This window comes from Nyctereutes procyonoides, unplaced genomic scaffold, assembly GCF_905146905.1.
Source record: "Nyctereutes procyonoides isolate TBG_1078 unplaced genomic scaffold, NYPRO_anot_genome, whole genome shotgun sequence".
Lineage (NCBI taxonomy): Eukaryota > Metazoa > Chordata > Mammalia > Carnivora > Canidae > Nyctereutes > Nyctereutes procyonoides.
Genome location: NW_026575136.1, coordinates 38,014,971 through 38,087,059, shown reverse-complemented (window position 1 = coordinate 38,087,059; position 72,089 = coordinate 38,014,971).

Genomic DNA, 72,089 nt, shown 5'->3' with positions numbered 1-72,089 from the left:
ACATTAGAAATGTTGTGATTCCAAAGACGTGTTCCTCATTAACTTTGCATTGGCTCTTAAGTACAGTACAGGCTGCAAATGTAACTGTATCCTTATTACAAGAGGTAATGAGGCCGAAAATTGGGGAAAATTTAAAGACTGTAGTATTTTGTTGGTATAACTTTCCAAAATAATGGCTCACGAAGCTGTTGAATGGATAATGCATCAGAACAATAGAACACAGAAACCACGGGATTGAGAGTAACCCTTAGCCCTAAAAGTCGTCCCCGTGGTTTTCTGGCTGTTTGGTGAGGTCAGCCCTCCAGGCCCCCTGGGGGCGGCCCTGGGACCAGGGTTCCCCACCCTGTCTTCACGTGCCACTAGGGCGCATCTCCCACCTTCTGTGCCAGCGGCTCCTGGAAGCCCGGCTGCATCTTGCCTCTGCAGCTCGGGGAGTCAGCGTCTTGCCTGGCATGCAGCAGGGACTCAATAAATGTCTGTCCAAGTAAATTTATTTCAACATTTCTTATGATAAAAAGCCAAACTCTATACTGTAAATCAAAAATCAACGCTGGAGGGTGTGAGGTTTATCGTGAAGGGAGAGCAGCCTTGTCTGGCAGAGATCCTGGGGGTGGGAGTGGGGTAGCTGCAGAGCTGCAGGTGCCCTACAGAAGGGAGCGTCCTGGGGCCACAGGGCTCAGGATAGGACTGCAGGGGCCTGGGGCGGGGACATCCCTCAGCAGGAGCCAGGCATGGCCCAGGTGAGGCCCTCGGGGACGGGGGACCATACATCACAGGCATGAGGACAAGCAATCCCTAACACTGCCCGGAACCCCTCCAGGTCCTTCCATGGAATTCCGTTAGTGAATAGAGTTCAGGAGATTCCCGAGGAAAGAAGAGACAACTCTGGCGAGGTAAGAAGAAAAGGAGGAGGGCAGCTTTGCCAGACCCAGGTAGACAGCGTGGGAGGGAGGTGGTATCTGTGCGATGAATAGCACCGGGCAGGGGATTTGTAAGTGCAGCGAAGTGGATGCCTATAGCAGGCTTGCCAGCTCACAGCCATGATGATGAGCAACAGTCCTTACAAACCAATATCCATATAAATGATGTAAGACAAGGCTTTTCACCAGGTGCTCATGTGAGAAGGGAAAGTTTAGGGCTTCGGGGCAGCATTTACAGGTGAGGGGATTTAAGGCCATGAATAGGGAGGCCCAGGAGCCCCAGGGCTGGGGCAGGGGGCTGTAGACGGGAGCTGCCAGCTGGGGGTGGGCACAGCCACAGATCTACCAGCCGACAAATCCATTCCTTGGAGCTTGTCCTCATCCTCGGGGCTCGAAGATGGCCTGGGACATGTGATAACCTCGTGCCCTGGGTCCTCGCTCTCAGGGACAGACGCACGGGTGCAGTCTGGGCCCAAGGGCACAGATGCATGGGCTCTTGCACCGCCCCAGGCTCCGCAGGCATCCGCAGTGTGGATCCAGGCACACCCTCCTCCTGCAGGCCCTCTTGGACCCTGTCTCCACTCTCTACTCCTTTATTCTTCCTTCCCAGAGATTTACACCCCACAGCCTTGAAATACCTAGAGTCCCTTCCTCAAGGTGGGGGGGGGCAGTGGTGGGGGTGAAGTACGTCCTTAGTATTATAACAACAAAAATCAGCGGATTATAATTTCTGGCTAGTTCTTCCAAGTTTTGCATTTTTAGAGGGCTGAGGCTGAATCAATCTGTTCATGTTGTTCCAATATTCCTTAATGATTTGCTTTACAAAGATTTGTTTTTAAAGAGTAAAACCCTCTTCAAACAAACACTGCTAAGTATGATTTCCCGGAGAGGCCGCCTGTACGATCCCAGCAACCGCCCTGGGCTAATGGCACACGATCCACCCAACCAGGGATGTGTGAGAGACAGCAGCAAAATATGGCTGGGTTTTGTCTTTATGTGGTTATGTAAACTGGTGCTAATTTTTTTTTTAAGAAAAAAGGAATCCTATAGCAGAGTGACAGAGAGAGGCCTCAGCAGCAAACAAAATGAATACTTGCTTTAAAAAAATGTCAAAATGTGGATGTGCCTCCAATCATTTAAAAAATAGGAGGTGATAAGTTGGAAATGTCAGGTAATTGGCAGACAGATAGAAAGTTAAACTGTGTCCTCAGTGAAGAAAATTAACCAGCAGCTGCCAGCAGGGACCCCAAGGTCATGTGAATGCCAGAATCAAGCAAAGCCCAATCATTCAGAAGGGGCTCTCGGCGGATGTCCCCCTCCCTGGTCATTTCCAGATCTCTCAGGAACTGCCCTGAACTACTGCCAACATGTGTTCATTTCTAAAAATTACATAGATTGTGATTTATTACCCATCACACTACAAAAATCCACTGTGAATTAAATCAGCCCTTTGTTTAAATTGCTCCTCAGCAATACGTATCATATCGTCATAAATGACATTGAAGTTATAATCTGCAGTTGCCGGCCTCAGCCACTGATAAGGCTCCACCGTGGGACGATCAATACTTACTATTCATTTTTGAAATTATCTTCACATTGATCCCTGAACAAGCGCCAGCAACACAGAGACACAGCGCCTTTAATACAATAATTATATAAAGGTTTACAGGCTCATCCTCCCAGCCAATAAAAGCTGTCAACTGGTAGGGACAGTTACAATCCCATAATCCATCAAAACCTTGTTCTCTGACCTGTGGGCTTCTGGGCTTTCGGGAGAGCACGATAAACACGCACATGGAGGGGAGGACCGTGCAGGGGCAGGCCAGACAAAGGCGACGAGGGATATTACTGATTAACGCAAAATCCTCTGAGTGGCCAGAGTCCTTTTATATATATATATATATATATGATAAGAACAATGCAGGGTCATCTATTCTTCTATTTGCTGATTGTAATTCAACCAGGAGGAACCCAGCCAGCCACTCCTCTGCTTTTATTTTTGGGTCTTTAATTTGTCAGGTTTGGTCGTGCACCAGATGATTTACAGTAATGAAGTAAGCCCATGGAAATCAGAGTGGAGACAGGTGCCTCAGGACAGGGGCAAGCCAGGGTCTGAGACCAGGGAAGGGGAGACAGATCAATGGGTATGGGACTCAGGCTCAGGGCTCCGTCTCTCTCTCTCTCTCTCTCACACACACACACACACGCAGTTGGACACATGCACATGTGCACTCACACGCAAACACACACAGGCACACAGACACACACGCACGCAGAGACACATACATACAGGTACACAGACACACACAGACACATGCAGGCACAGACATGCAGGCACACGCATGCACACATAGACACATGCATACGCAGATACACACACATAGAGACATATACACATAGGCCGAGACACACAAACACATACAGATTAACAAGAACACACATACATGCAGATGCACATATGCACACATGCACACACATGAAGACACACAGGGGCACATACAGGCACACAGGCACATGCAGATGCATACATGCACACACATGCAGAGACCTACCATGGGCAGACACACTCACAGACATGCAGACACACACAGATACACAGGGACACACACAAACACACAGACACATGCACACAGAGACACATACACACGGGCACACAGACACACATGCAGACGCATGCAGACACACAGAGACACACAGGGACACACACAGGCACACAGAAACGCTTGCACATACACACAGAGACTCAAGACACACATATAGAGATACACGCAGAGACACACATGCACACACAGATACACATGTGTAGAGACATATGCACACAGATACACACAGGCACAAACACACAAACACATACAAACTCACAAGGACACACACACACACACACACACACACACACACACATAGAAGCATAGTAAAAATCTTCCCAGTTGGACAGCCCGGGTAGCTCAGCGGTTTAGCGCCACCTTCAGCCCAGGGTGTGATCCTGGAGACCCTAGATCGAGTCCTGCGTCGGGCTCCCTGCATGGAGTCTGCTTCTCCCTCTGCCTGTGTCTCTGCCTCTCTCTATATATATATCTGTGTCTCTCATGAATAAATAAATAAAATCTTAAAAAAAAATCTTCCCAGTCAAGTCTGAGTGGACGTCGTGAATTATAAGAAATCCTGCAACTTTCTGTACCTGTGTTTTGCCAGTAATTACAGCAAAGTCATTTACTGAATCTGTTTAATGTGTCCTTGAATGTAACCTTGCTCAGGAAAATAGACCGAGAACAGCTCACAGGGTAGACCTCGAATCGTCTATGATTTTCAGCTGTTTTTGGGGGTGATTCGAGATGTGAATTTGTGCCGCCAGAGGCCTGGGCAGGCTGGCTGGGGCAGGCCGGCTGGAGGAGCAGTGGGTCCAAGGCCGTGTCCAGCTGCAGATGGTGGGCTTCCTCCCCATCAGCCCCTCGAGAGTGAGGGCTGGGCAGGGGGTGTCACGGGAGAGCACACACTGGAAGAGGGACAGCCGAACACGCACCTGGGCTTGGGCCTTGGGGATGCCCGCCGCCCCAGGCTGCCCTCAGCTCTCCCCGCCTGTTCCTTCTGTCTCAAGTCAGCTTCTCTGAGGTGGTATCGATCTTGGTAGTGTCCAGAATGACAAATTACTGGCTTTTAATAGATCTTTTGGAAAATTTGTTATTATTTAAAATTGTCAGCATTACAGTACTCCAGAGAAATGATCACCTGGTATGGAGTGGGCCTACTTTCAGGGTTTTTTTTTTTTGTTGCTGTCTTTTGGGTTGGAATAAGTTCCTATGTTCTGAGCAGGAGAACAAGGCTTCCAGCCAAGAGGACGAGGGCTCTGGCAGGGGGAGTGTCCGTTGGGGGCAGGGCAAGCAAATTGTGGGGTTGCACGCAGTGGGAAGGGTGTTGAGTCTGCCAACTTCATAGGAGTGTGATGGATGTGGAAAATTCTAAAAAGTAAGCATCAGGTCTGGAGAGTTATCAGCATTTGTGTGAGGCCTCGATGTCTTCCAATTCATTTATTTTTATTTATTTTTAATTTTTATTTAAAAACATTTTTTTAAGTAGGCTCCATGCCCAGTGTGGGACTCAGTTTGGGGTTTGAACTTATGACCCTGAGATCAAGACCTGAGCTGAGATCAAGAGTTGGACGCTTAACCCACTGAGCCACTCAGGTGTCCCTGGCTTTATTATTATTATTATTTTTAAGCTGCATTATGTGCCCATTAAGGCCAGTCAGCAGGGACGGAAAAGTCAGTAGAGCAGGAGCCCTGCCTTCCAAATGCTCCACAAGGCACCCTGAAGCTCCCAGGGGGTGCTGGGAGGCCCCGGGGAGAAATGGGGTATGGGCAGCACATCCCAGTACCCAGAGGTGCCCGCACCCTGCAGGGCTGCATCTGCTGCCATAGCTGCCTCGTTTGTACAAGTCCTTGGGCAAAAGACCACTTGGAGAAACAGAAGGGAAAAAACACTTAAGAACATGGAGAGGGAGTCAGAGGAGAAGCCTCCCGTCCACACAGACTTTTGGGGATGACACAGTCACCTTTCCATTTCGAACCAAAGAAAGCGTCCCTGTGACGGTGACCCAGGCCTGCCAGGTACACCAGTGATACCGTCTGCGATGGCCACGGAGGCAGGGGCATCTCGATGTGGCCGATGGGCCTCCCTCCCTCGATCCTAAGCGCCCCATTAGCCACACGGGCCGAGGCAACAGACAGGCCCCCAGGAGAGACCTCAGCATCCCCCAGGGGCACCAAGGAGTGGGTCTCTATCCCGGGTTGGGGGCAGGGGCTCCAGTCCGAGCTTGCAGCGGGAGCTGTTAGGAGCAGATGTGATGGGTACATGTGGAGCAACGGTGAGCAGGGGGTGTACAGACAAGGGGGCCGGGGGGGTGACTTAAGACATGTGGGTTCATGGAGAAGCACAGATCCACGTTGGAAACGTGTGTTTCATATGGGGAATTTGTGTGCCCCACCTGGTGTTGCCGCCCCTTCCAGAAGGAGCTCCCATGATTGACTCAAACCCGAAAGCCAGATGCCGGCTGGCGGCGTGCAGGTGGCAACCCTGGTGGGACACATGGCGGCCCTGCTGTCCCCTCTGCAAGCTGTCCCCTTTCCTCAAGAACATGGTCGGCGTGTCTCAGTCTGTCCAGCTGCCGTAACCAAGTACCACATACTGGGTGCCTTATAACCAACAAGCAAATAATTTCTCACTGTCCCAGAGGCCGCACATCCAAACTCCGCTGCCAGAGCGCTGGGGCCCTGGAGAGCCCTCCTCCCCTGAGTTGCAGACGGCCTACTTCCCATTTTCTCCCCACTCAGTAGAAGGAAGGCAATTGAGAGCCCTGACTCAAATGAACCCCGGGATTTGGGCTCCCCCCTCATGACCTCATGAATTCCCAGAGGCCCCACCTCCTAACACCATCTACTTGGGGGTTGGAATTTCAAAGGGGGAATATTGAGGGACAGACACATTCAGCGCATTGCAAAAACTATAATATTTTCAACTTGCAAATATTTTCAACAGGGCGTACCTGTTAAACGCCACTCTCCATCCTCCCGCCCCCACCCTGGGGCCCTCGTGGCACATTCTGTGTTGGTGAATTTGACTCCTCCGGGGACCCCACGTATGGGCAGGCAATCACTCAGGGTTTGCTTTACTCAGTGGGGTATGCTCACAGCACATCCACGGGGTAGATGCACAGAATTTCCTTACTTTTAAGGCCGAGTAACATGCCTCTGCATGGATTAACAACCCTTTGTTCACCCTTTGATCATCGATGCACACTTGCTGCATCCACCGTTCGAGTACTGTGAACAACCTGCCAGGAACTCCACGAGGCCCTGCTTTTGGATGAATCCCTGGGAGTTAGAGTGGATAAATCCCCAGAAGTGGGATTGCTGTGTCCCATGGTAACCCTATCTCCTTTTTTTTTTTTTTTTTTTTTTTTTAAGGAACCACAGTATGCTTTCCGCAGTGGCCACACCACTTTGCATTCCCTCCGCCAGCACGCAGTGGTTTCCCTTCTCTACGTCCTCACCGGCATTTGCTCTCTCTGCCTATTCGGTCCTGATAATGACTGTTCTATGAGGTGTGAGGGGCTATCTCACGGAAGCTCTGATTTGCATTTTTGATGATTAGTGATGCTGGAATCGTCTAGGACTTGTTGAATTAGAGTTCAGTGAGAAGAGTCTTTAAGCAACAGGACACCCATAAGGCTTTGAACCCCTGTCCCCACTCTGGCCTCTTTCCAGACTTGCCACCATTCTGTTGCTTCACGTCCCTGTTTTCCAGCAAACGATGCCTCCCTGCTTGCGTACGCCATGACTTCCTGCCTGGACACCTCTGCTTGTGGTCTGTTCTGTCTTGTGCCCCCAATCCCGCATTCCCAGACACATCCCCATGTCAAGGATGAGCTCAGATGCTTGCTCACATTGGAAGCCCTCCCAGGCCAGCTGCAAGGGGAACCTTCTTATGTTCTTCCTTAAATTTTAGACTAGATCAGGTTTCTCAGTCTCAGCTCTGTTGACATTTTGAGTCAAATAATTCTTTGTGACAGGAGCTGTCCTGTATATTATAGGGTTTTTAATAGCACCTCTTACTCCCACCTAGTAGATCCCAGCATCACCTTCCCCCCTCCTAAATGTCTCCAAGTCCCCCAGACATCACCTAGTGTCCCAGATGGGGTGGGTCCCCCTAAAAACATTCTTCATAAACAGTGACCCCAACAGTGTCAGGATCCTAACCTTGGATCTAGAACTCATGTTGGTGGCTTCCAGTATTTTGGTCATGTAAGCTGCTCACCCGCTCACTCAGTCAACACTTTGTTTTCTCCTTCATTCCTGGGTGCAACAACCCAGAAGCAACACAGACACATGGGTGGAGATGATCCCAAGAGCCAGGGCCAACAAGACTTCTTTGAGAAGTCAAATCAAGGGCTGGTCATACTGCCCAGAGAGGTCAGGCCAGGATTAGGGAACAGGATCGTAATGTGCTTGCCCGAGGTCATCGCCACATGCCGCACAGCACCCTGGTGTCACATGACATGCCACCCCACTGGCCTCTGCTCTTTGAAGACACAGGCATGCTGGGGTGCACTCTTCATCCACACAGGCACGTACTTCCAGGAATTCCTTGAATTCTTATTTACCAGTCAAAGCCCAGGATGACCTCATGTACACCGTGTTATTTCAAAGTTAATATGCAAAGTAGTCTTCTGCAATCATTTAAGTTTTACAATTATCTGTGGCTGTGAACAGAGGTGAGGAAGCCTCACAGGAGTGAACCAGGCAAGCACCTTGCGCTATTACAACAGAGATATGAGAGGAAGGTCACTGAAACGGGTCATGTCTTCAGGAAGACAGGTGATCCAGCAGGTGGCCTAGCTTTCCAGTGGAGGTTTGCAGAGAAGGAAGGACAAAGGGACAGAGTGGATGCAGGAGCAGCGAGGTCCCCATCCCATGAGTAAGAATGGCCTGGCAGATAGCCCACAGGGAGGACCAGGCCTCAGTGAGAGGAGAAGCTGAAGGGATTTAGGGGAAGGTGTGCAGCAAGCAAAAGGCCATGAGTTCCAAATGGAGTGATGCAGGGGCTGGGAGCCTGGGAGAGACCCAGGCCTGTGGAGGTGGGCATCTGGGAGTACTGGGGCCCTGGAGGGTGGACCTGTTGTGGGCTTCGACGTGTGTGACCTGAGGGGGTGTCCTGCTGTGTGACACATGGTCCCCCCTGTGGAACATCCCCAAACCACCGCATGCCCCATCTCACAGACAGGAGCAGCTCGGCAGCCGATTCTGGAGCAGGAACTATTTCCAGGCTGCAACCATGGGCTGGCAGTTGCGCAGTCACAGGAGGGCTCATGGGCCTGAGAGGTCACCACCCCCCCCCACCCCGCCAGCAGCTGCTGGCCTCTGTCCCCCAGCATGGCCTGCGGGTCCTCCCAGCATAGCAGCCGCCCATGGACCCGTAGCAACAGCACCAGGCGGTAGCCGGGATGCGTGTGCCTTCCTGTCTCAGAAGTGAGCTCGCTAATTTCCACAACAGCCTGTTAGACACTTGGTGGGCTCTACTGGCTGTGGGAGGGAGGGGACCATATGTGACATGGAGGCTGTGGCTAGGGTCGGGTGGGAGCACTCCCAGAGGCTGGTGACCTGAGCCTGTAGTGTGGACTCTGCGTGTAGGTGTGTGGTCACAGGGGCTGGTGTATGTGTGAGCACGTGTGTGCTCCTACCGTGGACATGCATGTGGGGAGGTGGCTGGTGTGATGACCTCTACTGACACCCATGTGGATAGTCTCCAAGCAGTTGTCCTATGATAAGTGTAATCTATTACCACGATTCCTCTTAAATACTAACTGGTAAGCCTCTACCGTTGGAGCAACCATACAAAAGATGGGATAATGTGGTATTTTTTTTTCTAGGACGGGCTTACCAAATATTAATTACATTTATGTGTGTACAGGGACAGGAGGAAATTGAGCAAAGTAGAGGTGGTGCCAACACACGGGGTTCACAGGGTTCCTTGACGAGCAGGTTCACACTTATGGAGAGCCTGTTTCTCGAGGCCACGGTGCGGAGCTCCTTCCCTGGCATCCTTGCCAATGCCCCGCGTCTCCCACCCTTAGGGTCTCGTGCAGGCGTCTGGTTCTCACCTACCACCAGATAACAGCACACATTAGTGCTAAAATACGGCCACATAGGGATACATATGAGATTCTTGGGATACTTGAGATGCCTTAACTTGTATTTTTATTTAATTGCTTTCGACTTACAACAATGGGGAAGTAGTGAGCTGTGTAAGGACAGCGGTCCCTACGCCGTAGACGATGTATCTATTATCTGGCTTGCATGAAGGTCATCGACCTATGACAGTTGGAGTAGCAGAAACATTAGAAATCATGTGCAATTTAATCTTTACACAAATAAAGGAGAAGTATCACAATGCCTGAATAATGAAGACTCTCGCGGAGAAAAAGAGAAGTCTGTCCCCGAGGAGAGGCCTCATTTTCTCTGCTGCACCGTTCCGACGCGCACACTGAGATCCACTCTCGGGCTGACACTCGTATTAATAGAATTTTGGCTGGGAGAGAGTCGATGTTCTCCGTGATTGCCCTGCGCAGCGGTGACTCAGTTCTTCCGCACCCGCTCATCACTGCCCCGTGTCAGCGCTGAGACCATTGTTCGCTGGAAAACTGTCATGGGGCTGAAATTAACTGTTTCCCTCCTGTGACGAGGAACAACAATTCCTGTCCTCCCTTTCCAGGGTACACCTGCTGCACCTTTTAGAGAGTTACCAAGAAAGGGAACACCTAGCCTTCACCCAACGTGAAATAAGATGAAAACACAACCCTGAGACTTATAAATGGGGGTTTTTAAGGCAGAAATGAAATGTCTAGGTGTCATGTCTGTGAGACCCCGGAATGTTTACCGCCTCTGTACGAGCTGCTCCCGCCGATACGCCCGGTTCTGTTGGAGATGACCTGTGCACGCAGCACTGGGCTCTGGCGCCCAAGGCGGGGGTGTCAGGACGGCAGGAACTGGGCAGGGCGTGGACTGTCACCTCTCCTTCGCATGGTTCCTTCACAGGGACCCCTCCCAATTGTTGCCGCGTCAATAGAACCAATAGAACTATCCAGAGAAACACACCGGGGAAGGGAAAAAGAAAGACCCGCCTCTGAGAAGGGAGTTCCTTTTTGGCTTTACCTTCTCACATTCAAGTGAAATTTTCTATTGCAGAACAACGTTCAGTTTGCAGAATTTGCAAAGGACCGCGATGAGTTCCTGGTTATCCCCTCCCGTCTCCCTGGCGTGTTTGTCATGACTGATGAGCCAGCACCAACGCTGTCTCGACTACACTCCATCCTTTATTTGCACTTCCCCGGCTCCTCCCTGCTGTCTGTCCTCCTGCCCCAGGACCGCCATCGGGACTGCCATCACTCGTAGGCACATAGCTGCCTGGGCTCCGTGGAGGGTGTTTCTCCGCTGCCCTCGCACCCAGACCCCGGCAGTCCCAGGTGCACGGGGCAGGTGCCGTGTAGCACGCCTCTCCCGCGGAGCTTGCCTGAGGCCGTTCTCATGATTAGGACGCATGGGCTTGGTGGGGAAGACCACAGCAGTGGAGTGGCATGGTCACACCTGCCTGCACCCTATCCGCAGGACACACCCCTGCTGCTGACTGCCTGTTACCTGGCTGGGTGTCCTTCAGGTGCCCCATTCCCTTTCCTTGCTGCTCTTTTGGGGAACATCTCACTAAACTCAGGCCACCCTTCAGGCTGTTCCGTCTACTCTGGGGGGAGTAGCCACATCAATTATTTGGAATTCTGTTATGGAAACTTGTCTCCTTTGTCCATTTACTTATCCCATTATGTTTTGTTTACCGCTATGAATTTATGGATATTTATGTTATACTTCAGTTTATAATCCAATACCACGTTATTTATCTTGTTGCTCAAACTGTTTCAGCTTTACCCTCTGGGAGCTGTTTCAGCAGCTTCGGTGTCCCCAACACACGCCACCGCTGCGGGCGCTTCTCCTCCCCGGCGCCCCACCCCGGCAGGATGCAGGCTCACCCTGGAGGGGGTGGACGTGCTGGCTGCCCACGGGGCCGCTGTGTTTCCACGTCCGCTCGGCAGACACAGCACAGACCGGCATGCACGTGAACTGCGCTATGCTGCTCTCCATCTCTTCTGCAGCCCTCCCTCAGCAGTGAGAACCCCGGCTCCCACCGCCCACCAGAGAGTCTCTTATCTGTTTAAGTTGGTACACAAGTGCGGCATTCTCATGGGAAAGTACCACTGGCAGATGTTGTGGCGACTAGGTTCAGGGGCCCGCCCTTTCCCCACTAGCTCTCAAACCCAGGCCCACGCGGGATGCTGTGGCGCTGGGGTCGTGCCGGCTCCCGGAGAGCACCTCGGGACTGGCTCCGTCTGCTTGCTGCTTGCCATTTCTGGGGGGACAGCCTCTGTGGACATGGACGGCAGGTGGAGGGAGCCTCTGTCCCAGGGGCAGCCCCTGAGCACAGCTGCGCAGCACCCAGAGACCAAGAGAGCTCCCCTCGTGGATGCCCCCAGCTCCCACTCCCCATGGACTGACATGTTCACTTAAATTTCAAATAAATAACCTTCTAAAACTAAGCATTTTTTTATTTTCTGTTTTTTTTTTTTTTGCTTTTGCTTTGTTTTCATGCTGTGCTGTTTTGAAATTACCTCTTTCTTGAAACCAAATATGAATTTAGGGATTAATTTACCAAATAAAAGTGCTTTTTGTTTGTTACATTTTGCCTCTATGAAGTGGATGCTCCTCGTGTGACTGGGCCACAAGAAATCCGTCTGTGGCATGCCTGTCTGTTACCAACGCACATCCGGTCTGAGGGAGAGGAATTTCATTAGGGACACTTTCCATGGAAGCACCGTGCACACACCTGTCTGTCTCCATCGGCACTTGGAAACACCTAATTATTATATTAAATCTATGTCATTAGCTACTTGCAGCCTCTTGAGCATGGGAGAATGACACTTCAGAAAGTGAAAAGCTTTGTAGAGCAGCTACTAAACCAAATGTGCTATTTTTCGTTTGTTTCCAAATAATCACTAATCAAGCAATGCTTTCCAGAGAGCATATCAGTCCTGCTTTCTTTCCATCTTAAGAACATACATGAAGGATATTTCCACCAATTTCAATCAGTGCAATCTTACCAAATGTAATAAGTGTGCACATGGGCAGTATCAGAAGCTGTTGGCACCACCCTGAATATCAGAATCCATCATGAGCCCGGAGGGACCAGCCCCCAGGCCATGTGCGGCCTGCCCTCCTGGAGTCCTGGACACACATGGCAGGTGTGACTTCCCAGCTGAAGACTTTGACACTGGATTACAGTTTCATTGAATGAGTGGAACATGGTTTGTCTCCAGTGCATTATTCTTGAAAGAAGGAAACTAGAAATTCTGAAGTGTGCCTTCTCTCGATCCTTGGAGACGACGTTTGGGATGCTTGTCTCCATTCTAGCTTTGAGAAAGCTTACCATAACAACCAAGCACTAAAATTAAGTATTTATATTATAGAATTAGATTAATATTTTTGTTTCTAAAACATGGTTGCGTCTGAGCAGTAAATTCTGGCTTCGAAGCATTCTGTGCTTTCAAGCAAAACAAGGGCAAACAAGATGAAATGTAAAAAGACTCAGAGCAGAGACACATCTGCTTATGGACCAGAAACTGGAAAGAAATGGAAATCCCAGCGCAGGCGGAGCCAGGGTCCTGCTGGTCTCCAAGGCACTGGCAATGGCACGTCGGGTTTCAGCTCTGGGTGGACCCACGTGAGCAAAAGCTAGAAACAGAATAAGACTGCAGACTCACTGCTGTTATTAGTAGATGTCAGCCTAAGATGAGAACCCAAAGAGAAGCCACCTCTTGGTCAATGGCCATCTGACTGGACAAAGACCCCTGGGTGTCACCCTTGCAGACACCCTGACCCAGCCTGGCCTGGGCAGGAGGAGGGAAGCAAAGGGCTCAGCTGGTGAGAGAGAAAACAAAGGCAGAGAGAAAGGCAAAGCCAAAACCACTTGCTCAAGCTGAGAATCCTAATTCTTGAAATACGTTAAAAAAAAAATTGCGTGCTGGAGAGAAGGAAGTGCGGCCAAATTTTAGAAGGAGCTAGAAGGGGTAATAAAGGAGAGCCCATATCCTGACCTCACACCGGGTGGTCCCCCCTCAGTCCCTGGGTGGCAGCCCATCCTCTGCCTCCCTCATCTCTGCAGCTGGGGGCTGGTGAGGCCCTGAACCCAACGGCACCCCCTGACCCTGAGTCCCTGTGCCAATCTCAGGAGCATCGTTTCTTCCCAAGTTGACCACACACCATGTTCACGTTGTGGATGTCTCTTCTCCATCCAGTGAAATCTGGCGACTGTCTTCCACTAGTCACACTGTCAGCTTTTAGCGGGTTTTGGTGTCAGGTTATGGCAAATAAGGCTTTGCTCTGAAGGCTTGTTCATCCACTGGGTCATGATGCCACATTTGGTTGATCTTCTATGAGTGCTTCAGTGTATACAAAGGAATAAGCCCTGGTCCCTGAGACGTAGAAGTGAGGATATGCTTCTTTAGGTTTCCAAGGATGGTCCACCACCGAGCCCCCCCCCCCCATTTGGGATTTCTCCTTCACTGGGCTGAACCGTGCTGTCTCTTCTTGTCCTATGTTCTAGAATTTACCACAAACACGTGTCTCCAATTATTTGATATAAAGGCTCAAATTTAATTGTGTCTGTTTTAATACAAAACATCTCTGGGAGAACATAGAGCATGATTCATTAGCCGTGCTTCTCCCTTTGTGTCTCACCCGGACGCGCCAATTAAAGAGGACGTTTCCAAACATAAAGCCTAGCTTCCAGGACAAAATTCCGGATTTCCAGCTCTGCTAGCTGGGATGTAACCCAACTCATCAGGCACCAAACGGGCTTGCTTTTGTTTTTTTTGTTTTTTTTGTTTTTTTTTATTATTGTTGTTGTTGTTTGTTTCCATTATTTGGCAGGATCTCTTTTATCTTTTACCCCCTCACATTAAAGTCACTTTTGTTTTCATAAATGGAATGGCAGTGCAGGATCAGCCAAGGACAGGAAGGGAGGGTGGCGGTCACATTGCAACGTAGTCAACTGCCACCCGATAATGTCCTTGGCATCCCAAACAGAAATTTCCAACGGCAAATAACCAAGCATGCTTTAAATACATAACTATGTGCTTTGCCTCATTGCATTTTCTACACGACATTGTTTCTCCTTGACACATCAAATCAATGCTGATAGACACAGGACCCCTCTGGCTTCCCGGGTAATCTAGTATTTCATGTGAGAGTACATGCTGCCCTAATTACTCTTTCTTTGTGCAAAATATTGTATGTGGTTTGGTTAAGCTTGCCCAGATCTTGCCAAGTTGCTGTCCTTAGGAAAAAAAAAATAAGCAAGCATTCAGTTTTTCAAATCTCTAAGAATGACTTCTCACGTGAAATGTAGATGGACATGGTCTCAGGAAAGTGCAACATGGACCACAGGGATTCACAGATGTTTTCAAAACCAAGTGCTTACAAATCTTACCTCCTGGATGGTGGTGTTTGTACCACAGTAGGATGGAGAAAGGAAGGGCGTGGGCTCCGTGGGTGGATGAGGCCCTCTGAGGCCCCAGGCTCGGCCTATGACTACACCTGCAGTCAGCTCTTCCTGAAGCAGGGCAGAGAGCTGTGCACACACCACTCACCACCTGGTAGGCCGAGGGATCGTGTTGCCTGCTCTTCCCAGGGGGTTCCCGGTGGAAAGTCCTAGGAAGGGTCATTAGTGAGTGTTTGGAAATGGCAGAGTTATGGTGTCTTCATAATGAGATAATGGGATGGCTAACAATGGGACAGATGCTTGCCAGGGCTGCCTGAAAGTCCTGGCAACATGCAAGGGAAGACAAAGCTATGCCACCAGCAAGACCGTCCTGGACACCCTGAATTTTCAGAAGCTGGTTACACAATCCAGTCTCTGAAATACAGTAGAGTGGGGAGCTGTAGCCCTGGCCAGTGTCACCCGGGATCTACAGGTGCCAACAACAGAAAACCAGTCCTGCTATTTAAGTGGAAACGACCTGGTGCGAGCGGTCAGGGCCCAACAACTGGGACTAGAGACCACCCTATGGGAGGATAGGCGTTGCACACCATGGGCAACGCCAGCCTCGGCCTCTGCCCTCGCCGTCATGCAGAGCATAGGCAGTGCGGCCCCTGCAGCCAGCGTGGGACCACGGGCCAGCCACATCCTGCCGAGGGCCCAGGCCACCACTTGCTAGGGAGCTCTGTCTCACTCAAGGCTGGGCGGGGTCCCAGGACAGGATGGGCACCTGGGTCCCCCAGAAGTCCACGTAGGGAGGTGGAGACACTCTCCCCCCTCCAGCTGCTCGGGGAACAGGGCTGCAGCAGGAGAAACCTGATCAGGCTGTGGAGCAGCAGCTGCGGATGCTCCAGGGGCTCTGCACTGGGCCCTGCAGGGCAGCAGTGCGCTTGGCCGTGGATGTGCCATGTGTGTGTGCCTCCGAAGGCCCAAAGCAAAGCTTGTCCCTTGGGCACATGGGCAGGGGGCATTTGTCATCCTCAGGCTGGGCTCCAAGCTCCAGAGGGCGGGCTGCCCCTCCCCGGCTGGGTCACGCTGCCTTCCGGTGGTGACCTCCAAGGGCCTGTCCCCTGAGCACGTGTGTCCTAATCTCTTCTTAGACGGATGCCAGGCCGATTGGATTAAAGCCTACCCTACTGACCTCATTTTAGCTTAATCACCCTTTTAAAGAGCCCATCTCCACGCACAGCCACACTCTGAGGTCCTGGGGGCAAGGGCTTTAACTTGTAGATTCAGCCTGCAGCACCAGCTTTCCTGCTTCTCTGCCACCAGGAGAGCGCCCTCCCTCGGGTGTGATGCAACCCGGGGCTCAGCCACTGTGGGCACCCCCAACCCCGGCCTTGCACGTCCTGCAGCCTTTCATGTCAGAACAAGGCAAAGTCACAATGCTGTCAGAAAAATGTAAAAGCCGCACCACTTGTATGACGCACGTTAGCCCTGTAAAGACAGGTAGGACCATTTCACGTGCGACCGAGTCAGTGTGTTGAGCAAGTAACCAGCAGGCAGGACGTGGATTAGATCCTGTAGACACACAAAGTAGAGAAACACTAACACTGACGCCACGGCATTTGCACAATCTGCTGTACGCTGAGTACCCTGCTCGGTTCACAGGCTTTTATTAGATCACATTCGTGTTTTTTTCTCTCTCTTTTTAAAAAAATCTTATTTTATTTATATTCAATTAGCTAATGTATAGTGTATCATAAGCTTCAGGTGTAGAATTCAGTAAATCCTTAGTTACACTGCATTTATTTTTATTTTTATTTATTTTTAATTTAATTTTTAAAGATTTATTTATTTATTCATGAGAAAGAGAGAGGCAGAGACACAGGCAGAGGGAGAAGTAGGCTCCCTGCCGGGAGCCAGATGCAGGACTCGATCCCAGGACCCCGGGATCACTCCCTGAGCCGAAGGCAGATGCTCCACCACTAAGCCCCCCAGGCATCCCGACCACATTTATCTTTAAAGATATGTCCACAAAGTGTGAGAATCTGAGAAGGACTTCACTGAAGGACAGTTTCTGAACTCACCACAGCTTTATTCATGGCACAACGCACTTTTTGGCAGGTGCAGGCCAGCCTCGTGACACGGGGTTCGCAGCAGATAGGTGGGAGAGAGGAAGGTGTTGGGTGTGTAGACTGGCAGTGAAGGAGGCCTGCAGCTTTCAGCCTTTTTCTCCCCCTTCTCTGGGGCTTCTCCAGGCCTCTGGTTATAGGGACCACAGACCCCTGGATGGGCCACCAAGCCTGGCTCGCATGCATCACCCAGCACCACGGAGATCATGGCAGCCATCAAACCCCGGTGTCACCCCTGGGACGGTGTTCAGACCCCCACGGGGAAGCCCGTCTCCAGCCCAAGCCCCTGCCGTCAAAACAGAGTTGATTTGGATTCAACTGGATATGCTAACGTTTCTACAGCAGGAGAGGGTGGGTCCATCCTCCCTCCTTCCCTCCCTGCCTCTCTTGGTCTCTGCTGGAGCCAGAGGGTTTAAGAAGGATGAGATTATATCTTACTCCCTGATTTTTGGCTCTCAAAATCCCCTGTGAAAAATGGAGAAGGGAGATTCAGCCACTTTATCTTCTTAAAGAGATAATTTTAATAAATCAAGTCACCTTCTGGAAGCGTGTCACCGACATTTTGTTCTCCTGTGTTACAAGTGACCCATGTTTATTTTTGAAACTCAAGGTTTCTGTTTTAAAGAGAATATTTCCATAACACTTCATGGAATAATCCTGGTACATATGCACCTTCCTACCCCTCTCACCAAGTTAGACCATCACAAACGTTGGAAGGGACTTGGCCTTGATGTAACTTCAACTTTTCCTCAATGTTTTTTTCATGTAGAAATAGCAAACATTTCATTTTGTGGGCTTTCATGAGTTTAATTTTGAAAAATAATTAAGTATGATGGGGCACCTGGAGGCCTCAGGGGGTTGAGGGTCTGCCTTCGGCTCAGGACATGATCTTGGGGTCCTGGGATCGAGTCCCACTCGGGCTCCCCACAGGGAGCTTGCTTCTCTTTCTGTCTATGTCTCTGCCTCTCTCTCTGTGTCTCTCACGAATAAATAAATAAAATCCTTAAAAATATATACTTAAGTGTGGAACTAAATTCTATGGTGTGTTTGGTGGTCCTCAGCAGTTTGGGCTCTTACTGTCCAGTGCACACCTGCCCCGCCCCATCCTCACCTGAGCTACAGTGGCAGGGTTCACAGTCCAAGCTGTTTCTAACTTTATCCAAACCGAGCCTTTGACCCCTGCAGTCAATGGCTGAAGTTATAGATTACAGATCCTTTACCTCTGCTAATGGGCTTTCAGATTGCAGGAGCCAGCCTGAAGGGCCAGAGACGGCTCGGGCATCGACAATCTGCTCTTCCTGTTACACGACTCAGGAACCCAGCCTGGGGGCAATTATCCAGGCTCCAAGGAGACACTGCATTTCCCTGGGAGCCCCTGATGGCGCTCGGTGCCCAACGAGGCCTCATGCAGGTTGGCAGGAATGGCCTCATGCTTTCTCCTGGCGGCCCCTCCCTGGGCCAGCACACCATCCACCCCTGCTGCACCCAGATGCCACAAGCCGCAGTGCGGACTTGCCGCCGCCTGGTCTTGCCGTTGCTCAGACCCTCACTGACCACCCTGTCACCTCAGAGTAGACCGAGAAAGAAAATAATAAACACCATTTTGGTATAAACTTCTTATTTCAGCACGAGACAATCTTTTTCTCACACAGCAAGGGTCAAATGGTTTGCTTTTATTTTCCACTTAGCATCATATCGTGAATGCTATGTGTTTAGTGTTCTCAAACAGAAATTGCAGTGTCTTCAGAGCTAACCAGTTCTTGCAAGCACCTCTCCCATTCCCTTCACATTGCTCCATTTTTCAGACAATCCCTGATTATGGGTGGTGCTGAGGTGGAAATCACCATATTGTGTATGGAAACACTGAGTAACCAAGCATGCGTACCTTTATGGTCTTGACGCGTATCTATTACCAACCAGCCCTCTGCAAATCCCGTATTCAGTAGTACAACAGTTCCCGGCACAACTTTGTGTGTTTTCTGTAAAATAACTCCACTGGAAACTTAAACCCATTAAAAAGTCAGCCTTCTGGCTAAACTTGGACTTCTTTTATTAGAGTAGAGGTTAGACATTTTAAAAATACGTGATTTTTCTTCTGTAACGTGCCTGGGGGTAGGCTGTGACCACTTCTTAGGTGGGTGTCATAGTTTAGGGTCCTTAGGAGAATAAATGTTGAAATTAGATCTGCTGAGGTTGCCAGCCCCTTGCTGCATGTGACCACAGGGAAGTTGCCGACTCTCCACGCTCCGGGTCTCTTTCATCTAAGAATGTGAACGTTTCTAACACCTTGTCGTGAGGTTCCACGTGCGGCATCTGTGACATGACTTGCCATCTGACATCAGTTAATTTATTTGATAAAAATGTATTTAGGTTTGGTTTTGCTGCCAAACTAGGAGCTGAGAATGGACTGGGAAGGTGAACAAAGCTACCTGCACTGTGACTGTTTCCTTTATGAGCAAGATTAACCCTGATCTATTATTTTTTAATTTTTTTCCTAACACGATCTTGATTCAATGATCTGTTTATTTCTCAGTTTACCTAATCTTCCTGTGGCACAGAATATATGAAAATGGTCATCTGGGGGGCTTGGGGAAGAAACCCGGCTGGGTGGTCAAGACGCACAGTAATGGGACCCCGATGTGTTACAGCAGAGCGGCCAGTGTGCACATCCCGACAAGGCTGGTGTGAGTCCTCTGAAGACGGAGCCCATCTGTGCACCCCCGCTGTCTAGTATCACAGCAGATGCCCAGCAAATGGGGGAGCTTTGGGACATATGGGGCGTTAGGCTCCTGGGAACTACCTGGCTCCTTGGGCAGGCATTAGCTCTGCAGGTGCACGATGGGTACTTCAGTGAGGGGTAACTCAGCATTTCCACGCCTCGCTCTTTCCAATGATGCCGCCGTTTAAGGAAGACTGTTGTGCCGAGGAACGAGCGCCCCGAGAAGTATATGTGGGTGGTGATGTCTGTGCTGACGCTGAGGCTCAAGACGTCTGGCAGGACATGACAGGTGCAAACCCCCCATCTGTTAGTATTTGAAGTTATTGAGGAATGAAATCAAGTTTTGATTTTTTCTCCTTTTATTATATTTACTATATTTTCAAATGGCTACAAAGTAGTTACGAGGCAAATACTTGTGAGGTTCTTTGGATCTACCTAATGTGCCAAACTGGTGACTGTTTCTTTTGGCCTGGGGCACTTCAGAAAACGTTGCTGACCCACTGAGCACACCATGGATGGAGAAAGTTTGGGAACCTCTTGAAATAGTCTAGTCTGGTCATTCTTAATGTAGGGATTTTGCCCCTTGGGGGACATTTGCCGCTTACTGATGCCAAATATGAATTCCATTATCCAGTAAAACTCTTAGCAATAGAGGACTCAGAGTATGCACATTGATTACTTTTTGACACTTATTATTTGTGTATGACCTGCAGGAGCTCTTTATTAACAAATAAATGAATAAGCGGGACTGTAGGGAACCACGCACCTGTAAGCTATTGCAGAAAATGATACTGAGGCAAACATCTGTATGATAATTTGCCCTCAGCTAATGGGAAGCGCATATTCTAAGAGTGTCAAACCCCGAGGAAGACATTTAAAGTATAAATAATAAAAAGCAATGTTTCTGGCTCCGAATTGGCTTCTCTCTGATGAAAGTGGAGATACAAAGTCAAGGTTTTCCTTAGGGCTTCACGGAGGTGTGATGTCTGTACTTTGTAACAAAGAACGATTTAACCCAACATGCTTTACATGATCCTGTTTGGGGCCTCGGGCTGATAAGAAAAGCATTAATCATAAATATGAGAAACTAATACTTTAAGTCCTCGCTCTGAGGATCCCACTCGACTCCTGTCCCAGAACTAATTACGTACAGTCGAGGAGGCGCATTCATGTAAATAGGTCTTTGGTCGGTAATGCAAAACCTGATCTGGCTCTAGAAACTTCCATTTACGTGCAAAATGTATGTGGAATCAGGTCGAAAGGACCATGCTGAGCATCTCTAAGGAGTTGGCGGAGAGGGGACAGACCCTGCATCCCCACACTCAGCTTCCCCACCATCTTCATTAAATACAGGAAAATTTCCCAAGTATAACACGTTTGTGAGATTTTAAGAATAATTGTTTTGTTTTGTGGGATCCCTGGGTGGCTCAGTGGTTGAACATCTGCCTTCAGCTCAGGTCATGACCCCGGGATCCTGGGATCAAGTCCCACATTGGGCTCCCTGCAGGGAGCCTGCTTCTCCCTCTGCCTGTGTCTCTGCCTCTCTCTCTGTCTCTCTCACAAGTAAATAAATAAAATCTTTTAAAAAAGATAATTGCTTCTTCCAAGTCACAGTTTTCTATGAGAATCATAAGAATACTCCTCTCAATGTAGAATCATAACAATATTATTTATTATTCACTTCTATTAAGAAAAATGGTTTAGACCCATCCCTGGTCTGGCATATTTATTGAGGATACTGGAATGCCTCCTGAGCTGAGATGGAAAATATCTGTGTGTGGGGCAGCCACAGGGAAGGGAGCAGTGTTGGGGAGGGATGGAGGCCATGCCTCAGGCACCCACACCACCTGGTGGCATGGAGACTACATCACCCAGGAACCTACAAAGGCTGACCACACTTGTCCCTCCTGCGAGTGAGGAACCAGTCAGTGAAATGCTGATGGTGGGGTGGTCATGGTCCTGGGGGAAGGAGATGGTGTCAGGCCAATGGCTGTACCAGAAGCCCCTCACTATTTGTCATATGGTGATGAAATCCACGTAAAAGAAAACCATCAAAAAAATAAAAAGTAAATAAAATCGTAGTCTTAACTGCGCTAATGCATCCTAATCAGTGGCCTTATTACATCCCCAATGTCATGCAGCCTTCACTACCATTTGGTTCCAGAATACTCCATCACCACTAAAGGGAACCCCATGCCCATTCACCAGCTCACTTTTGTTTGGACTTGTCTTCATGAAAAATACGATTTATTTACAAAATACTCCACTGAACAGCAAGCTATGCTATAAAAACATTCTGCTTCATTCAATGTACTTGGACATTCTGGATTTGAGAGTCACACAGAGTTAGTTTTAAGATTGTACTGAGGATAAGGTCACTATCAAAAGACATTAGTGGTCTTTGCTTTTTATGGATTTACATGATTGGGATGAGATGATCTATAACTGACAAGAAAGCTTAAATATGTCTGGGAAGCAAACAGCAATATACCAGGCTTACGATGCAATATTACAGACTGCTTAGCAGCTAAAGAGGGTTTACGCTGAAGAATGCTGGATGTAATTTCTTTGAAAAAATTATAAGCAAAAGGATTGAATTTAATCTAATATCACCACTAAAGCTTGCTGCAATCTCAGGCAGCATTTGGGTAGTACCTAGGGCCAAGAAGATGATCCTGAATTAGCATAGCATACAAATCAGCTTTTCGATTTTTATCAGATTATCTGCATTACTGGCTAATGCTGATGTATTCAGTAACATGCAATAAGCACTCTCAAGCATCATATTTCTGTGGTGTAAAATATCCTCAAAGCACATTTTAATTGTTTTAACAAGATAAAGTATGCTATTTTTGCATGAATAATATTATCAGTATTACATCAAATCTCTTCATTTATTATCACTAATGCTACTTAAAAGAGATGTTAATAGAGTAATTCATTCTCATACCATGACCTTGGTCAGGAGTACATGATGGTTCATATTCATTATGCTGAGCTAAGAGAGGGCTTCCGTTATAATATCACTTAATTTATATTCTGAAAAATGCTCCAGGGACAAGTTGCTCTGCTGCATTAGAGTTCCATCTAAATCACAGTATTTGAAGACAAGTGGGGATGCCACATAACTGTTAAACAACTCCTCTGTGTACTCTTGCCTCTTCCGAAGCCGCACACAGAAGAGCTAAATCCAGTGGCCTCATCTAAACACACAATTTACCTGTGCAAATTAGATGCATTTACAGGGCCATACATTGGGATTTACATTAGGTGGAGAGCTTTGGTTAAATGCCGGAACATACACCAACCCTATGACCCATCAGAGTCATGCTGTGCCTCCATCACTAGGCCAAGGAGATATGGCCAACAATGACCTTTTAAAAGTGTGAGCACCTATGGTCTTTGGTTATATCTGCCCTTTGTCAGGACACAAGGTGCATGTGCATGGATTAGTTGTAGGAGATGCATGTGATGAGATGTGCATGTTCAGAAAAAAAAGTTCCAATCTTTTTAGAAAAGTAATTCCAAATAAATCTCTAACTCAGTATATGACAAAAATGGGCATATGTACAACACAATTAATAACTTTGAAGGGCCAATATAATTTACAACAATTAATTGGATTGGCCTTTGTTTTAGTGTAATATAATTCCTTAGAAGTACTTTCAAAATACTTTAAAAGTGCCTAGAGACATTGTAATGAACTGGATAATTTTAATTTATAGCCTTCACAGAGGAGAAGATATTTTTGGGACACATGACAAGTACACATCTTAATTTCAGACCTAAGAGGGACACGTTAAGTGTATTTTGCAGAGAAGTAAAACCAATCCCATGGACTAAGTGGCACAGCAAAGTCACTTAACTAAAAGATAATTAATGAAATTCATAATAAATGCATAATAAATATGTTTGCAACTCATGAGTTTAGTATAAGATGTGTTGAGAGAGGGAGTATGGCAATTAGGGAGAGCATTCATACATGCATAGTTCATAGGGTCACAGCATGAAGTCTAGTGTTAGGTCAAGTATTTCCTTTGTAGCTTAAAATGTTGAGTGGGGGTGCTTTTGCAGCAATGTAGATGGTGTTGTTCGTGCTAACGTGGTGTGTTGGTGGTGGTGATGGTGGTGGTGATTCTGTTGGTATTGCTGATGTGATATTGTTTGTGGTGCTGGTGGCATTGGGTGGTAATGGTGTTGGTGTTGGTGGTTTTCATGCCAGTGGTGTTGCTGATGGTGGTAATGGAATGGGTGATACTGCTGATGGTGGTGGTATTGGGTGTGCGTTGGCAGTGTTGGTGGCTGGTGTTGGTGTTAGTGGTGATGCTGTTGCTGACAATTGTGGAGCTGGTATTAATGGTTGGGTGGTTATAAAAGATTGTGGAAGGTAACAATCTAAGAAACAAAGAAGTAAAAGCTTTGTGGTTTCTGACAATGTCTCTAATGAGCACCTGCCTTTTGTTTGTAGCCAGTGTCCTCTGAGGGAGATGGGCTCAGGCAGGGAAGGAATAGTGATCCACCACCATTTTTTTCTGCTTATCTGCTTTTGAACCCCTTGTTGATGAGAGAATGGATTCACACAGTCCACATCTTCTAAAGAGCTAAACATTCTGAATTAAAAAAAAAAAAACATACAAATGTGCCATAGATAACTGTGAGAAAGGAAATGCGTATTATAAACATGAAAGGATAAATTCTCAAAACACCAATTTAAAATCAACTTCAAGGACTGATGTTTCTGTAACATTAGCAGGCAAGATTTTAAAATCAACATCTCATCAAGTCTCTCTGCTTTTTTCAAGAGTTCAGTATATTATTGAGGGCATGATACTATAAAGAATAGATAAACCCTTCACACTAAGCTTGTGTCCTCCAGGTACCAGCTCGGTTACCCTGACCAGAGGTAAGAGGTAAGAAATAGAATAATTTTGCTCATTGTTGGCCTCTGGAATAAGACATCCTGGGCTCCCAATATCAGAATGGACACAAACTAAAACAAGATTACATTACTGACCGTTCAGAATTTCAATATTCTTATCATAAAAATTTGGGACAACACTATTCCACCTTAAAGATGGAGCAAGAATTCTTGGTAAACAAGAACATGGATTTCATTGTTTATCATCACACCAAAAATGAGGAGTGTATCCATAAATGATAATTTTCTCCCTTTCCTGATGGGGAATCCAAAGAGACAGACAGGCAGCTTCTCCACAGTCATACATCTAAGCCAAAATAATGCAGACCTAGAGACAGCATTTTTTCAGCCTGCTTCGGTTTTGAACATATTTAGCTTGGCTTCAGTTTTTTTAATATAATAAAAATTATCAATTAGTTTTACAAATGGTCTTGCAACAAGAATTTTGTCTGCTTTGAGAAAAAAAATGAATGCAACAAGCCATCTGTATTTGAGTTGGTTCATTATTTTTTTTAATAAATTAATTTTTATTGGTGTTCAATTTACCAACATTTAGAATAACACCCAGTGCTCATCCTGTCAAGTGTCCCCCTCCGTGCCCGTCACCCATTCACCCCCACCCCCCGCCCTCCTCCCCTTCTACCACCCCTAGTTCATTTCCCAGAGTTAGAAGTCTTTATGTTCTGTCTCCCTTTCTGATATCTCCCACACATTTCTTCTCCCTTCCCTTATATTCCCCTTCACTATTATGCATATTCCCCAAATGAATGAGAACATACACTGTTTGTCCTTCTCCGTGGTTCATTATTTTAATTTCTATACATTCACTTTAAATTTTGTTCTTCTTTCTGGTTTTTAAGGACATTGATATTTTCTGCTAGATCATGCTTAGGGGGGAAAAACCCATGTTGACATTATATATTTAAAAGAAACTGTTCCTCTTCCTCCTTTAAATGTACTCAAATCCCATGGACGCTCCAGCTCAGGGACCCTGGAAACATGGTAGGTTCTTGGTCTTAATAAGTCTGTTGCACTGAATCAAATTCAATTGAATATGATAAAGATAATATTTTAAATATTCTAGCACAAATATTCTAACACAAATATTAAATAAATATTTTTATTTATTAATATTACATTAGCACAATATTAAATAAATATTTGTGCTAGAAATGATTTTAATATTCACAAAAGCAGGCAATGTAACTATATTGTTATAGTAAACCATACTTGCTACTGACCCCATAAAAATTTGAAATATGCATTTTGAAAGGTTAGCGCTAATAGAAAATATCCAAGTTATGATTGTCCTAATTTGCTATCAAAGGGGACACATCCCTCTGGTCAAATTATCATGGATACATCATAGTTACACATGATTGACCACCATAAGGAACATCAGATCTGTCCCTGACAACTCATAAGAAAAAAAAAAAAGTTAATGTTCAAAAACAATACTTCCCAGAATGTTGGCCTTGCTTTGGAAATTATAACTCTAATTTGTGTGGCTTGTGAACACAGAGTTGCCGGATGGTGAGGGAATGTATAGTGCACTTATGAAGAGCAGATGTTTTAGGGGGAATGAAGAGCACACTTCTGCTTAAAAGGCATTTCATAAGTTTGGTTTTTAGTGTTTTTAGATCTATTGAGTGGCCCCTTTGGGGACTATCTGAAAATACATGAAAGAAGACAATGTGAGCCTAATGGTCTTCCAGGGAAAGGAGCAAGTGGCTCTTCTGAGGGCTGGGGGCTTGAAGAGTTATGTTAACCCTTTCAAGACCCTTGGGCAAAAGTCCTCGACTGGCGTTAGAAGCTTCCTGACCTCAAACTTTTACAATACATTTCCCAGTGTGATCAAGGACTCTGTTAAATCCAGGGCCTTGAAAGCTGGTTCTGTTTCTAGGTCTGCAAGAAAGCACCTTTCTTTTTCTGCATTTTTCCCAGAGTGTAAAAATATATATACTCCAAACATCCAATACTCAGGAAAAAATATTTTTATTTTGTGCTATTTCTATGCTCAATCCTGTCATTTTAAAATTGTTTCTTTGATGAGAATGTGCTCACCTTCAAAGATGCTTTTATTTATTTATTTTTTTTTCAAAGATGCTTTTAAATGAAGGTATGTAGGTCATGTAATTTAATGCTTTCCTGATCACATACTTTCAGGATATCTGCAACTCTCTGTATATTTTAAGGGGGAAAACATGACTATTAGACTATTAAAATACTACCAACTAGCTAGGCTGATAAAGAATTTACTTAAAAAAAAAAAGACTTTATTTATTTGAAATAGAGAGAGAGAGAGAGAGAGCATGAGTAGGGGGAGGGGCAGAGGAGAGGGAGAAGGAGACTCCTCCGAAAGCAGGGAGCTCGATGTGGGGCTCGATCCCAGGAACCCAGGTCACGACCTGAGACGAAGGCAGATGCTTCACCTACTGAACCACCCAGGTGCCCCTCAATTTTCTGACCCATAGATCTGTTTGCTGACCACGTGTAAATATCCTGAATAATCTGAGCTGAACACTGGAATATGCCTTTCCCTGCTGTTGCTTTATTTATGCTATTCTTCAGAGTATTTATTATAACATCACGATAAGTAGTGGCCAATCAGTGCTCTGTTCTACATACTCGGCTGTGGACATGGACAGCTCTAAGGATCCTCTGCCATTCATCCTTTCCGTCAGTGTCATAATAGACTTATTTGGATAATCTCGGCCTTTGCTAGATTTTGAGTTCAGGAAGTGAGGGTTGTTCCTTAATTCATTTATCTATTTATTTATTAAAGATTTTATTTATTCATGAGAGACACAGACAGAGGCAGAGAAACAGGCAGAGGGAGAAGCAGGCTCCCTGCAGGGAGCCCAGTGTGGGTTTTGATCCTGGGATCCCGGGATCTCTACCTAAGCCAAGGCAGACACTCAACTACTAAGCCACCCAGGTGCCCCATCATTTACTTTTTAAATCTTTAAAATATTTTTAAAATTTAAATTCAATTTGCCAACATATAACCCCCAGTGCTCATCCCATCAAGTGCCCTTCTCAGTGCCCATCACCCAGTCACCCCATCCCCCAGCCCACCTCCCCTTCCACAACCCTATGTTTTTTTCCCAGAGTTAGGAGTCTCTTATCGTTTGTCTCCCTGTCTAATTTTTCCCACTCATTTTCCTTCCTTTCCCTTATAATCCTTTTCACTATTTCTTATATTTCATGTATGAGTGAAACCATGTGATGATTGTCCTTCTGTGATGGACTTACTTCACTCAGCATCATACCCTCCAGTTCCATCCATGTCGAAGCATACGGTGGGTTTTGTCCTTTCTGGTGGCTGAGGAATATCCCATTGTATACATAGACCACATCTTCTTTGTCCATTCATCTTTCGATGGACACCGAGGCTCCTTCTACAGTTTGGCTACTGTGGACATTGCTGCTAGAAACATCGGGGTGCAGGTGTCCCGGCGTTTCACTGCATCTGTATCTCTGGGGTAAATCCCCAGCAGTGCAATTGCTGGGTCATAGGGCAGATCTATTTTTAACTCTTTGAGGAACCTCCACAGTTTTCCAGAGTGGCTGCACCAGTTCACATTCCCACCAACAGTGCAAGAACATTCCCCTTTCCCCACATCCTCTCCAACATTTATTGTTTCCTGTCTTATTATTCACCATTCTCACTGGTGTGAGATGGTATCTCATTGTGGTTTTGATTTGTATTTCCCTGATGGTAAGTGATGCAGAGCATTTTCTCATGTGCAATTGGCCATGTGTAGGTCTTCTTTGGAGAAATTTCTGTTCACCCATCATTTATTTTTTTAATATGCTTTATCGTTCCATCAGCAAGCCTACCACCATTTACAAATGAAAGTCCTTCCATGCAAATGAATGCACAGTACTATTGAAATCTTTTAGAAAAGAACTAACCCATTTCACAAATATTTGTTACGGCATGTTTCTCTACGTTTGGGACACAGCTGGGAACAAGGGACAGAAGTCCTGGTCCTCAAGACTCTTAGGTTCTAGTGGGAAGAAGGCTGGCAGCACGTGAGTCGGGCACATCACACACATGATGGTGAAGAGCACTAGGAGACAAACAGGCAGGAGAAGTTGCTTTAACTCACCTGTACCTGTAACAGGGCTCCGTCTGCTTCTCTGTCTGCTTTTTGTTAGATGCCATAGATTTACTTCCTGGTGATATGATCTTGGTCCAATTCTTTTCCAACAGGAATTTCAGCTAAAGCAACACAACATGGAAATACAAATCAAAACCACAATGAGATACCACCTCACACCAGTGAGAATGGGGAAAATTAACAAAGCAGGAAAGCACAAATGTTGGAGAGGATGTGGAGGAAGGGGAACCCTCTTGCACTGTTGGTGGGAATGTGAACTGGTGCAGCCACTCTGGAAAACTGTGTGGAGGTTCCTCAAAGAGTTAAAAATAGACCTGCCCTACGACCCAGCAATTGCACTGCTGGGGATTTACCCCAAAGATACAGATGCAGTGGAAAACTGAGATACCTGCGCCCTACTGTTTATAGCAGCAATGTCCACAGTAGCCAAACTGTGGAAGGAGCCTCGGTGTCCATCGAAAGATGAATGGATAAAGAAGCTGTGGTCTATGTATCCAATGGAATATTACTCAGCCATTAGAAACGACAAATACCCACCATTTGCTTCGATGTGGATGGAACTGGAGGGTATTATGCTGAGTGAAATGAGTCAATCAGAGAAGGATAAACATTATATGGTCTCATTCATTTGGGGAATATAATAATAGTGAAAGAGAATAAAGGGGAAAGGAGAAAAAATGAGTGGGAAATATCAGAAATGGAGACAGAACATGAGAGACTCCTAACTCTGGGAAATGAACTGGGGTGGGGGTGACTGGGTGACGGGCACTGAGGGGGGCACTTGACGGGATGAGCACGGGGTGTTATTCTATATGTTGGCAAATTGAACACCAATAAAAAAATAAATTTATATAAAAAAATAAATAAAGCAATACAACACGGACACGGCTCACTTTTTGGTCATGTTACCTGAACCGTACTGAAGTCCACTCTACTCTTAAGCAGACCTGTTCACACCGAGGAGCCTTGATATCTTTCCCCTGGGCAATATTTTCCGGCATCATCAAACATCAGACACTGTGGAAGAGCGGGCAAACCACGCTCCTATCACTGTGTCCATGTGGCGTCCCTCCCCGCAGCATCATGGCGAGGTAGAGTGCATGGACTGGCCTTGGACCCCGCCTCTGCACCTGTCACCCCCACCTGTGTCCCCTGCTCTTTGCTCCCTCAGAGGATGTTCTTTCTGGCACCAGCCATCACTGTTTATGCCATGGGACACTGTGTCTTCAGGTATACCTGTGCCCTGTGCTTATGTTAAAAACTTCTTTCAGGGGCACCTGGGTGGCTCAGGGGTTGAATCACTACCACCCACCCCTTCATGCATGTCTTCAACACAACTGGAGAAGCTCTCTTCAGCCCTGGATCTTATACAGGTCACGTTGCCCCTGGGCCTCTAGGAAAGCGCTTGTCACCTATCTTGTGACAGTCGCGTTCCCTCTTGCTCCTGTGGTGGTGAGGTCCTGGGATTGGGGCCCCCGATCTTGTGCCCACTACATGTGCACGGCAAGTGTGGCGTGAGTGCCTGTGAGTGGGAAGGCATCAGACGTGTCAGCGCGAGGGTCCACCACGTGGTACCTGCGGACGAACAGCTGACGTCTCCCTTTAAGGCCTGAGCTGAGGACCCAAATATCTTTATACAATATATGGAAATGTTACCGAACACATTATCTTATCAGATATAAATACATACATTCACACTCAGGTGCTGTAGAACGATGGTAAACACCAAGAGAAAACAGGGTGGTTTGACCAGTCCAGTGTCACATCTCACGTGTCATCTGGGGGTAGCAAGGTGTCTCGAACTGAAGCAGAAGGTGAATTAGGGAAATTTGTTTAGTTGTTATTGACTGGAGGAGGAGACATCTGAGGCAGTGGTTTTAGGATGGTCTTAGGATCCAGCGGTGGGGTGTGGAGGTCGGAGGTGCAGGATGCTGGCTGTGGGCCTGGATGCTGAAGCCTCCCTGGGGCTTGTAACCTCTGGCAGAGTCACCCGGCCACAGGCGAGGCTGACACACAGGGACCCAGAGCACGTGGTCCACCTGCAGAGGGGTGGTCAGCCTGCCAAACACAGGTCATGGTTCCATCTTGCAGGTAGGAACTGATAGCATCCGCTGAGAGGATTGACTACATCTCCCCTCAGCAGAGAGACTCTCAAACTAGAATGCAGGTTTCCAGACTCTGATTTCGTGTTTCTTAATCATGGAGTGCTTCCTGGAAGGGAAGAGTGTCACTTAGAAACTAAGACAAACAAAACAAACCAAAATCGTTCACTTGCATCTTCAGATCATATACAAAGCTGTTAGGGGACATTAATCCAAGCAGGGTCTCCAGGAATCCACGAAAGTCAGTCCACGGTCCCGTGAGGCATAGACGTTTCGTAATGTTTGGTATTAAACCTTATCAAAGACTTTTTCTAAGTCTCAGGGCATTGTGTCCACAGCTCTCCTGGTGTAGCCCATCTACCCACCCCTTCACCTAACACCAGGGACCTGTGCTGTGCTGCACGCAGTAGGGGCACTCAGCACCCAGACAGGCACTTAAGACCAGGCCATAGCAATGGCCAAGTGCTGCTGCAAAGCATGCAGAAGGGAAGGGGAGATGGTTAATGAGGAAAAAGGTAAAATTGGGGCAGAGGTGGGAGAGCCAGGGGCGTGAGCTCCAGAGGATACAGGACAGAGAGGACGGAGGGACAGGGACCCTCTGCTTCAGTCCTGGAGGGGCTCAGGGTGGGGATGCCTCCTAGGCTATGCCCTGTGCAGGGGGTGCCCGTGCCGTCAGAGAGCACAAGTCCCCATGCCCATGGCCAGTGTGGCCTCATGGAGGTGAGTCCTGGACCGCAGCTATCTAGCTCCACAACGAAGCTGGTTAACCATTAGCATATTTACAGTTACTCCTACAAGTGTCTGCACAATTAACCCTTTTGCAAGGAAAACAAAATTATATTATCAGATAATAAAGCTTTCCTGGCTTTCCGAGCATCTGATCAGTTTACCTATTGATCATCTATGTATGTGAGGCCCGACCCATCTCCCCTCCGTCTATGTATCTATCATCCAGCTATCATCTGTCCGTCGACTCTCCCTCTCGGCTGTCTATGATCTATCGTGGCTGTATTTCCGTCTCTGCCTTTGACGATCAAACAGATGAAGAGACCGGAGGCCGGGTCTGCCAGGACTAGGATTACCGTAGCTCCTGCAACAGCACCTGGCACGCAGCAGGTACCCGACACACATTTGCTGAAGGCCCAGGTGGCTGGTGGCCTCTGTCCTTGTGGAGCATAGATTCTTGCTCGGAGCCTGGAAGACATGACCCGTGATGCGTGTCCCTGGCCGCACACTGCTCCTCTAGCTGCACAGGTAAGCAGCAGACAGACGTCTTTCGGGCATTGCCCACATTCCTCAGTGAGGAGAAAACGCAGGCGAGTGTGAGTGATGGGGCTCAGGAGAGCCCAACCCCGGCCTCGCGTGGGAGTCAGCGCTCACACGGTGGTGGCCCGACCCTCCCCACCTCCTTGTTACGGGACATTTCTTCCCCCCACACTTCAAACATCTCACATACCAGGCGGCGCTCTGCATCGCCATCCTGTGATGCCCACCATACCCTCATTAGGTCTCTAGGATCTCTTGTCCTGTCCCCATCTTCACTGTTCCAGGGAGAGCATCCTGCAAGGGAACCACATTAGGAAAATTGGTCCAGCTTTCCTCATTGTCCCGCCTCTCATTGTTGGAAGAAGGGAACTAATCGAGAACATCCGAGAGGGTTTCATCAAGACCAGCCTCGGGGGCGTGGGGGGGCACTGACTCCCTTTGTCACCTCGATAAATTCCTCATGAGGAAATCCCAAAATTATGCTGGAAATTGTAGAGTTTTGTGCATCTGTTTTGCCACATGGCCTGGAAACCCACGTGAATGGTCAGAGAGGGTAGTTTAAGGACATAGGAAGGTGCACAGGAAACAGGTGAGCGAGCATGTGGAACCTGTCAAGGCATCAAGTGTAGGTACCAAGGTGTGAGTCACAAGATAAGAAGCGGCAGGGCGCCCCATACTCACATAGAATGCCAGTGCCTCCGTGTATTTCATATTAAATTAAATATTATTTTTCGTGACAAGTGTTGCTTTTCTTTGACTATTTTTAGTTTTTGCAATCCAGACTTGTAGCCTGGAGACGTGGAGATACACAGGCGGGCGGGTGTCCCTGTGTGTGTAGACCACCGTGCACATGGGGCGCATCCGGGTGCACCCGAGGGCAGTGCAGGCAGCCTTGAAGGACAGGTATCCAAACGACTCTGACCGATTCACTATGATTTATTGCAATGCGGCCGACGCTCCAGAAGACGTGATTTAGTAGTCACTGGTTATTTCAATTTACTCTTTTTGCGTTTTTAATTAGTAAATGAATCCCTCATGGTCAAATGATTAATTGCACAATAATTCACCACAGTACTTCCTTTGCTATTTGTGCAGAGCACAGTGCATGGACAAAGTGCTCGGAATATGGGCTGACATTATAAATCACAGCCGCGCTCACCCTGCTCCGATGCAGGTATGGTCAGCGCTTTCATTATAAACTCCCATTTTCTAGGTGTTTAAAACTAAGCTGGGAAAATTCATTTTCAGATGGCAGCTGGTGTAGGCGATGTCCACCAGGGAGTAATGTTTTAAAACCAGATTCAAAAATTTACTCAGCCATTGTTAAAACTGCCGAACAAATAAAGTTAGCAGTGCGCCTTTCCCAACCAATTCTATGAAATGAGATAAAATTAAGATGAAACAAAAGGGCTGCTTTTAGTGGCGGCGGCTCTAAGGCGAGCCCTAAAGTGACGTGATTTTCCGGGCAGCCCATTGTTGTCCTTCATCTTTGACGGACTTTATATTTCAGAACAGTTTTAGATTTAAAGGGAAATCCAGAAGCTGGTGGAGTTCCCACGTATCTGTACCTACGTGACCCCATCAGAGCATCTCGCTTGAGTGTGACAGGTTTGTTACTATTAGGAACCAATATCGATATACTGTCATTAGCCAAAGTCTCTACTTTTTTTTTCTTCTTCAGATTTCCTTAGTTTTTACCTAAAATCCTTCTTCTGACCCAGGATCCCAAACAGGATCCCACATTACATTCAGCCACCACACTCCCTGAGATTCCTCCGGGCTGTGGGAGTATCTGTGACTTCCCTCGTGTCTGACGACCTTGGGGGTTTTGGGGAGCACTGGTCATGTAAGACACAGGATGACCCTCCATGGGATTAGGATTTACAGGATTGGGGAGGAAGGCCGCGGCAGAGAAGTGCCACTCTCACCATATCCCCCCAAACCTGCCTTATCACTGGGGGTGGGACCCGCATCACCAGACTGAGGTCAGGCTTTTCCCACTGTAAAACTACTGATTTTTTTCCTTACTATTGTACTATTTGGAAAAGAGTCGGCATGCACAGCACATATCCGAGAAGTAGGGATTTAATTCCCACCTCCTTTGGACACAGTGCCGACCCACATTATTCGGAATTCTTTTGCGGGTGATATATGTGTCTCCTCTCCCTCCAGTATTAATGTATTATTATTTTTTTTATCACCATGTACTCTTAGATATTCACTTTACACCTCAGCTGTAATGCAAAGCTCTGCTATTTATTTTGTCTCTCAAAGTGTCCCAGCTTCAGCTATTTCTTTTTATTTTCCTAGTATGTGGTCGTAAGGAGAACGTACTCCCTCAACATGCTTAAAATAGGATTTGCTCCTTATAATGGAATACATGTCCTCAGTCTGTGGGTGGCCCGAGCGATGGTGACAGAGCTCAGGCCCCCAGTGCTGGGTGTGTGATACAAGTGTGACATCAAACTGACACAAAGCAAGCTCACTCTTTCTTTGGGGACTCACATTTTCCCCTTTCAGCCAGAAATGCAAAGCAGCAGCCTAACGAACTTGCTCTGGAAGTTCCATGATGTACTAAAATGAAAAAAAAAAAAAAAAAAAAAAAAAAAACGATAAGGAAGCACACCAGTTAGCGTGGTGCTTACTTAAGGCCGGGATCAATGGTATTGTCTCCCATTCGAGCACGCAGGCCCTGGACCCCAGATGGGCTGGTTTCAAACCTTGCCTCTGAATGCTTGAGTGACTTGGACAACTTATTCCAGGACTTCGCACCCACTCGTGGGTCAGCACAATGCTAACAGTCTAGTTGGGGGGTTGCTGTAAACATGGGATGTAAACCAGGGCTGCTCCATGCAGGGCTGGGATCACAGGTGGCTGTGCAGGCAGGAGGGAGACAGGTGACGTGTGTCCAGGTAGGAGACTGAAATCACCTCGGGGACACACTCCAGGCAACATCACAGGACATGCAGATCTTCCCAGCGCAGACCTAGGCGGACAGGCAGCGAGGCAGGCAGGCCCAAAGGGAGCGTGCAAGCTGGGCAGGAGGTGCCATGTCCTGTGTCTGCAACTCCCCACTGGCCCCTCAGGGCAGCAGGAGCCCCCACCCTGCATTCTTCAGCACGTAGAACCCACAGGGAGGGACCACATTCCAGGTTTGTCTCTCAAAGTGACCGCGGATAACACTTTGCCCCACAACAGAACGACCTGTGGCCTCACAGGGGCTCCAGGTCCTTTTGTTCTGGACTCATGTCCTGTTCCTCCACCCTCCCACCCTTGACTTAACAACCCCCCATCATTTAAGGCAGCATCTTTGGGACTCCTCCATATCCCCTGGTGTCCAGTTACTCCACTCTCATCTCAGGAATCCATGTGATAACTGCACACCATTCCTGCAAAAAGTGCTGGTCATTTTTAAAATAATAATTTAATACTTAAATACACTTAATATACTTAAGTATAAAACATTTTAAACTTACAGAAAACCAGAAATCTGACTTTGCTTGAGTCAGTTCTGTGAATGTCCAGTTTTCCTTAAAATATATACAAATTGTTACATGAAAATCATGCTCAACATATGTATGCTGACTGATGTTTTACATGTATAAGGTTCCATTTTAATATATAAACATCTTTATATATGAAGTTTATATATATATATATTAAAAGCTATAAGGTATATGTAAGTATCTTTGTAGAGAGAGAATATACAAATTTATTTATGAATGTATAATTAATTCATAGCATAGAATTATAACATTTTCTTATAATCTTTAAAACTTCCCAGTATTGCTCCCTTGATATTCCAAACAATATGCATCACGTACTCCCTTATCACACAGAAATAAAAATATTAATATATGTTTGCGGCCCTTTCTCACTTTTCCTAAACTTGCCCATTTTATTACTTGTTTTACACAACCAGGTTTTAATAACATTGACCTCTCTATTTTATCTCTGTTCTCTATTGAATCATACTCTCTTCTTAGGTTAATTATTTCTTACTTTTATCCTTTCAGGATGAGTCTGTCATCATTTGAACTTCTTGGCTTGGTTACTGGGCTCATCAATGCTCTTTCTTTTATTCTAATGTTTGCATCTAAGTCTTTATTTTTTTTATAATTATTGTTCACCTGCATCCTAGAAATTGGATACGATGGTCATTTTTTTTTTATCAGTTTCTTTGTGCAGTTCTGGCTACTTTTAATATTTATATTTTGAGCTGTGAGCTTAGATCCAAAGCTGATCAGATTGCATGGATCTTATGAAGTTCTTTGCTAAAACCTGCCAGCGTTACGTAATGTCTTCCTTTCTTAATGTCTACTCTGTGGTAGTAACGTGGTTATGATGAGCATGGACGCTCACTTTCCTTCCCCATCAGATGTTCTGGGTCATTGCACTTTATAACATCTCTCACAAATAGCACAAAGCTGAACTTTAAAAAAAGTCCAATCTGAGAGTCAATCTCATCAGTTGGTGACCTGAGTCCCTTTCCATTTGCTGCAATGAATACAGTCGAGCTTCTTCTAATTTTCTTATTTGAAATAATGCTTTTATTTACTTTTCTCTGCCTTTGTTTCTTTGCATTCCTTCTTCTTTCTTTTGGGTGACTGTGCTCTTCCTTTTCCTTCTACTCTTGGAAAACTAATCATTTTTGTAATCTTTAGAAGTAACAAATAGCATTCTCATGCATTCATGATTAGCAAAATCTAAAATTAATGTTTTTATTTTCCTGCAAGGCAATCAGCCTGATTTCTCTCTGAAATCCTTTCTTACAGTATGCTACCTGTTTAGTATTTCTGTTCTCTTCTGTTTGGATGTTCATGAGCATGGTCACTGCTTCTGTCATTTATTTGTACTGTTGGCATCACAGCAGTTCCACTCGCAGAGGTACCGGCAACCGTGTCCCCACTTCTCTGCGCACCTCTAGCACCCCGCCGGGATCCTGTCCCTTCTCGCGAACCACATCCTTACTCGTTGCTCCATCCACGTGCGGGGGATGCATTCTCTCAGGCTCTCTGTGATTGGTTTTCTGGTTTCTTCATTTCTCTTTGAACAAGATATAGAATTCTTCCTGGGGGGTTGAACTGCTGCTCTACAGCCCACGGCAGTGCCTCCTGTGGAGTGATGCGTGCCTCTCTGTCCTGTCCCCACCCTGTCCTCCCTGAATGCTTATGGTTTTACTACTGATCTTGAGCTCCTGTAGTTTTTCCTGACAAGTCTTGCTGTGGATCTACTTTCTCGATCTTTCTGTGGGCTTATCACCCTTCCTGAATCTCAGACCTGCAACTTTATGCATCTGAATGTCACCTCATTCTCTCTCATCCCACATTTTGGCCAGAAATGGGACTTTGGCCTCCTCCCACTACATATTTTTAAGCCCTTGTCTTGGTATTTTCTCCCCTGTGTTCTGTCTACAAGGAAATGCCTTTACATCGCAGTTTGAAGTTCTTGATTGTCTTTTGAGATTTCCCTTATTTGATATTTAATCTCACCATTGAAATTTTTATTCAGTTTTTATTAATTTACTTACTCCTAGAATCTTTTATTATTTTCTCTGTCATATTTATTTCCCTGAAAGCTTATTAATTCATTAAATTTTCTGATGAATTATACCAGATGCACTTATTTTACATTTTTTGAGATGTCATCGATAGACAATAAATACAAGGTTGATGTGGGAAGTTCTGGTGCCCGTGAAGGCATAGCTGCTATCCAGGCATGGAGCACAGTGACCGCCCCCCAGGGTCCCCCTTTCCACCCTCCCACTGCTCCTCTGCACCTGCTCCCCAGTGCCAGACAACAACAGCTCTGCTATCACTACAGATTCATCTGCACTTTCTAGAATTATATATAAATGGGCATGTAGTTTTGTGGTGGATAGAATGGCCCTCAAAGAAATCCCCAGAACATGTGACCAGGTCACTTACCATGGTGACAGGGACTTTGTAGATGTTATGAAGTTAAGAGCTGTGAGATGGGGAGGTATCCTGAGTGATCTAGATGGGCCTAGTGTCCTCACAGGGTCCCTACAAGGGTCAGAGAAGGTGCGATGTGGCCTGCAAGTCAAGGAATGCTTTGGCCTCTAAAGAGGCAAGAACAGGTTCTCTCCCATCGCCTCCAGGAGACAGCAATCCTGCGGACACCTGGGTTTTATCACAGTGAGGCCTACTGCGGGCTTCTAACCTACAGGACCATAAGATTATACATTTGTATTGTTTTAAGTCACGATGTTTACAGATATTTGTGAAAGTGGATAGGGAGAAGGATAGAGGTATGAACTCTTGGTGTGTGGCTTCTTTTTCACTCAGCATAATTATTTTAAGATTCGTCCATATTGATGAATCAACCATAAGTGACAATTGGTCATACAGATTTATGGCCCTTGAGTGGACATTCGGGGAGTTTTCACTTTGGGGCTATAACGAATAAAGCTGCTATGAATGAACATTTATGTGCAAATATTTGTGTGTGCACGTGGAAAGAAAAAGGCTTTTATTTTCTTTGTAGTAAATAAGTGAATCAGATTATGCATGTTTGCTTTCATTTTTGTTTGTTCATTTGTTTGCTTTCATTTTTAAGAAGCCACCATACTATTTTCCAAAGTGGGCGCACCTGGTTGTGTTCCAACATGAGCGTTCGAGAGAGCCAGCTCCTCTGTCCTCACTAACACTTGGTACAGTCAACCTTTCCATTTTGTCCATTCTAACAGCTGTGTCGTGGGATTTCCTTGTTGTTGGGGTTGCGTGTATATAATGGCTCATGACATGAAACATCTTTTCATGCGCTGATTTGTCTTTGTCTTGTGTTTATCTTCTTTAATGAAGTTTCTATTCAAATCTTTTGCCTGTTTAAATTAGGTTGTTTTCCCATTATTAAGTTCTCAGAATTTTTAATATTCTCATATATACATTTGCATGTAAATGTATATATATACACATATGTATGTATTTATGATGTTTGTTTGCAAATATTTTCTCCTATCTATGGCTTAGTTTCTTTTTTAGCTTCTTAGCATTATCTTTCAAGAAGAAAAAAATCTCAATTTTGAGGAAGTCCAATTTTTTTTTCTTGTATGGATTGTGCTTTTGGTATAATATCTATGAAATATTTGCTTAACACAAGGTGCAAGATTATCTGCTGTTTTCTTCTAGAAGGTTTAGAATATTAAGTGTTAGGTCTATGATTCATTTACAGTTACTTTTTTATATGGTGCAAGTATTCTGCTTTAGTGATTATTTGTGTTGACAGAAATGGTACACTTGATTAATACAGCTTTATAATGAGACTTGAAATGAGTTAATGTTGGAATTTCAACTTTGTTCTTCTCTTTAAGAGTGTGTTTGGTAGTTCTAGGGTCTATGCATTTCCGTATGGATTTTAGAATCAGCTTATCAATTTCTACAAAAGGCTAGTTGGGATTTTGACTGGGAATGTGTTCAATCTATAAAATGATTGAGGAGAATCAACATCTTAACTGAATTGAATCTTCTGATACACAATAATTGTGTAACTCCATTTATTTAAATCTTATATAATTTTTCTCAAAAGCTTTTTCAGTGCACAAGAATTAAGCACCTTCTGTCAAATTCCCTAAGAATTTCATTGATATTATTGTAAAGCATATTTTTTATTTCATTTTCTAATTGTTCATTGCTAGTATATAGAAATTCAATGAGTTTTTGTATATTGATCTTGTATCCTGCAACTGTACAAAAATGATTTGTCCATTCCCATTACTTATTGGTAAACTCCACTGGGTTTTCTACATACATGATGATGCTGTCTTCAAAGTTTTACTTCATGGTTCTCACAGGGATGACTCATTTCTTTTCTTGACTAGAACCTCTAGGACTATGTTGAGTAAAAGCAACAGAAATAAAATTGTCTCTGAACAGTTATTTTTTTAATTTATTTTTTGAACAGTTATTTTAAATTTATTTTATTATTATTATATTATTGAGAACTCTTTTGTGGGTTTTTAATGTTGTTGGTTTTATCTGCTAAGAACTTGCTATATTTTATTGGTCTCTAGTGAGTTTTTCAATTTTGGCTGTAATTTTATGTATGAAAGGTCTTCTTTATTCTGCACTAATTACTTACAATGTGGATTGTGAAAATGCATCTCAGAAAGTTTCATTTATCATGATATTTTCTCAGGTTAGTGAATAGAAAAATACAAACAGCAAATCTATAAGAAATTCCAATCCATGGATTCCAATTTCCAGTGGTATGCTTTGTTTAATCTTCACCCACAGCAGAAAGGGGCAGAAAACTCCCTTATGGTTTTCTGAGTCACTTGTTCTATTTTTTCCTAGCCAACATAAATTATAAACTTTTAAAGGTTCTGGCAAATGGAATCACTTCAGTTCCAACTCCCTATCTAAGCATGCCAAAGACTTTATCATTTGTATCTCCACAGACAAAGAAAACTGTATAATAACCACTTTTACCACCACCACCTCCACCATCACTTCTGCCTCCATCCCCACCATCACTACTTCCACCATCACCACTTCCACCATAACCTCTGCTTCCATCACCACCATCACCGCCTCCACCATCATGTATACCTCCACCTCCACCATCACTACCACTACCACTACCATTACCACCACCACTACTCCCACCACCAAGGGTTCCAGAACCAACTCTCATACTGAGGACTTTATTTCTAATTCTTTCTTCTTGCTAGCACTTGGGGAGTCTCTTTTATTTTTGTAAGATTGGCATTAAAATTAAAATAATATTGTCTGGAATTTTATCTGACATTTATAGGGGTCGGTAGGAGGAATATTTTTATATTATCTTAGTCCAGCAGATAATTGGAAATATAAGTACTACAAGGCTTTATTGGTAGTTTACATTCAATAAATGTTGGATGATAGGTAATTAATTTTGCAAATATGTCATGTATAAATCATCTTATTTATTTTTTTGATAGTTTTAAATTTGTTACAATAATAATATCATCTGATTCGCAAAATTATGACCCTTTCACTCTGTTTGGTTGTTTTATTTCAAAACCTATCATGAATATAATGATATTTTTATCCTTTTATTTTCCAGTATGTAAACTCAACTAAATGGAAATATTTTCCCATCAAGCTGTTATAAGAATTTGGTGACTCTTACGTATTTTGCCTTTGCTTGGAACAGATCCTAATAGAATACCTGGTATTTGTGAAAATATTTCTAAGAAAAAGATAGGTCAAAATTTCATCACTGTGCACTGAGTCAGCCGACCTCAGATTTGGGCTGAGAAGTCATTCAAACAAGTGTTAACTCATTCCCTGAAGTGCATTTTTCTATGAATTACAAGGAAAAGAAAGATTGCAAACATGAAAGGGAAAGAGAATTGGCACCTAAGATAAAATAGATAAATAAAAATAAATACAGCTGCAACAGAGAGAAAAACGAGAGGAAGAATTAGAAAGAGAGAAACAGAGACAGATGGAGACAGAGAGAGGAGATGGAGAGAGACGAACAGAAGACCCATTTTCAACACAAAAGCCACATGCAGTTGAGTAGCTCAGCACTTCGATGCATTGTGAGTATTCTGAAAGACAAAGAATCCTTTTTAAACTGATGAACCAGGTTTCAATTAATGTATGCATTCAACTTTTATATTTTATGCCATATGTTAGAGTCCCTTAAAGGAGGATGGCTGGTCAATTTTTACTCTACTGTTTGTTTGTTTCTTTTTCTTTTCTTTATGTTTTCATTTATATTTTTTCCAAGGCTGATATAAATCATCTCTGCATTTCACTGCTTAATGTAAAATCATAAAATACAACATATTGATGTTTTCACTAGACATTCCAAATATTGCTTACGTGTATGTGATCATTTGTTTAATTTGTGATTGTATATTATTTGTGTAACTTGTGATTGTATAATTTGTATATTTGTGATTGTGTATTATTTGTGCAACTTGTGATTATGTATTTTTGTGTAATTTTTCAAAAATTACTTATGATATCGGCCAGAAGTCAACATCAGACTATTTGATCACCCAAATGATTAGTCAGGGAAAAATAAATTAAAATAAACAGCACACGATCATTAAAATGTAAAAAAATAGGAGGTTTGCCAATCAAGCCTGGGTCAGTGGTGACCGGAAATCAATCCCGTCAATGGGTGAGCATAGCCTGGGTGGACTTGGGAGGAGGGCCAGTACCCACCCAGGTGAATAGCCTTCAGACACAGCACCAAGGCTCCACCTGGCTCTGCAGCCTCCAACGGCTGGACATGAATGGAAGGGGGGGGGCATCACCCTGAATGCAGCTCTGTCACCATAAAGTGACCCTCGCTGAGCCTGACAGTAGCCTCTCGTTTACGCCCTGCCTCCTCTCTCCACGTGTCAAAGCAACACCTCATCCTTCTGCACACAGAGTCTAATGAACTAATAAAATCATTCCCTAAAACATATGTCACTAATTTAAAACAATAATAATCAAAGCAGGTAAAAATGCGGCATCATCCCCTTCTCTGACGTGACGGACTATCACCAATGACTCAGTCGAATGGTCTCATTAGAAAATATGCACTTGTTGATATGGGCGGATTTCAAAAAAGCTGCATTGTGGACTTTGCAGAATTGGAGCTGTGAAAGCTTGTAAGTTTACTCAGTGTTCTTTCTGTTTTCCTCAGAATGCTTTCAACAACACACGAGATAAAAGCAGGAATTAGGAATTCCAGATGGTGTGGACGGGACCTGGCTCCACAGCACTCCTGAGGTCACACACGGCCCCCCACCCCCCTTCCTTCGTCTTCTCTTACAAACGCCTCTACTGCAGAGCTGGCTACACGTTTGCACACTTAGGTGGCACCCAGCGCAGTGTATTATCTAACCGTTCTTCAAAACAGGAGGTTTTTTTTTTTTTTTTTAAAAAAGATAGCTGCCCAAAGAAGAATAAAGAAAATGCCTCCTCTGCTACAGCCCAAACTTTGCTACATGTGATCAATACACCAGGCAGAGGCAAGTGTCCTTAATCATCTCTTTCTAAAGATGTGTATGATGCTGTATGCCAGCTAGCGGCTCCTTCAGGAGCACCCGGCAAGAAGCGCCGCTTCCTGGAAGGTCTACCTATTACTTTGCCCCCCAGCCAGCTGGAGGCTAAGCAGACCGATAACCCTAAACCACCACAGCACAGACCCAATGATTTTTACATCAAGCAGCCTGATGTACTGCTCTGCCACCCACCAATCCCTTTCCAATATTGATCCATTCCTAAATGAGCCTTCCCTGCTTTGTACCATGAGCAATAATTAAAAAAGCAGCACATTGATTTTAACTAATATTATGAAGGGTCTGGATGTGCACATGCTTACAAAATAGTGGGCTTTACCCATCTTTCATTGTACAACAAAGGATCCTGTTAAAGTTTGGACACCAGGAAGGAGAAACATGTCTGCAAATGAACGTGTCAAAACTTATACCTGTTCTATTTTATTATAAATCTCGTTTCAGTACCAATAGAGATTTTTGTCCTGAGTTTTCAGAAAAACAAAAAACATTCGTAAGCCCAAGATAGAGTATAAGAAATTAGAGGGGAAATGGTTCTTAAACATACTGTTCTCCTGCTATAGGTGCCTCCCACTCCACAAAATAAAATCATTTTTATGTTATCTAAGTCACTTGAAAGTAAGTTTTGAATTATGATGCCCATTATATTTCCAACTGGAAACATGTTCCAGTTTAAAATGGCTTCTAATCATCCTATGTGTACTCAAAACTAACTTTGCACTAAACCACCAATGAAAGCAAAGGAAGTGATGAAATTTTGCATCATCAGTGAATACCCAAAGCCAATCTATTTGCAGGATGTGGGGTAGAATTTCTATTAACTGCAAAGCTGAAGACACTAGATTTCTAAGAATATGCCAAGTTGTGCTCCGCTGACAGGAGGAAATAAATTTGTGAATGTACAGGTGACTGGGGGCGTGCTGCATGCTCGCTGTTTGTTGCCCACAGCAGAGGCTCTAGGTCTGCACTCGAGAAAAGTTTCCAGGCATCTGGAGATGCTGGCTCTGCCCGGAACCTTTCCCTCGCCCCACAAGCATCTCCCTTTCTAAATCTCAGTTGAGAAGACCTAAGAGGGCATTTTAACATACAAGTAATCTGAATAACACAAACAGATTAAAATATATTTAAAAGTCCAATAATTCTAAAAAATACACTGTGGGCATAGCAATTGACATATTATTTAAAAACAAATGTATACCCAGTGTAATACATTTGGATATTGGGGCTTGGCCTCCAGCCAGCCATGGTTCTCAAATGGTGGGAAAATTAAGTTCTGATCTTCTGGGGTTTCTTTCTAATGGGGGTGGTTACAGGTAGATTGAAGAGATAATAAGTTTATGACTTTTTGGACTTTCTTAGTCTGTACTATGACCCATTATACATAATAGACATTTGACTGTGTTTTACTTTTTGTGCCTTATTTGTGAGTACAGACTGGAAAATACGGATTTTTTTTATGGAGTTCAGAATATAGGCCTGAAGCTTACACAACTGACATGTGTTCACCCCACTTATTATGGTGGGATGTTTTCCTATACAGATATTACCACCCAGCAGAGCAAATATTCAGAACTAGTTCTAAAGGAATAGTTTTGAAGGAAAACAAATCAAACAAGATAGATTTTGTTTTTAAATCATACCACAAAGAAAAATTAGCTCCTAGTGGATTGGTGGGTTAAATATGCACATATACACTTCTCCCCAAAGACAACATAAATGCATGTCTGCATAATGCACATTTTTGTTTTGGGACCCAAACAAAGGCTCCAAGCCACTTCTTTTCTGATCCTTGTTTCCCTGGAGCTTAAACAATGGGTAGTCTAATGAATCATGCCTGAGCTGGAGGAGATGAAGAAGGGGCAGAGAGCCTGCAGGGTGGATTCACAGGAGGCAGGTGGAGGTGTGTCCTGTGTCGCACACGCGGTTCCTTCCCATGAGCTGCACTGACCATCTAGGCGGTGGAGAACATTGGGTGGGGAGATGAAGAGACAGTCTTGAACTGACTCTTCAGGATCCACTCCAATACTATACCCCAGACCTGGGCCAACTGGAGAGCTGGGGCCCAGGGCCATGGCCCTGGGAGTGCAGCAAGCCTGTGGGCTGCAAACAGAGCTGTGTCGATGGCCTTTGCGCCTGAGTGCAGACTGGGGGGTGGGGGGGGCCCCCTGGAGAGCAGAGCAGGTAGGCGAAAGCAGGCACCTGGGCTGAGGGTGAGTGTGGTGGTAACCCATGTACATACTCAGCTAGTCCCCCAGGGGATCTCCAGTGAAACTAAGTTGTTTGAAGAAAATAAAAGTTAACTTTTTAAAAATTAAATAAATATTTTCTATACACACATTTTCAGACTGAGAATTACGCTTACTATTTAAGTAAATGTGTATGTGTGTCATTGTGTTCAGTGCCAAGAAGTCCAGGGGCAATAATAGAGAAAATTGGGCTGAACAAGGTAGTCCTAACAGACAGTGAAGCTGACTGCTCCTGGGTGGAAAAGATCTACCATACAAGTCTTGGAGAGCACACTATTCTAGAAGAAATGCCAAGGTTTTACTGGGCTTGAAGTATTTCAAGAATGATGACTCAAAGGTGACTGAATTCTTCCATCCTGGCTGTTGGGTATCACAAACAGGCAGAGCCAAAGATTCACAGGGTGGGGATACAGAGACGACCCCTGTGCTGAAGGTCAGTGCAATCAGGGAGGCCGCCATGCAGGAGGACCCCAGGACTGTGAACCTGATGTCTTCTGTCTACTGGGGGGCTCAGTCATATCAGGACTCACCATCAAAACCCATTTCTCCTGGTTGCACCATAGTGAGTGCCCTGGGTTTTACATCATGTGACATAAGATTTGATCTACAGATATGATCTTTGTAATTGTACATATAGAGGGGAGAGCAGGTGCAAAGTCCCAGAAGCATGTGGAGCATGGCTTTTCTGATCAACACAACAGATTCCAGTGAATCTGAAACACACGGTCTGTGGGGAGGTTGAAGTAGGCAAGGGTCAGAGAAATAAGGCCTTTGTACATTGTGGTAAGAATTTTGGAATTTATTTATTTATTTGAATTTATTTGGAATTAATTTTATTGTGTGATTGTGTCGTTAAAATGTTACATGAATATGCTATTTTGTGTTTCTGAATGAGTGTGTTGGATGCAATGTGTGGAACAGATTGGTGGAAGGTGTGACTAAAAGTGGAGAGGGCAATAAAGAGGACATTGCAGTTGTCTTTGTAAAAAAGTGAGGAATGGCTTTGGTGGTAGCAGAAGAAATGCAGAAATACAGAGTTCTCAAGCGTATTTTGTAAATAAAAAAATGATAGAATTCTGAGGAATTATGCTAGAGGCAATTACAGATCCATGGTGGCTCAGATTAGGGTTTAGATGGACATTATCAAGTGAACAGGATGCAAAACCATGGCAGTGATATCAGGTCTAAAGTAAGAAGAAAAATGGTCTCACACAGCTGGGATTCCCTGAGGTGACTTCCTTGGTGTGTGAACTAGAATAAAAAAATGTTTTTAAAGATTTTATTTATTTGAGAGAGTGCAGGATGGGAGTGGGGGTGGGAGAGCAGAAGGAGAAGGGATCCCTGGGTGACGCAGCGGTTTAGCGCCTGCCTTTGGCCCAGGGCGCGATCCTGGAGACCCGGGATCGAATCCCACGTCGGGCTCCCGGTGCATGGAGCCTGCTTCTCCCTCTGCCTGTGTCTCTGCCTCTCTCTCTCTCTCACTGTGTGCCTTTCATAAATAAATAAAATTTAAAAAAAAAAAAGAAGGAGAAGCAGACGCCCCACTGAGCAGGGAGTCTGACCTGGGACTTGACTCCAAGACCCTGAGATCATGACCTGAGCTGAAGGCAGATGCTTAATTGACTGAGCCATCCAGGTGCCCCAAAAATATTTTTTAAAGGTGATATGCCTGGAGAATTATTAACCATCACTGGAAATGCAAGTCCTCTCTGGAGGAATGCAATTTAAACCGAGGCATGAAAGTGTTCTCACAAATACATTTTCTAGGAATCTGAGCTCACAATAAAAAATCACAGAATGTAGAAGGAAGAAGCACCTATGGGAAAGAGCAGAAACAACAAGCAGCACAATCATGCCTGCCAGGATGGCAGGTAGAAGAATTATCAATCACAATATAAAATGAACATGTTTAATCAACAGGAAAGTATGATTTTGAGGTTCAGAGACAGAAAAAAGAAGGATTAATATAATTCTAATGTCAGAAAGAGTGAATAGAGAGAATTGGTTGAAGGTCATATTCTAAAGCCAATGAGTAAGAATTTTCCAGAATTGATAAAGTACACAAGTCCTAAAACACAGGAAGTAGCAAGCAATGCATTTAAATGAATTCACACTTGCTTTTCATTACATATAGTGGTTTTGTCAGAGACTGGGTTGTACGCGCCTCCCCAAGTCTCCACTCAGGTCGGAAGGACCTGTTCTCCCAGACCATGGGTGTGCTGCTGGTTGACCTCCCAGAGTTGTCAGCCTCTTCTGGAATTTCTCTGCTATGGACAACCATCTCAACATGCTCATGCCTCCATTCCAGGGGCAGTCTATACCAAAGACTGTCTGATGTGGAGGGTGTACAGGCCACCCTCAGATCAATTGTGATGCAGGCCCAGCCTCAGAGCCTCCCTTGGGACCAGCCGGGGTTTTACCATACCTCTATCACAGCCCAACTCACTCCTCTCTCAAATCCTGCTCCTCTCCCTTCTCTGATAAACATTCAACCTCAGAGCACTCCCTACTAAACATCCTGGATGCTAATCTCCACACCAGATTGTCTTATCCTATGGGCCCCAACTTGCAACACAAATCTTGCAGATCACCAATGGGGAAAAAAATCTCCTTCAAGCTTTGTATGGTTTTAAACAAATTATGACAACTGGGCATTTATATACAAAGAATGTATGGGCCCCTACCATGCACAAGACTGACCTTCACACACACACACCCAAAATATAGAGTGTTTTTGCCAATAGATCTTTATTAAAATTATTTCTGATAGAATGTACTTCAAAAAGAAGGAAAGCAAATTTGAAGAAACATCCTTGGTGCAAAAAGGAAGGAGAGCAAATGAAATAGTGCACACTTATCCATGTCTAAACTGTGGCGTTAAAATAAAACTGACATACTGGAGACACAGAGAGGTAACCTGCACAACACACTTCATGTGTCCTTCTCAAGTGTTATATTTTACAATAGTTTTCTAATATGGGTTGTGGAGTGAGAGCCAGAAATGGGGAGTAAAGTGTGACCTTATCAATATTCTCATCTTTAATATATGAAGTTAGTTGATACTGTTAAGTGTTTATGAAAAAAATCTAGTTCATCAATAAACAATGTGATGTGAAGTTTCATCTCTTGATGGAAAAGGATGTGTGAGACAGGAGGTGGGGAGAAATAAAGAGCGGTTTCTTCTGCAGAGAGAAGACAAAGCTCTGGACATTTTGCAATATCTTATTTCCTGTGTACAGCGTGGGCTGCGTGCCACGTGCGTGCCTCCAAGAGCCCAGACATGTGCCTAACCTTCTCCATCAAGGCTAGCCTGGTGTCCAGCTTCTTCAGTGGCCTGGTTGGCCCCAGGGAGGTCACTGCCACCAACCACACTGAGCAGCTCGTCCCCAGGGAGAGAGAACAGAGCAGGTAAACAGGTAACAGTGTTTGTTGCTTTCAGCGGGGACAGCAGAAGGACCTGAGCCAAACTTGCTCTCTTTGCTGAGCGCTGAAATAAACCTTAATGAAGACAAAGAGGTCTTCTCAGGGTGTGCTTTTATTCTAATTTGAAAAGATGACTGTTGGAAATGCCTTTAAACATACACATACAGGTCTTTCAAGCTCCAACAAGCAGGTGATTTCGAAAACATATGCTCTGAGATGAGAAGACTTGTTTCCTTGGGACCTGCTTTTTATTGTAAAAAAAAAAAAAAAGAAAGAAAGAAAAAAGAAAAAAATCCCTAACACAATGGACATTTGGAAGACAGGTATATATTTAGTCAGTTGCAAATATGAAATTTTATATTCCTTCAGTGCAACATGACTTGAATGCACCTTTTGGAGCATCTGCCTTAGACAATGAGGTTCTCTGTCTAGTTAAAGCTTTATTTATGCTAAGTGAATGTTTCTACAGGTCCGTGTCTTTGGGAAAGATCCTTAATCTGTGAGACCAAGACTCATAATCCAATTTCAGATTTATTTTTTTAAAGATTTTATTTATTTATTTATGAGAGACACAGAGAGACAGGCAGAGACACAGGCAGAGAGAGAAGCAGGCTCCCTGTCCAATGCCGGACTCCATCCTAGGACCCCAGGATCACGACCTGAGCCAAAAGCATACGCTCAACCACTGAGCCACCCAGGCATTCCCCAACTTCAGATTTAACACATTTTCCTAGAAGTGTGGAACACCTATACATGGTTTGTATCGGGCCATAATTTGCAATCACACATTTTTTTCTCATGTCTATAACTGATTTATAGGTGTAAATCGTTGTGTGCGTGACTTGGGTAAACCATCTGCACAGCTGAGAACTTAGTAGTTGTATTACTTCATGTCAATTATCTAAAAGCAAATATATCTAGAAACTATTAGAGGTTCTTTAAAGCCAAGTGTTTTTTGAAGTGCCCTGTTCACAGCCACAACCACAACTACAAACCTGAAGTCTGACTATAGCAAAATGCTGCAACGTAGAAACCAACTGGTTTTGTTTTTCACTGAAATCTATGAAAAACAATTACTTTCATTGTTCTGTAGTTTCAGCTTCCTGATAAAGAGGCACATGTCAGAAATTATATCAACTCACCTATAGAAACCAATGTCAAGGGACACCTGCGTGGCTCAGCAGTTGAGCAAGCAGCTCACCTTTGGCTCAGGGTGTGATCCGGGGTCCCGGGATCAAGTCCCACATCAGGGTCCCTACAGGGAGCCTGCTTCTCCTTCTGCCTGTGTCTCTGCCTCTCTCTGTGTCTCTCATGAATAAACAAATAAAATCTTAAAAAAAAAAAAAACATGTCACAGTCACGAAGACAGGATGATGTGAGGTTATTGCATGGGGCTGAGTTCTGAAGTCTTCCATGTTGGTGTGTCTTGCCCACCAGATCCCTCCGTGGAGGCACCTGTGCTCACATGTGTCAGAGACGTCCTGAGGCATGTTTGAGTTCCACAACTGGCTAAAGATTTGAGAGGAGAGCTGAGGAATCCATATGCGTGTATTCAAAATTGCACATTAATCAGCAATGATCCAGAGGATAAGAGCCTTCACTGAGCACCAATCACTTGTAAGGTTACTGTGTGAGAGCCGTGTTTGCAGTGAACTGTGTATTTAATCGGTGTTCTGCAATGTAGTCATTATGGTTTAAAAAGAACTCGGCCAGTGAGAACCTGGGGCTAAAATTAAGTAGTTAGGGAATTTTGCATTGGATGGTGTGTTAAACGGCTATATTACAACTTCTCAGTGGAGTGGGGTGTTACACCTCGTGGTTGGTGGTATGTGGGAGTAACTCCAGTGGTCAGAAAGTGTAGTCTAAACCTGGCCCACTTTCTTAAACGTGCCCTTGCTTCATTTGCCAGTGACTTTTGGGACTTGCATATATGGTTTCAGAATCACTACGAGAGTCAGAAGACATGTAAGGCATATGGTGCCTTGAGTGGGAAGGCATATAGCTCAGCGTCCCAGCGGGAAGCACCATGCCATGTCCCTAACCTGCAGGTGGATTACCAGTCCATGTCTTGCTCAGTCACACAAAGGGGGCGGGCTAATCTACTATTTGCTGGATCTTAAAATCTTGACACTCGAAGAGAACTAAGCAATTGGAACACACAACCCTCAATGCACAGGTGAAAAACAGAGATTTGAAGGTGACGTGTCCAGCAGGTAGGGAGCCTGCTGGTCCAGACCTCAGGTTTCTTGACTCTAGAGCTCCTGCAACACCGGTGCCTCTGTACCCTCCGCAAAGCAAAAAATATACCCACCGAAATACTAGCTCACTTTTTAAATTCATTCAAGGGCAGAGCATGAGTGAGGCGATGGAGAAAAGGAGAGCACAGGCAAGGTTGGCACTAGTGAAGGTGGTATTTCGTCCGAAACTAAGGATCTCCCATCACCTACAAGGGAGAATCAAAGGTCTAAGCTACAGCATGTCAAGAAATCTGTGCCTCTGTTTTACAAAAGCAGTATTTGGAAGTTCGTTAAAAAAAAAAAGAAGAAGAAGAAGAAGAAGAAAGAAGAAGAAGAAGAAGAAGAAGAAGAAGAAGAAGAAGAAGAAGAAGAAGAAAATGAGCAAACCCAAAATGAAATGTGCAAAAAGTATTCCACATAAATAATGGAAATGGAATCACTAAGTTCAGAGGCGAGTGCTAAGAAGAGTAAATTTAAATAGTGGAGACTGCCCTTTATCACACAGCCACTCACATCAGACCAGAGTACACGTCTGCAGATCAAAACTGGAGGACTTCAGTGATAGGTAATTTATTTATGGGTTCTATAGAACTTACATGAATAAAAATATGTGGAGGACATGTTGTGTGAGGGTATTGCAGAAAATGAGGGTGATTCTTTTATTCATATTAAAATATGGGATTTTTACATCTAAGCGCTCATCACTGTTTGATTAAATGTTTACATTATTCAAAAATTAAAAACAGGCAAGAGATAAAATAATACAATAGTATTTTTAAGTGATCAATTCTTGAGGAAAACATAAGAGAACTGTAAGAAATATGTGCTTTCAACAGCAATTAATACTTTGAGAAAGGAGGGCTGCAGAGTTTCTTATTTAGGATTCAGTACTCAATGTGGAAACTCTTTTGTTAGAGGACACATCTTCACCCCAGAGCATGTGCCACTTGCGAGGTTCGCTAATTGTTAACTTGAAACGACGGGTTTCTTTCTTAGAGCTTGCATGGGAAGTTACAGGGCTAAGCAGACCTATATGAAAGGGACAATAGGCTACTGTGTTTTTCAATCTACACAAGTGGCGATTTTATATGGTTCAATTTAATAAAACTGCACATTACTGAAATAAATATATCAAATAACACCTAAGGGCTTGGAATGAAAAGCAGCCATTTCTTCATCATGTCTGTGTATCCTGAATGCTCTACAGGGAACTGCTTACAAGTAGTTCTGGTAGGGGATCCCTGGGTGGCGCAGCGGTTTGGCACCTGCCTTTGGCCCGGGGTGCGATCCTGGAGACCCGGGATCGAATCCCGCGTCAGGCTCCCAGTGCATGGAGCCTGCTTCTCCCTCTGCCTATGTCTCTGCCTCTCTCTCTCTCTCTTACTGTGTGCCTATCATAAATAAATAAAATTTAAAAAAAAAAGTAGTTCTGGTAGATATCTTCATACTGCTACATGTATGTTGCACCTCTATAGTTAACGTAGACATGGACTATGGAAGTTTTACTGTGATAAGTGGGATTTAGCTTTATATGTATCAAATATGATATAATCCACATTACATATGCATCATGTGATATACGTGTGACATAATGGATCCCAGTAGTGCATGTGATATGTGTTCTACGTAGTTCATAACCACACACACACTTGTATGACCTTTTCCCACTACCTCTCCAGTACCTTCTAACTCATGTGACTCTTGAACCTTTGGACGACTTCTCCTGACTTCACATCTTCTAAACCAAGGGTTGTACGGCGACTACAACTCTTCGCTTCCTTTTCTGCTTCCACTCCTGATTTCTATCATTTCTACCCTATATTCTTCATAAACTTTCCATTTTAGAACAGTTTTAGATTTACTGAAAAGCTGAGGCTCTTCAGAAAATTTATTTCTCAAAAATTTCAGAAGGTTTTCTGGTCATTACTCTGCTGAGTAATTAAATGTAAGGAGCCAGTTAGTGATTGAGGGTCCACACTCTGGAGTTAGACGTTGCAAATTCAAATCCTGGTTTCACGGCCTAAGAACTTTATGACCTTGGTCATGTGATTTGACCTTATGCTGCCTCAGTCCTCCTATCTTTATATGGGGACAATAATTTTAATATCTCACAGGGTTATAATTTTATAAATATTATAAACACTGTAGGCTTATCAAATGAGCTAAAGCATTTATAGTACTTGGAACAAGACTGTTAAAATGGTAAAGAGATACCAGTCATCACTAAAAGTATTATTACCTGTCTCTCTTCCAACTTTCCAGGACACTGCTGGTCTACCTCTCCTGTCCTGGCTTCTCTTGTATTATCCCTTACCTCATCAATCTGTTTCTCTTTATGAGTCATTTTTGTTTTTATCTGTCTTCTAATTCATAGTTTTACATTTTGGCTGCATAGAATCTGCTGTGAAACCCCTCCCTTTTTTTTAATTCTCTTTCTTTCTCTTCATGCAATAACTGTACTTTTCAAAGTTCGACCAAATGAAGTCTAGTACCAAATAAGATTCTTTAAAGAAAAATCTAGCTGATCACTTTACATGATTTCTTGAATTGATCAACTATCTCGGTATCATGGCCCACTGGAGCTCACATATGAAATGAACCACCGTAGGTACATTGCTTGCACAGCAGAATCGGTGTTTTTTGGACACACTAAGGGACGTGCTTATTTGGTTGGCAGCTGGCAGTGTGCACATACTCATCCGATCCGTTACAGCCAGGGCAGTAGGCCCTACAGTTCAAATAGAAGAGGACAGAGGTTTGATCTCTTCTCCATTAGAAATAGACCATAGGCAGAAGCATGGACACTGTGAGGTGTAGGTGTCAGGGACAGCCTGTGGACACCTCCCTCAGAGGAAGGCAATTCAACTGACAAACACTCAGAAATCTGAAATCCTGTCTTACTGAGATACTTACTCATTCGGATACTTCTGTGGCATTGGGGATAGAAATGATAAACACGTCACACAGAATGTTCCTGTGCACAACGCATGTTGAGATGTACGCTGAGTCGTGGGAGTCCAGGTGGGTTCAGTTGGAGGGAAGCAGGCTTGGCGCCTGTTCATGCTGATGTGGTCGGACCTGGGTCACTTCTGAAGATGGCCTTCATTCTAGAGACGTTCAATGTTTTCACAGGTATGAAGTTTTGTGTGAATAGGAAGATGATTAAGTTCTGTGTTGGCAGCCAGGGGAGAGGAGGAGGGATCCAATATCCGAAGTGCAAGGGACAAATGAGTTTCTCTCACTCCTGGTGCAGAGGAATGATGGTCAAGCCTCACTTCAGTCAAGGCTCAGGGACAGAAGTGAGGCTTCAGCTGGGATGTGTTTGGAAATTAGTCATCTGTGGATAAATTATCAATCACACAGGAGATCTGACACTTCACATATTCATTCAGAAAGGACTGGATGGATGCAAAGCAGGAGACAAACAAAATGGATTAAGAAACAGGAGCCTGGTAAACCGGACCTTTCACTATGAACATGACATATAGCCATTATCAGAAAACTCAATCTCACCCCCAGACCCTTGCTTTTAGGCCACAAATTTGGAAAACAGGTATTATCTTATTATGCCAAGTGTCTTTTTCTTGTTTATTAATGGATAACATTTGACAAGCTGATTACAATTTTTAATATGTGCCATCTAGTTCCAGTAATGTAACCAACCTTTAGATATATGGCCATTATATATGTGTGTGTACATATATATGTCTATCTATTCATATCCATGAATATATAATCATATGTCAATATAATCAATGCATATATTCATATATCTATATGAATTCTTCCTAAGGAGAAAAGACAAAGTCAACTGTTGCTAAATACATTAATTATTTATTTGCAAAATGTAATATAAATGAGATCACTGAATACACTTTAGTAAAGACAATTCTTTCATGTAAGGCAATATGTAAAGAAATGCTAAATAAAATTTCCTAAGTTATTTTATTTGTTTTCTAAAAAGCGTTCAACTTTTATATTCCATAAATATCTTTCACTCATGAACATGACATCTGTCAAATAGTGTTTGGTACCAGTCTGGACGGAGTATCATTATAGGTCAGAGACCCAGCATTGAACAGGTCAGGATTAGTCCTGGCCCTGATGGGGCTTTTGTTCCATTGAACAGGTCAGGATTAGTCCTGGCCCTGATGGGGGCCTATGTTTCTGATTTTCTCCGCTATTTATTTTACTTATAAATTTATCTTTTTCCTTTGCTGCCTCACCCTTGGTATTGAGGCAGCGTCTGGCATGCAGTAGACGCTCAGAAGCAATAGGTGTTGAACAAATGATAAAGTGTAGGCAAACAATTGAGAATGTGGCCAGCACCACTCCAGGACAAGGGCAGCTGAGCTCCACCCCAATGAGGGGAAGAGGGAGCAGCTCCTGCACAGGGTGTGATGCAGGGGATGACAGGGGTCATGAATGTGTGGTCAGGAGTATCCTGTGAGAAATGGGTTTAAATTCAGAGATAACTGCTTGAATCCCAAATCCACCACTAAATGGCTTCTTATTATTTAACATCTCAATGCCTTACCTTTCTCTTTGCGGGGGGGGGGGGGGGGGGGGGGGGGGGAGGGAGTCCTTTGTTCAGAGGTAAAAAGCAATTGTCAATGTACCACCTGCATAATGACCTATACAAAGTAAATCTGCAAGAAGGTATAGCTCCCTTTTCAAATTGTATTAACAGAATTTTAAATTTAAAATCTCTCTCCACAGGTAATCTCAACCAGTTGTTGATTTACTTATTTTTGCTGCATGTGTACTAATAATGACCACATCTGTTCTTCCATCCCCAAAATTACATCTGGAAAGTCATATTCTCATGGCTCAGTGAAAGCCTGGCTTTGAAGAACGAGTGACTGATGTACCACCAGTTAAACAAGCACAAAATAGGTCTTCTTTTAGCAAAAGTGGATTCTGGAGAAAAAATAATGAAAGCACTGAGAAAAAATACTGCAGGGCGAAGGCCTAGAAGTGAACATCCTGGGTGGAAACTTCAGCTACTTGTTTAATTTCCTTCCTAAAGACCACCTCTACCACCCCCAAACACAGAAAGAAGTGACCCAGGTGAGGACCCAGAGAAGCTCTGCCTGGGGCACTCATGAGTCAACCATTGTGGCAATAGTGAAAAGCCACACAGTCTGAGGTAGGGTAAGAGGTGAGGGTACAGCAAAGAGAGTCCCAGGGAGAGAGGGGCCAGGCCCAGAGCAGCTGGAACCTTGTAATGAAAGAAAATAAAATATAACTTAATTCTCAGTTTATTGGAAAGCCAATGGAAGAGTGGAAACCAGCCTCTGTGTATAGGGAAAAGAATGGAGGGGTGTGTATGGGGGAGGTATATACCTATGTGCACATGGTGAAGGGATGTACCTATGGAAGGATGTGTATGGTGGAGGGGTGTGCATGGTGGAAGGGTATGCATGATGGAGCGGTATGCATGGTGAAGGGATATGCCTGTGAAGGGGTGTGTATGGTTGAGGGATGTGCCTGTGGAGGAATATGCATGGTGGAGAGGTGTGCCTGTAGAGGGGTATGCATTGTGGAAGGGTATGCACAGTGGAGGAATGTACCTATGGGGGCGTGCACATGGTGGAGGGGTGTGCATCGTGAGGAGTGTATCTATGGAGGGGTGTGCACAGTGGAGGGATGTACCTATGGAGGGAGTTGCATGGTGGAGGGATGTGCCTCTGGAGGGGTGTGCATGGTAGAGGGATGTGAATGGTGGAAGGGTGTGCATGGTAAAGGGATGTGCATTGTAAATGGGTCAAATTATCATTTCTTCAAAAATTTATGGACTTTGTGTCATCTTTTTCTTTTGGTGAGAGAGTATTCTAAGGTCAACCTACTATTTTCCCTTTGTAGTTAATCTGATTTTTTTTCCAGTCTGAATCCCTGAAAATTATAGTCACCTTCTTAAAGTTGAATGGAGTAATAAGAACACTTATGTCACATGCATTTCATGAATGATACATATTTCTTGGGAAATTATCTATTTTCTGATTAGCAGAAGTGGTTCTTTGTTAACTTCGGAGAAACTCTCATATCTGTGAATTATTTTCAAATCACATTTTGGTGTCCCTATTTCAGAAACAATTATCCTTTTGTAAGACAATCTTTGTTTCTTAATCTATCTCCTCTTTATTTGATTTAGTGCTCTCTGTTTCCATCTTTGTTCACTGAAACTGTCTGACTTTAGTTATGTTCACTCTGTTACTGTTGTGAATGTTTTTATTAGTTCTGTAATTATATTGCCTTTGTATTCACTTATTTTAAGACCTAAAATTTTCCTTTTCATCTCTTTATCTTGCTTTATCATATTGTATTTTAGTCCTTATTCCATTGATTCTCAGATACACATTCTAATCAGTTTTCCATGAAATGATCTTAAGACATTTGATTCTGTTCCATTTCTTGTGTATTCTTCTACAGTAAACATTTTGCCTCTGTTATTTTCTGGAATTTTTTATTTTTATTTATTTTTGTTTTTTAAAAAATATTTATTTATTCGTGAGAAACACAGAAAGAGAAAGAGAGGCAGAGACACAGACACAGAGAGAAGCAGACTACATGCAGGGAGCCCAACGTGGGACTCAATCCCAGGTCTCCAGGATCACGCCCTGGGCCGAAGGCAGGCGCTAAACTGCTGAGCCACCCAGGCTGCCCTGAACTTTTTTTTTTAAATGTACACACATTTTTATACTGCTGTCATAATGTTCCTTTTCATCTTGCTCAGGCATAAAATGTCCTGTCCAGGCGTTCTTTTTGCTTCAATGCAGTAAGAATGCCACATTGACAACTAACTTTCCCCAGTTTTTTCTGAGTTCAGGTTTTAGTTTGTATTTGCTTTTCTCCTCCAAGCTACAGTGTAGGAGTGCCTCCCGGCTCCAAGGAGGCACTGCTGTCCAAGCATGGATGTGGGAAGCAGAACTGCATTTCCATCCGTGACCCACAAGCTTCATGTACTTGGATGTCCACATCTCTCCCAGATTTTGGAAGTTCTCATCGGTTATTCCTTTAAATGTACTTTCTTTCCCCTTCATCCTTTCTTCTGCTCTGGGGTTCCAATAATTCCCATACTATTTCTCTTGATGGTGGCCCACAGCTCCCTTGGGCTCTCCTCACTCATCCACTCTTACTTGTTCTCCTCCCACAGGATCATCCAAAGTCCCGTCTTCTACCTTCTTGCTTCTTTCCACTGCTTGATCCCTTCTGCTGCTGGAGCTCTCTGTTCTCGTTTTCACTTCATTCAGGGCTTTGTTCAGCTTCAGAATCTCCATTTGGTTCTTTCTTATGATTTGTGTTTCTTTGTTAAACTTCCTTTTTTATATATATATATTAGATATAAATATAAATAAATATATAAATATATAGATAAAATAAATATAAATAATATAATATAAATACATATATACAAAATATATATTATTATATATTATTATATCTATATATATATTGTTTTGCTGACTTTGTCGAATTGTCTTTTTGAATCTTCTTTTCACTCAATGAGCTTCCCTAAACCACTATTTTGAATACGTTGTTGGGTAAATTGCAGAGCTCTATGTCTTTGGGATCAGTTGCTTGAAGATTATTGTGATCCTTTGGTGATGTCATGTTTCTTTGATTTTTTCCCTGTTTTTTTGTGTTTTTTGTTTTGTTTTGTTTTGTTTTAATTCTTATGTTGCTGATTTCATGTTTGCAGCAGCAGCATCTTCCTGACTCTGCTAGTGGACTTTGGGAGAGAATCACCCTGTTCTGGCCCCACTAGGGATTTGGAGGCCTTCCTGGACCTTCTATGGGTCCACCTCCTCCATGCTGCTTGCTTCCTCTCATGGCAGAATTCTTGCTTGAGTGCCTTCTCTCCATCCTGCATGAATCCAAGCTCTTGCTTTCCCAAGAGTGGATCTCATACTCAAATCTGTGCTCTCTCCCTGGCCCACAGACCCTGGGTGGCTTTCAGCAGGTCCCAGTGAGAGGCTGCCAAAGCTTTCACTGCCATGGGGAGCATGCACAATGAGCAGGTGATGGGGTAAGCATGTGTGCAAGTGTGTGCATGCATGTGTACATGTGTGTGATGCATGGGTTTTTTGGGGCATCCGAGGTAAAGCACCCCAAATGGCTCATGGCTGGGCTTCTTGATGGAGTCCAGGACACAGTCAGTGGGACCTTCACCCTTGTAATCCCTCTCAGCTTCTTCCCACTCCCAGTCACACAGCTCATGACTTAGCGTCTGGACAGCAGCAGCCCGTCCAGCTGGGAAAGCCGAGTGCTCACTTACAGGCTCTCACATTCTCTGCAGTAGAAATCATGGAGCTGATCTGTGCCCTCCATGGGGAGGCTGATGCAGATAAAGTTAAAATCTTCCTCTGACCCTCTCCAGTGTGCCCAGACTCATCTTTTTTGTTCTAACAGTATGCTAGAACTTTTCTGCGGACCACCTAGGCTTCCATAGATGCTTCCTCATCCATGGATGATCCTCTGAGTCAGTGTTCCCCACAGGCCTGGGCCACACATGAGAGAAAGTGGAGGCAATTAACAGGTCACTGGAGGTCCACATAGGATTATAGTCTGCATGCTGATAGCCTGCAGGACAGTTGGGCTAGCTGCCCCCACACCCTTGCTGTGTGGGCCTGAATCCCACTCCCAAGGAAGCACTGCTGTCCAAGCATGGATGTGAAATTGTTGTTGGTCCAGCAGGTGCAATGACCTTCCACTCACCCAGTGATGAAAGAAATGCTTTCATCAGAAATGCTGCTGATGTTCTCTTTTTCAGCTTTGGAGATACTCCCTTCATTTGCTTCTCCTCAAAGTCAGGGGCAATAAGTAAGACTCTTTAAGAATTCTCAGGTCAATGTCAGGTGACTTGTAGAGGGTGATGATGAGCAAGGTCATAAAAGTGCTGTAATTCTGGATTGTTGGCACACAACCCGAGGAGCCCAGAGCTGTAGACCTCTCATGGCCCTGAGCCCTCTGTACCATGAAAAAACTCAGATCAGCCCATGAGGAAAGACCACATTGAGAGGCCCAGGGCTCCATGAAGGGATAGTGGGACTTGCCGACCCACATATGCCCTGGTTCTTTCCTGCCCGGCTCTGACTGCCATCTGCTCGCAAGACCTTCAGCTAGGATTTCCCATTCCAGTCAATCCTAAACTTGGGGGTTTTAGACATCATGAGGAATAATATAGATAATTAACATTGTTAAAGTCACTATATGTATTTTTGTTGTGTATTTGTTTATATGGGGGGGGCAGCAACAGATAGCTGAACATATGATTCATTAACCAACACAGGAAATCTGTGGTGACAACATCTCAGGACACTGCTCACTACACTGTCACATTGCCCTTGTCAAAATGCAGAATTATTCAGGTGGAGACTTTATAGCTGCCCCCAGATCAGGTTGCCATGGAGGTGAGTCTGGGTCTGGACTCTGGAGAAGCATGTGATTGAGTTGAGTACCCAGAGGACGAGTGCTGTTGCTGAGTCCTTAGTTGAGAGCAGAGTGCAAACGGATGAAGACTCCCTGTTCCCTCAGCAGCCAGGCCCTGGGGCACAGCACCTGGAAGACTTCAAATGGGCCATTCCTTCCAGTTTACCTGATACATCGTATTAGGACATTTGATCATTCAATTTATAAATGCTTATGTGTGCCATATCACAGAAAGGTGAAAGTTTATGAGCCACTGATAGATGATAGATGATAGATGATACATAGATAGATAATGGTAGATAGATACATAATAAGTAGACAGATAAAGATATGATAGGTGGATAGATAGATAGATAGATAGATAGATAGATAGATAGATGTTAGATAGATTGGCAAGTAATCTCAGTGGCAAGACCACATGGTCATTCTTCTAGCCCCAATTACTTCTGCACTCTGTTCCCTGAATGTAACAATTCATAAGCTACTTACTAGATGCTTCATATGTGATATGGCCACAGAATAAAGAGAGATACACACATGTACCGATTAGCTGGGACTCATCACCCAACTCACATTAAAAAGAATGGAATCCAAGAACCTTCAAATTTTATAAAGACAGACACTTGTCAGAAGAAAGAGAAAAACCAAGCCTTGATGTTCAGACTCGGTGGAGGATGTGACTCTCAGGGTGTGCCTTTCTAGCACAGAGTTTATTTTGTTTTTACTTGGCCTTTTAGTCTCAAGCAATTACAAACCTAATCAGTAAGGAACTGTTTTGAATTTTCTCAAAGCCATTATCGTTATCAACTGAAAAAAATGCTGCAGAATAAGTTACGATTTGATAAAATTAGGGGAAATTCCTAGCAGGGTCTAAACAATTACTTCTAGGGATGTCTATCAAGAAGGGATGGAATGACTCTAACTAGCTCAGGATTTAGCTGAAGCCAAGAGGTCCAGTAATTTTATTTTAGAAAAAACACATTTCCGTTGAACACGAAAGCCTCATGGTGTAGAGGCTGGCCCCTGCTGCATGAGCAGGCCCATCGAGGCAGTGGGTATTTTGTAGCAGGAGGTAAGAAGCACACGAGGCATTTTTAGAATCTACACGTTGGTCACTCTATAGAAGGACAGAAGTTTAATCCATCTGAAAGCAGTGTTCTTAAAGCCTGATTGTTGTGGACACTGTTATCCACTTGCTTCCACGCCATGGTGCTTGTGCATACAGAGTGGGGAGGCATTTCAGTGTTAGTTACAACTATTCTATTAATACTGTATTCAACTGTTAACTATTCACACACCCCCACCCCTGCCATTCAAGTGTATGTCACAGGACCATCCTCGGATGCAGCTAGACAGGAAAGCAGACTTTAAAACTGAGCTGATCACTGCACTCACAATGTGGTAGGAAAACTAGGACAAGGTTCTTGATCTGTTGCTCTCTGTGCATTAGGAGCCCGGGTGCCCAGGAGGGCACATTGACCAGCTGCGCTGCTTGCCCTCAGAGGGCCTCGACAGTGCTCGGGTGGCTTTTCGCCACATTAACTATTGAAATGATGGACTTTGACAGCTCTTTCCAAAACCCCTGAGGGCTCTGCGTAGCTCCAGTCAAGCCCTTCACAGCACAGGTGTCTTCACCCAGAAGTAGAGGGGCATTCTGGGAAAGAAGGAAGCAAAGGCTGAGAAGAACAACCATCCTCCGAGAGGCAGAGCCGCCTCTGCCCACTGGCTCGGCATGGCTGTGCTCCTCCGCTGGAGGCCTCGTGAGCCTTAGCACATCGTCTTTGTTTTGATAGGCATGACATACATCAAGGTCATTTTTAATAACCGTCAATAGCTTGGGAGCAGCAGTCAGTTTTATTGACACCTACACTGAAGAGCTCCGGGAGCTGTGAGGAGCCCACTGCCTCCACCTGGGACACTGATCCGCTGGGAAACAGATTATTATTGATATTAGTAAATTAGTATTGATAGAAATTTGATGAGTGCAGCGCATCTACAATGTACCAATGTCCATGTTGCAGAAAGAACCGAGTCTCAGACGTCTCCTCCGCCGTGTGTTCCTCGTCTGTTCCTTTACTCTTTCTTTTGTTTTTATTAAGAGAAAGCATGAGAGAAAAACCTTCATTTTCAATGGATCTCGCTAATGACTCCCATTCAGAACACCCTACAGCAATGCTAGGTGGCCTGCACTTTAAATTTTCATGTTTTCCCTCTGTGAGGAGAAAGAATCCTTCCTTTCTACCTCATATTGCATCCATCTGTGAAATTTTATGTATTTACAAAGAGGACGTCAGGATGGAAATGTCTTTGTGCATAAGCAGTCTCTTCCTACAAGAAGGGGACTAGTTGAGTGGTTTTGTGCAGAGACCCAGGGATGCTGCAGAGTCCCCAGAGCCCACAGACAGGACACGCTGCTGTTCATATTTTCAGGGTGAATGAGACCCAGATTTCAGTTGAACATATCAGAAACAGGTAGGACAGTTTGGCAGGGGAACACCAGCAAGCTGATGTGGGGGATCTCATGGTAGGAACAGCTCTGGAGAAGCCCAAAACCAGCAAGAAAAAGTAGCCACGTTGGCTTCGTTGATAAAAGAGGGAGAACATCTGGAAAAGGAAACAGTCATGTGGAAAATCAAATAGATGTTCAGGGAAAATAGAGCAATAGCAGAAATGACAGTAAAATCGCTGAGGAGTTCATGCACAAGAGACGTCTCTAGTGTGCAAACCCACAGATACAGTCTCATGGAGGGCATGAGAGGGGATGCTAAGGGGGATGGGTTTATTTTGGATGGCAATCAAACCTTTTTGAATTAGTTTGTGGTGGTGGTCACACAACTCTGAATACACCAAAAAAAAAAAAAAGCTGAATTGTACACTTTAAATGGGTGAATTCTATGGTATGTGCATGTCTGGATAAAAAGAGAAACCTGAAGAAGTCTTTGCAACAACAAAAGCAGAAATGATGGAATGGGAAATGGAAACCAAACTCTTTATTTCAATGTTAATGCACAGATTTAGTAAATCAGGGAATTAGTGTCCTTGCCATTATGCCTTGTATTTCTAATTCTGTAAATTCAGAGCGAGATAAGATAAGTGGGGTGAGTGAGTGTTGCACTGAGTGCAGTTATAGAGCTGGCGCGGGCAGGGGTGCTCCTGTGCCTCCAAGCCCAGGGATCTGGGCCGCCCACACCCATACCCGCAACTGCACCTGCACCTGCATTTGCAACCACATCCCCACCCATACATACCTGCACGCAAACCTGCACCCACACCCACACCTACCTGCATGTGAACCTGTACCCACACCCACACCTGCACCCACACCACATCTGCCTGCATATGAACCTGCATCCACACCAGCACCTGCACCCACCTGCATCTGCACCTGCACCAGCACCTGCACTCATACCCACACCTGCACCCACACCTGCACCCGCATCTGTACCCACACCTTCACCCACACTTGTACCTGCACCCATAACTGTGCTTGCACCCACACTTACACCCACACCCCGAGGGCAGTGCAGCATTGATAGGTGCCATGTAGCTGCTGATGGGCCAGGGGCCAGCAAGGGTGTTCTCAGCTCTGAAGCCTCTCTGTCAACCAGTGACCTCAGGAGGGCCCCACATTCATTGGCCTGGGCTGTGCTTTCTCCATGGAAGCTCCTTTGGCTCTATTTACCTTTCCATCCACCTCCTCATCTCCCCACCTTTCAGTGCCTAGTCACCACCCATGCTAACTGGTAAGTCCCCCTGTAAACCCATTGGTCCAGGAGGTTTAATGTGGGGAGTTATTTCAAAACATCTATTTTTAAAGGTTTTCCTTCTCTAGAAAATGTACAAAACAGGTAAAGATCTTCTGATGAAGGGTATGGTTCACTCATGTGTCCACTGGCTCCCGCTCTCAGGTGGAGACCACATAACACGCCTGGGTAGAACCATGTGAGTGTGGGGCGAGGTCAAAGCTCAGGGACAGTGCTCCACCTAACCATGAGGAGCAGGGACCCAAGGACCGAGACAAGTGGTTTGCTTGTAGAAAACAGAGCATGAGGAGCACAAGGATGTTGGGCTCAGTGTGCGCGTGGAGACCATGCCCCCGTTGAGGAAAACAAGCAATGCGGTTCCACCCTGGGTTAATTTCTGGTCCTGGTTCCATGTTACCTTTCCAAACACTAGGCATCAAAGTCCTGACTCACAGTGTGACTGTACCTGCAGAGAGAATCACAGGACAATCAGCTGCAGAGGGAATCTTACAGGCAAAAAACTACTATGAAAAATGCAGAGGGGGATCCCTGGGTGGCTCGGTGGTTTAGTGCCTGCCTTTAGCCCAAGGCATGATCCTTGGAGTCCTGGGATCAAGTCCCACATCCAGCTCCCTGCATGGAGCCTGCTTCTCCCTCTATGTCTCTGTCTCTCTCTCTCTCTCTCTCTCTCTCTGTGTGTGTGTGTGTGTGTGTGTCTCATGAATAAATAAATAAAATCTTTAAGAAAAAGAAAAATGCAGAGGTTTAGTCAAGTTTCTACAGAATTTTACGCAAGTATTGAATAAACAGACCAGGTCTGCAACTATGGGCAGGTGAATTTGAACTATCAAATCAACCTGAATGTTCCTTTTTTTTTTTTTCAACCTGAATGTTCTAAATTCTCTTAAATAGATCAATCCGGAAACCGAATCCCATGATTCATCATCATCTAAGGACAGTCGCCAACAGCGGCTCTCTCCGCGTAGCTTCTTGTAGATGGAAGACACAATATCACCAGGGGGAGGAAGATACTCACCTTGAGGATTTCTGTTGTCGTCATCGTTGTCGTTGTCATGTCACTGACTTTCCAGGAAAGTACTTTAAGAACTAGATTTTCAAATATCTTTACTTCATGAAGATAGTTCTCATGCTTCTTGAAACTTGTCCCAAGCAGGATTGAATTACAACTATACAAAAACTGATTGAGAGAGTATAGCTCAATGATTAGCAAATTAAAGTCCCAGTGTGACTGATGCCCAGTGATAGAGGCTGGTCATTCTTTATAAGCACGTGAACAACTGTGGTGGGTCCTAATTTACCATTAAAACAAAGAGTCAAGAGAAAGGTTGTAAAAATTAAGAAAAAAGCCCTAGTGACTAAATATCTAATATTGATGCTCTCAAGTGGCTTCACTCATATGGAATATGAAAACAATTTGTTTTGCCATAGAACTTAGCATATTCCTCGTTAAAAAGAGAATATCTTGAATAATAAATTTCAAATTATTTCCTCATACATGTCCATATGCGTAATAAATGGGCATTTTAGTTCCTATCTAATTATCTAGATTGGTGCAAATTTTTTTTTTAAAAAAATGCCAGTTTTAATTGCAAAAGTGCTGCCGGCTTCAGATTTTAATTGCAATTCACAAATGGTTGGACTGGCAGTGCTCCATTACAAAGGAAAAATCATTTTAATAGCACAAGTACTGCCTCACTGCAGATTTCAATTTCATTTTACAAGATACTGGGTCATTCGGCGTCATTACAAGGAATAAAATGGCTGGTGTGAACCTCCAATGTGTGGGCTGGGTCACGGATGCCCCTGAAGCACGTGCCTCACCAAGGCGCCCAGGATGTGGCCCTCATCTTTACCCAAGAGAGCAAACTCAGAAATCATGGAAGCCTCCTGAACGCCTGTGCACACTAGCGGCACCTGGGGTAAAGTTGTGGCTCCTTTTTACATTTTTTTGCTCTCTCTTATCTAGGGCTCCATGAATAGGCATGAGTGACTTTAGCTCTTGTCATCTTTAGAGTAGAAGAAAAGCGAACCATTTTGGGGGAAAGACCCCTCGCTCCTGATGTCACAATTCATTGTACCCTGGGTCCATCCCTGAGTTTTCAGGGCAAGGCTTGGCTTTTCTCTTCTGGGCCCCGGCAGGTGTACTGGAGAGGTGCTAGGTATTCACCTTGTCATTGCACAGGTGAAGGTACAGAGGGAGACACACCCCAGCCACTGTGCGCCAGAGCTGTCTGGCTCCCCTGTCAGCCAGGCTGTCTGCTGGTAAAGTCACAGACTCCAAATACAATAGAGCAAACCTGGAAAAAACGGAAGACAGGTTTTCCCTTTCGTCGCTCAGCTAGGGCCTTTGAGCTGGGTGCCCAGTAGCCGGGGGTGGGAATGCTTTCGCCACTACCCTTCTGATGCCCCATGCTCATGTGGTGTGTTGCCTGGAGGAGGCTCTGTGCTCACCCGTCTGCACATACCCAGTAGGGTCGCAAATGGCAACCAGAGGCTCCTCCCAGGGGCTTCTGCCATCTGCCCACATCTGGGGCTGGATGTGTGCGCTCTGCCCTCCTCTGATAACCACTGATGGAACCCAAAGTGTCCTCTGCTCGTGAAAGTCCTAGTGTCACACAAGTTAATCAGAAGGGCAGCCTACACTGGGACTCAAGTGAATTCCAAATGGACTTAACACGTTATTCCTTGAGTTCTGAAAAACCACCATCGAAAGGGAGCTAGAATTAATTTCTTTAAAGATTTTATTTTGGGGAGCAGTTTTAGGTTCATAGGAACATTGAGGGCAAATACCGGCATTTTGAGTAAGCCTCCCCAGCCCTACTCATGCGGGTCTCCCCGTTATCAACCTCCCCCCCAGAGGGGGACGTTTGTTCCCACTGATGAGTCTATGCTGACACAAGCAGAGTCACCCGGAGTCTAAAGGTGCTTCAGGGGCCCCTGTTGGTGCTGTGCTTTGCGCAGGCTTCGGGGAACATACGGCGTCATGTACCCACCATCCCTGCTTCACACTGAGTGCTTCCATTGTGGCCCCTGCTCATCTCTCCCCTAATCCAGCCCCGGGGTTTTCCTCTTATTGTCTCCAGAGTTTTGCTCTGATTAATTTTTAAATCTCTAATTTTAGGACTGTGTCAAAAATGTCTCAGTAAATATATGGTTTTTATGCTTACTATTTGCCACTAAGTAATTTATAAATAAAATGACATATATTACATTACAGAAACTCATGCATAGAAATGTTATCTATATGAGTATGTTATTACCTATTAATCGTGCACATTATATACAGTATGTTTATATGTCCTATGTGTGCATATTATACACACACAAAAAACATAGATGCACCACATCAGTACATACCATTGTGCAAATAAAATAATCTCAGGGATGTAACAATACATTTTTATAATGTTAGTAAACTCATCTGACATTAAAATATAATAAAACTTTTATGATGCCTAAATGAGGCAGAAGATAAAGGTTAACTTTCTTGGTGTGCCATTACTGACTTCTCTTTCTGTTTTAAATAAATGAATGTCTTATAACTCATAAAGCTGGTTCCCTCATCCTCAGAGCATGGCGCATTTTGTGGATGCATAAATATGGATGGAGATAAATGTGTGCAAACATCCAGAGTAAGACCCTCTTCTCCAGTGCTTGCTCGCCCTTGCTGCGCTAATACGTCTCCGCACCAGTGAAGCACCATCATTATCCATTATGTATGACAGAGATGTTACATTTGAAGTGTATTTTTCTTAAATTCATCTCAAGGCACTATTAAAACAGAGTTAACAGTTAAATGGTTGCTATTTTGTGCATACCAAATAAGTCAGAATGCATCTCCCACGTACTTCTGCAAATATTTACGGAGTATATCCATGAGGCACTGTTCTCCTCCCGCGTCCTGCAGCCACGACGACCCAGACGCCGCTCAGCTGGGAGCGGGAATTTCATGTCTGGTGCCTCCCGCCGGCAGTGACGCCAGCTCAGAAGGCAGAGTTCATAGTCGGCGGCTTATCTACGGGGAAAGTGGCCAAGGGGGGACGTGCCTCGAGTGAGATACAGTCGTATCGCATCGTATAAAATCCTGGGGATCCCTGGGTGGTGACTGCCTTTGGCCCAGGGCGCGATCCTGGAGACCCGGGATCGAATCCCACGTCGGGCTCCCGGGGCACGGAGCCTGCTTCTCCCTCTGCCTGTGTCTCTGCCTCTCTCTCTCTCTCACTGTGTGCCTAGCATAAATAAATAAAATAAAATAAAATAAAATAAAATAAATTTAAAATCCTGAAATCGCGGGGGACCAGGCTGCCAAGCTCGGGATGCGGATCTCTCACGGCCGCGAGGGCCTTGGCGCTGCAGCACGACGGCCCCAGCCGAGGCACCTGCAGCCGGAGCGGGTCCCTATGGCGGCCGACACGACTCAGTAAATGCCTCACCTTTCTGCCCGCACGGAGCTGACTCTGGGGAAAGAGTCCGCGGCGCTCTGCAGGCCCGTCGTGGACGTGAGACGAGGAGGCAGGCCCTGGCCCTGGAAAGCCACAGCCAGGCGACCTGAGCGTGATTTACTTGGAAAACAGGAAGCGGAAGAAAATGCAAGATAAAAGCGCCCCTCGCCTTCAAGGGACGCTTACAAGGGGGTTTAGAACCAGAAAGGAGGTAGGGACCCAGGTACGAAAGTGTCCACAGGAAAATCGTAGCTGGGCAGGAGAGAAGCCGAGTGCTCGCCCGCATGTGTCTGCGCCTCGACGCCTCGGTCGCCTTCACAGGCGCACAGCATCTGCCCAGCGGGCTCGCAGCGCGGGCCGAGGGGGCCTGAGGCTGCGGGGCGGGAGGCGTGCTAATGCAGCAGAGTTCCACCGCTTGGACACGCACGCGTGCGACCCATGCGACGAGCAGATCAGCTGGCTGGCACAGATCTTCGCACACAGGCCGGTTTTTAGGTCTCTGGGACAAGCCCTGGGACCTCAGCTCGGGGGGCCCTGGGACTCCCACAGGGCTCGAGGGTCTGCCCCGGGTGCCACCGGGCCTGCAGGGGCAGCTCTGCTCTCCCGCGAGAGAGGCCCACACATGCGGGGTGGGGGTGCTCTGCCAAGGCTTAGGGGGTGACCGGTAGGGGCTGGGCGGCAGGGGGTCATCGGTGACCAGAGGGCAGAGGAGCCCGCCACACCCTGGGCGCAGTGACCAACGAGCCCAGCCTAGCCCAAGGTGAGGCTCGGCTGGGTGGGCCGAGGGATCAGGCACGCTCCCTCCCAGCACCCACCACACGGAACCCAGGGACCCCTCCCGGGCATCCCCCCAAGAACGAGGCAAGTAGCCGAGAGGCACGGCGTTCACACAGAAGACAGGCTTCTCGCACCTGCAGGTGGACACACCCTACGTCATCCACGACATCCCCTGACCAGGGACAGGTGGCCCTCGGGGATCTTTCCTCCTCGGCTAAGCACCTTCTTCACTTGTAATCCTGACACCCCACCCACCACTCATCCTCCATGTGACGTGTGACGATGTACTTGACTTCTCTAGGTTAGCTTCCTGCCTGCACTACAAGGTGTGAATAGCAGCTCCCTGATGGCTCAGAAGGTGCAACACGGGGCTGGGTGGGGGCTCATCAGCACCCTGTCAAGGTCGCCATCACCCCGCACACCACTAGTGTTACCCCATCAAAGTTGCCGTCACCTCGCACACCATGAGTGTCACGCCATCAAGGTCACATCACCCTGCACACTATAAGTGTCACCCTGTGGAGGTCACCCTCACCTCGCACACCACGAGTATCACACCATCAAGATCACCATCACCCCACACACCACTAGTGTCATCCCGTCAAGGTCACCATCACCCCACACACCACTAGTGTCATCCCGTCAAGGTCACCATCACCCCACACACCACAAGTGTAACTTTATCAAAGTCACCATTGTCCTGTGCACCACGAGTGTCACTGATTGGAGAGAGAATTGCGGGTTGGGGGAGCCTGGGCCTGGCACATTCTGAGGGATGCCGGAGACAAGTTGTCTTTTCAGGTCTTGCTACTTGGAGACACACTGACAACGAGCCATCTTTGTGTCAGTTGGCATCCACTGCACCTTGAAACCAGGCAGTGGCACTGCCATCTCCCACGGGGCCACCCTGTCCCACAGCTGCATTAGGTTCAGTGAGGTTCACCTATCCCACTAGGTCATATTTCTTGCCCTCAAGGAACTTTCAGCCTACAGGGAAAAGGTCTTTCTCTCAGTCTCCCCCAGTACCAGAATGTTCCAAGGACTGTAGTCATGTTTTAGTGAAAATGTGCTTGTTGTCATAGGTTACAAAGTGCTTTATAAGCGCTAATTATTACTCCAGTAAATTATTTTTACATTTTTTTTCCAAAAGAGTGAAGTGAAACAGCATAAGCAGAAAAACATAAAACGCAAGAATTGTTTTACAGGCCCCTGGCTGGGATTCTTGAACTTGAACATTATACGCTGGGAAACATTAGATGCAGTAATTATATGACAATGTTTCACTGTATAACTGTTATCTTTCTTAGGCCTGCTGCTTCTCCGAGGAGGGCTGGAAGATTAACCCCATCCTGTCGGCCCTCAGAGGAGCTAAGAGCTGCCCACACACAGCCAGGTTTACACGGGTGACGGGAGGATCCTGCAGGGCCTTGAAGCTCACCAGTGTGCTGATCCGAGGAAGCCACATCAGAGCACAGAAAACACATCCACTTCAAAACAGCGTGAAGCACTGAGGCCTGTATGGTGTGGCCGGGAGGGTCCGCCAGTGCAAGGACAAGACGATATGGGTGACACAGGAAATGGGGGAAAGGTGTGATCGAGGCAGGGAATTCTCAAGGACCCAGAAGCAAAATCGACAATTTGGCAGATGAGGACTATTGTCTTTAAATACCAGATGAATTGTGTTTGGTTTTGGTGAAGAAAGAAATGCCAGTCTTTGAGAACTCTGCTTAATATGTGCCCACAGAGGGTGTCAGCACTGCTCCCAGCTTGGGTGACATCACAGGGATGCTAGCGGGCCCAGGAGATCACTGTGGCCAGGTGTGCTCAGGGAGGATGAGCCAGCAGATGTGTAAGTGCGGGGAAGTACTCACTCTGAAGTACGCGCGTCGATAATGTAGCTAGATAGCATCTCTGTGTTCACATAACGTCTAGCATTACTGGACCGTATACACATGAGGCATTATATATTATTATGAATAATACAGGTGTCTAATATAGGTATTATATATTATTATGGGCATTATATTATATATGGGTATATATATATATATACACACACACTCATTATCTGGTAAATATTGTGTATGTATGATACACACACATGATTATATACGTGTGTATGTATGTAAAGTTAGCCAGACTTAACACACAGTTAAGCTACTTTTGTCAGTGTTTGCAAACAATTTATATCAATACCTGTGTCTGTGTTGATAAAGATGTTATACATTACACGTGCATTATGCATGACACCTGGTAGCAGTATTGCTGATAAAAAGGCAGTGTAGTATGTACAGTAAAGCACATGCTGTGGCCAAAAGAAATAATCAGTTAACTGGTGGAATTAAAAGCAATTAGGGTTTTAAATATGCACTTATGGCACGTGCTGCCACAAAGCGAAGAAGAGCACAGACTCTTCTATTCATTAGGCATTTTCCTCATGTGTACACGGCAATGCTTCCGTGTGAATAGAAAAGCAATTATGTTT